Consider the following 64,785-nt stretch of genomic DNA (forward strand, 5'->3'; position numbering starts at 1 on the left):
CCAGCTGCTGAGCCTAGAAGGCCTTTGGGTCCTGGGCAAGGGATGGGGGGCAGACGAGAGCCCTGAGGGGTCTTTTGCATTGGATTCGGCATCAAGAGGTTCAGCGGACAGGTGGGAGCCCCCTCTCTTCCCTCCCTCCCTCTGCGCCAAGCTCGAGTCCCAGGGCGGGTTCCCCAGGCAAAATTGCTTCCTGATCCTTCCTCTGGCAGAGGAGCTTTAGAATTGCAGGGGGGCAGCCCAAGAAGCCAGACCTGTGATTAGGCCAAATGCTTTCTGGTAGGTGGGGGCTCCCTGGTTCTACTCAGCCCCCCCCACCTCCCAGGCCTGCAGGTGTCTTGTGTACAGTGCACACACACAAACCGGCATCCCCACAAGAAGGCTTTCAAATTGGTTTCTGCCTTTTACAGTTGGTGTGTGTCATTTTATTTCAAGCACAATGCAGCCTCCGGGTGTGGTGTGGGGGCTTTCTTTAGAATTTCAAAATCCAAGAAAAGAGTTGATTTCCTGGACATCCTGGCATATGTTTATCTTTTGGGCAGCGTTAAGAGTAAAAAAATGACTCGGAATCGCAGGTTCTTAGGATGGTATTGCTTTGATAACAACCTGGGTTTGGGGTAATTAGGGTCGTTTGCTGTCTTTGTGACCATTGTAATAAATTGATGCTTTCTAATCTGGCATGAAGAAATAGCCTGATTTATTTGACAGTCGGTTGGAGGTTCAGTTCCGAGTCTTCTCCAGACTTGCTTGCCCTGGGTGGGGGTGCCAGGAAAACCCCACAGCCAAGCACAGCGTGGGAGTGCCAGTCTCCTCTTGCTCCCAGGGCAGCTCCTGCCTTTTTCAGATGCCCATTCACACTGTTGGACTCTGCCCGTGGCCCAGGGGCTGCATTTCCATTCATGCTACTTCTTTTCTCTGGTTCCAGGTTTGCTTGCGGAACAGACCCTTCCACTAGCTCCCTGTGTGAATCCGTTCTTTCTTTTTGCTGCCCTGGAGAGGGGGAAGGTCCCAGCAGAGGAGAGAAAATGAGGAGGGTCGGCAGCCTCTTCACTGGCTGTGTGCTGGTGCTTGCAGTGACTGAGGCCAAGCGTTTCTCCCAGCCAGGGTAAGCCTGAGGCCTGATCAGCCGCATGCAAAATCCTTGGGGGTTTCCTGCCAAAAGCCCTTCCTCCCACCCCTCAGGAAAAGTGCAAGGCAAATGTCTGCATTGCTGTGTATCTCTGTGCCCTCCCACTGAAATGAGCCTCTGCACATGCCCTGTTTTTTTCCATGGGGGAGCTTGCATAGGACAGGAAAGTAACCAGGAGTAGTTGCCCGTCGGTCAGATTTTGCAAATCAAGGCTGATGCTGCTCCCTCTCCCCCCCAGGTGCGCGCGTGTGTACACACACTTTTTGGATCCCTTCTACTTGAATCAAGAAAGCCAGAGTAGGCAGTGCATTATCTTCATAAAATATCTCAAAAGCCAAAATATTAGGATGCGTGCTTTCTAGAAAAGTGTTTTTTGCTTGCGTTTTCTTTTTTCTTAAATGAAATGTAACCATACAACAGAGTAAGCCAGATACAGCCAAAACCAACAACTGATGGACGCATTCCAGCCATAATTAAATCCATTGCTTTTGCATGCTTGATTTTGTCTGATTGAAGTCAGTGAGATCCACAAATGCTTCATATTGGCTAGATCGTCTCTTAGTAGCGATTATTTTTCGTTCTGACAAAAGTTAAAGCAAACTATGCAAATTCCAAGCAATAGATTGGCGTTTGCTCAGTAAATTCTGATGTTGGTTGCAGAAAGGTTTCGGTCTCTCCTTCCGGCTTTTAATCCCCCCCCCCCTTAAGGATGCCAAACTCATTTTTAAAAGTCCGGGCCAGATTCCACGCTGTGCCACTGGGCACATGTCCTGGCAGGCATCTCTCACTGTGGGACTTCTTTGCTGGTGCTTCTCCCCTTATGCCAGGACTGCTTGTTTGCAGGCGGCGAGTGTGCTCAGCAGCAGTGGAAAGCCGCACTGTGTCTTTCCTGGTGTCCCATGCGCATCCCGTCTATCAGCCCTACCTCACCGTGTGCCAGGAACAGAGGCTTTGCAGTACATACAGGTATGAAGCCATTCTCTTCCTGGTGACGCATGGTGTCTCTTCTCCCCATTACCATTCACTGATGCATGGGCCAGGAGGCTGAGTGCCACTCACTTCTGGGCAGGACTGAAGGGAAGTTCTTGTTGCAACCTGTCATCGAGTTCTGGGATTGAAGTGGTGATGGCAGCTTTCTTGACTATCTTTGAAGGGAGAAAAAGTGTTAGATAAGTCTGTGGAAGAGGACAGAGGCATGATTGTGGAAATGAGGCATGATTGCTAAGTTGAACCTCCCACCTACAGAGACAGTGAACCTGTTGAGTGCCAGCTGTGGGAGCTAATAAGCAGGGGGTAGCCTTCACCAGGATGCTGCTGAGTTCCTGGTCAACCCTTAGTAGGCTGTTGGCACAGAGTTAATGGTAAATGACAGCATTTCAGAGCCTGGAGCAGAAGCCTCGGCTCAGGGCCTTGGTGGGACAGTGTGAGGTGAGGGGGTGTGATTCAGGGTCCCTTGAAACACCACCCACCAGCCTGATTCCTCTCCATTTTTTCCATTGGTGATAATTTCCTCCCCCTTCCATTTCCCTCCACTATTGCTAATTTCCTGCCCTTCCATGCACACTCAGGTGCCTCCAGCCAGGACTGCAGGTATTTCTCCCAAGTGTACCAAAAGAAGGCAGGATGTCATAACAGGTGGACAATCCCTAGAATTCTGGCTTTTAATAAGCATATCTCTCACTCTACTGACTGCCAAGAGAGGCCTGAGCAACCTGCAGGCAGGGCCTGGCGAGATCTCGGGCCCCGAAGGGGTGAAGGCATCTGGTCCAGGGGTGCTGGGTGTGTCCGCTCGGCCTTGCTGCTTGTTGCCTCAGATTAGCAGAAGGTGGAATAATTATGATGCATGTGGGAAAATGTAGCCTAGTGCTTGATTTGCAGAATTCTCCAGTTGCAGCTCTTGGTACCAGATTTTTGCTCCCTGAGCTCAGAGTGCCCCCAGCCCTGGCCCAGGCCTGCCGCCTGCTTCGAGGCCTCCGGCCACCCTTGCTCCCAAACATTCCAGTTACAAAACTAGCCTCCACCTGAGACCCTGGAGAGCTGCTGCCAGTCTGAGAAGACAGCACTGGCGCTGATGGACCAGGGTGTGAGCACTTGCCCCGTGACAATCCCATAAACAACATTCACAGACAAATAGTCCAAAAGAGAGTTGATTTATTGGAAAATCTACAGGTTAACAGCAGCTGATATTCAAGATGGCACTAATGAGAACTAAAAGCATGGTACAGGGTATATATGAAATCAAAAGCATTGGATGCCATGAGAACCCCCCTCCCCTTGAGGTAAGATTCACACAGAGTCCAGAGTCAAAACACAAGTTGACAGTTGCTACAGTTGACCTTGCCCAGCACCTGCAGTAAGCATAAACATCTTCGGTCAGACCTCACCTGGCATTTCCTGTACAGGCTAGGCCCGACATTCTGCCCCCCCAAAGGCACCCCCTACCACTACTCGGGCGCTGGCTTGTGCGAGTAGGCAGCATGGAATTCACGGACCAGACGGGGGGCGGAGACATCACGTGAACACACCCACTCATCCTGAGCAGAACTGAAGTGCTTCCAACGAACCAGATATTGGAGGGATCCACAATGGATACACAAGTCCAATATTTTGGCAACCTCAAAATGCTCCTCCTCCCCCCCACCATCACAGGCACTTCGGGTGGTGATTCGGGATGCCACTCTGAGGAGGGAACATGCGGTTTTAACAGACTGACATGGAACACGGGATGGATTCTTTTTAATGACTTTGGGAGAGAGAGTTCCACAGTAACCGGGTTGATAACGCGGGAAATGGGGAATGGACCCACAAACTTGGCACTGAGTTTGCCACGCAGGCGGGTTGACCGTAGGTTCTTGGTGGACAGATAAACCGCATCTCCCACCCGTATTCTTTACCTGGCGACCGGTGCTTGTCAGCTTGAGCTTTATATTTGCGTTGGGCACGTTCCAGATTTTTTATTAACCATGACCAGGTTGTTTGAATCGTATGCACCCAGGTAGCCACATCTCCACCTCCCTCCTCCCCAAATAAGTCAACAGAGCCAATGGGGCTAAAGTCCTGTCCATACACAGCCCAAAAAGGGCTAAACCCAGTGGACTGGTGCACAGCATTATTGTAAGCATACTCAGCAAAAGGCAACAGTTCTACCCAATCATCTTGGTGGTAATTGACATAGCAACATAAGTAGCATTCCAACACAGCATTCACCCGTTCTGTTTGGCCGTCAGTTTGGGGATGGAAGGCGGTTGACAGTCCTTGTTCTACCAACTTTAAGAAAGCTCTCCAGAACTTAGCCACAAAACTACTTCCGCGGTCGCTGACCACCTTGCGCAGAAATCCATGTAGGCGGAAGACGTGCGTCACAAAAAGGTGGGCTAGTTTTGGGGCGGAAGGAATACCTGCGCAAGGTACCAGAGGCACCTGTTTCGAGAACAGGTCCGTGATTACCCAGAGTACAGTTTTTCCCTCGCTGAGGGGTAGATCGGTCATAAAGTCTATCTCGATTACCTCCCAGGGTCTAGTGGGGGTTTCCAAAGGCTGTAACAGTCCGGGCGGTTTGCCTTGGGGTCTTTTGGCAGCAGCACACACTGGGCAACTACAGATGAATGAATCCACATCAATCCACATGCCCGCCCACCAAAATTGCCTTCTCAACAGATGTAAGGTTTTTAGAAACCCAAAGTGTCCCGCAGTTTTGGCTCCATGGACCAGACGCAGAACCTACCTCCACAGTTCCTTAGGCACATACAACTTAGAGTCTTTAAACGAATATCCCCCGCGTTCAACCAGAGACGTTGGCAGGGTGTTTGCAGACAGTTCGGCTTGGCAACTGCAACGGAGGAATTCCTAAAGAACTTGGTCAGGCCCTCCATGTCTGGCGCAGAGGGCACTGCGTCAGCAGGCTGCAGCGCAGGACGAGACGTCAATGCCGAGGGGGGGGTTGGGTGGACAGCTGTCCTCCGGGACTGGCATCTTGGGACTGTGTGTGGGGTGGAACCAGAGCCAGCGAAGGAGGCGTAGATGGGCCGACCGACGGGGTCGGGCTTAGGACTCCCCCCCCCCCCCCGTGGAGACTGTGATGAGAGTCGGGTCTGCGACCAGGTTTGCACCGCTAAGGTGGGCAGTGAACTCCTCTGAGCTGGAGTGAAGATGGACTCTGTGGGGCGTTCAATTTTGGTAGGGTATTGGGGCAGTCGGGATAAAGCATCAGCCAGCAGGTTTTGCTTTCCTGGCACGTATTTTAATACAAAGCGGAATTGAGCAAAGAAGTCCGCCCATCGTACCTGTTTAGCGGACAGTTTGCGAGCCCCCGTTAACGCTTCCAGATTCCTGTGATCGCTCCACACTTCAAAAGGGACCTTAGAACCTTCTAAGAACTGTCTCCACACCGTGAAGGCATGCTTGACCGCGGCTGCCTCTTTTTCCCAGATCGGCCAATTGAGCTGAGACTGCGTGAACTTCTTCGAGAAGTAAGCGCACGGATGAAGGTGGCCATCCCCCCCTCGCTGTAGCAATGCACCCCCCATCGCTACGTCAGAAGCGTCTACCTGGACTATAAACATCTGTTCAGGATCAGGGTGTTTCAATACCGGTTTGGAGGTAAACAGTCGCTTGAGACTGTCGAAAGCAGTTTGGCATTGGGGGGGTCCAATTCACTTTAGCCGACGGTAGGACGGCAGCGCTCCCCTTTCCTTTAGTCTTAAGGAGGTCTGTAATGGGCAGAGCGACCTGAGCAGAGTTGGGGAGGAACCCCCTGTAGAAATTCACGAACCCGAGAAATCGTTGAACCTGTTTACGGGTTGAGGGTGGCTCCCAACTGGTTACAGCTTGTATCTTTTCTGGGTCCATCATTAGTCCTTGATGTGAAATTATATAACCCAGAAAAGTCAACTGTTTTTGGTGGAACTCACATTTGGATACTTTAGCATAGAGCTGATTGTCTCTAAGACTTTGCAATACTTCTCTAACCAGGGCAACGTGCTTTTCCACGGTCTTAGAGTAAATGAGTATGCCATCTAAGTAAACCACCACTCCTTTATACAACAAGTCATGTAGAATCTCGTTAATGAGTTGCATTAAGACCCCCGGAGCCCCCTTTAATCTGAAAGGCATCACCAAAAATTCAAACACCCCAAAACAATTGGAAAAGGCTGTGAGGGGTTTGTCCCCTTCTCTGATTCTATAATAGGCTTCGACCAGGTCCAATTTAGTAAAAATGCGTCCTTCTTTTAACTGTCCCAAGAGATCGGAGATTAGAGGAATGGGGTAGGCATTGGTTTGGGTGACCGCATTGAGTTTCCTAAAGTCAATGCACAAGCGCAAGTCACTGGTTTTTTTGTGTACGAAGAAAACGGGGGCTGAATACGGAGCAGTAGAGGTTCGGATAAAACCTCGAGCCAGATTCTTGTCTAAGAACTCACAGAGCACTGCTCTTTCAGAAGCGCTCATGGGATAAATCTTACTTTTCGGCAGTTTTCCCTCCCCTACCACCTCAATAGCACAGTCAGACCTGTGGTGGGGGGGTAGCACATCACACTTTTGTACGTTAAAGACATCCGCAAAATCCTGATTTTCAGCAGGTAGTTGGGATGGCCCGGGGACGTCTGAAACCAAGGCAGGGGTCAACGGAAGTACAGTTTTAACAGCTACTTCATACCAATGTTGTTCGCAACCAGGGCTGGAAAATGACAAAGTCTCGGCTCCCCAACCAATGGAGGTGCTGTGTCCCCTCAGCCAATTTATGTCCAACACCACAGCGTATCAAATATTGGGGGCTATAGTCGATTTGCTCCCAATGATGGCCTATGCCCATCGCTATACCCCGTGTGCAATCGTCAACCGGCCCACCTTTAAAGTCACTACCATCCATCTGGGCGAATTGAACAGGGTTCGGTAGAGGTACCACTTTCACCTTGAGTGCTTTGAAAGTGGCTTCATTGATCAAAGAGCGAGCACATCCCGAGTCTATGAGGGCTTTGACGTGTAATTGGGGCCCCTTTCTATAATGCTGCAAGACTACGACCACATATACAGTTTTCCCCACTTCACTCACCATTACAGGAGCCTTGGGTTTGGCAGAAACATCTGCAGAGGTCTGCCGGGCCGCTCCACTCACCGCAGACCCAGTCCGTTTTTTTGAAAGATCCAGGGGAGACTAGGTTTAAAGCCGCATTCCAGTGGCAGTCCTCATCTGACGATGCAGAACCTTCCCCTGTTGGGGCAATTGTAATCCGGGACCCCGATGGGTAAATTGTAATCCGGGACCCCGACAGGTCCGCTGGTGAGGTCTCGTGTTCCGGCTCTTCGAAGTGGAGGGCTGGGGGCGCTCTCTGTCCCAGTGCGGCACTATGATCCGTTGCGGCTCTTCTCCTCCGAGCGCGTCGTCTTCCCCGAGGTGTCCCCTCCGGGTGGGGAGCAGGAGTCGGTTGCTCCGAATGAAACGGGCAGGCCGCAGCAAAATGGCCCATGGCACTGCAAATGAGGCAGGCTCCCCTTTGAAAGCGCGACACTCGGTCTTGCGCAGGTGGAGCCGGTCTCCGCGGGGAAGGAGCTGCGACCCTTGGAGGGGTTTTCTGGTTTCCTCCCTCCTTGGCCCGATGTTGGGCCAGAGTGATGGACTGGCGGTGGCTTTCTACTTCTTCCGCCAGCAGGATCCATTCCTCTAGGGTGGCTGGATCCCGTTGCATATAAGCCCAGTTCAATATTTCGGGGTGTAAGGCTTCCCGGAAATAGTGCACCCGGGTAGCCTCAGTCCAATCCACAATCTTACTCGCAAGTCTCTGAAACTCATCAGCAAAATCTCTGACTGAAGAGGATCCTTGACGGAGCTGGAGGAGGGCGGCTTTGGCCGGAAGCACCGGCTGTCCAGGCAGCGGCTGGGCCGGGAGCACTGGAGGCACTTGTGGTTGTGTCGGAGGTGCCTGAGCCCTCTGTAGCCGGTCGTAGTCATGCATCAGTAAGTTCTCTTGTTGCAAGAACAACTCGATCTCCTTGGGTTGGTCCAACAGCGGTTGGACCCGGGCAGCTAGATCCGTTGAGGCAGAGCCAAACTCAGGGACCAGTAGTTTCTCGACGTCAGCCGCCGTTGTCGTAGCCGGCGGCAAGTCCAGGAGTACCATAACCATCCTGGCTGCCATATTCCGAGCTTCCCATTGGCACCAAACGGGATCGGGAACGGTTGACGGGACATTTCCCCCTACAGCTCCCGCCATAGTAAAAAAAAACTCAGGCCCCCGGAGTGGGGCCGCTGGCGTTTGTGGTGAGCTCCACCAACAAACGAATCAAGGTGGCTAGGTCCTCTTGTGCCAGCCGGACTTCTTCGAGCAAAGTGTCCAGATGCTGAAGGTCGTCCTGGGCAAGTGTGTCAGCGTCTGCAGACTTCCAGGGGGACGCCTCAGCCAGATGACGCCACTGGTCGCTCACAAAGCCAAGCAGCCGGGTGGCCTCCGCGTCAGTTCGCAGCGTTTCTTCCAAAACGTCCTGCAACAAAGCGGGGTCCTCGTCTCGCAGCTCACGTCGAGGAGACGAGCGTCCTGGGGAACCCTCCAGGGCTCCAGCCACGGTCTATGCGCTCGGGGAGTACGTCCTCTGCTCCACCCGAGGTCCCGGCGATCCCCTTAGGGCTCCAGCCAGACAGTCCACTCGGGGAGCACAGCTTATGCTCCAACCCGAGACCCAGGCGAACCCTCCAGGGCTCTAGCCCGGGATTAAAATCCAGGTAAAAAAGGTAAGGAGAGGATTAGTGCCATAATGTGAACGCTTGCCCCGTGACAATCCCATAAACAACATCCACAGACAAATAGTCCAAAAGAGAGTTGATTTATTGGAAAATCTACAGATTAACAGCAGCTGATATTCAAGATGGCACTAATGAGAACTAAGAGCATGGTACAGGGTATATATGAAATCAAAAGCATTGGATGCCATGAGAACCCCCCTCCCCTTGAGGTAAGATTTACACAGAGTCAAAATACAAGTTGACAGTTGCTACAGTTGACCTTGGCCAGCACCTGCAGTAAGCATAAACATCTTCGGTCAAACCTTGCCTGGCATTTCCTGTACAGGCTAGGCCTGACACAGGGTCTGAGTCAGGCCAGGGCTGGAGGCTTGTCTCGCTGGAGGACCGGGTCTTGCCTTCAGACGGTTCTTCCGCACCAGCCTGCCTTTCCCTCAGTGTTGCGTGACACCGCCGTCAGTGGAAGAGTTTGCCGCTTCTGTCCTGTGGAGCCTCCTTCAGTTCAGGAGTTGGAGGGGCTGCTTCGGTGGGGGGAGGTCTACACTGTCTCCTCCCCCTCTTCCTTCTTGGGACCTTTTTGGAATGGGGCGGTTGGCTCCCTGGGGTTGCAGCCCTGCATTCTGACTCTTTCTTTCCGGCTTTGTCTCTAGCACCACCTACAGGGTCTCCCACCGTCAGGCATATCGGATGGTTTCTCAGCTGGCACCCAGGTGCTGTCCTGGATGGAGACGGGAGAGTGGCCACGCCTGGCTTGGATGCAACACAGGTAAGCCTCTTCTGCCAAGAATCAGGACCCTTCTCTCTCCCAGGCAACCCAACGTCCAGCCACTCTCCAATATCTTTGATTAAAAAATGAAAGATGGAAACAAAGTTCTGAGCGTGGGTGGGCTTCTGTTGGAGCAGGAGAGGTACCACTTCCTGGGGCTGCCGCAGAGAGGTGACTCTCCAGGCTGGGGGCTTCTGGGCTGGCGCGAAGCACTCCTGGCCCCCAAGTGCTTCCGAGCTCATGAAGGGTGTCTTTCTTTCCTGCCAGAAAACAGTTTCTAAATAAAATCAACCACATCCACCACTTGACACAGAACACATAGCCCAAAAAGAACACCTTTTTTCTTGGCAGGTGGTCGGAAGGAGTCTGGTTAGCCACATGTGTCCGTCCCCCCCACCCCGCCGGCAGTCCAGCATCCTTGTTGGGGTGGGGAGGCTGCTCTGTCTGTCCTCTCCTCCCTTGCTTGCATGTGATGGGGTGGGGGTCTCCAGGGGAGCCTTCCCTGCAGTGTGGGGGTGAGAATCCCCTGTTCTGCTGGGGATTCTGGGGTGTGCTTTTGCCCCACTTGCTCCAGGTGGCTCACTTTTCCCCTCAGCACTTGTGGCAGCAAGATGGGCAGGCAGCCTCTGAAGCCAGCCATCTGTGTTGGCCTCAGCCACTTGGTGGCATTTGCAAGACGAGGCGCTTCTGGGGTGTGCCCTTCTGGGTGTGTCTTCCCTGACTTAACACAGGAAAGGATTTGCCTGCTTGTTTCTTCATGAGCATTTCTTCATGACCACTTTTCTCCAGCCCTTTCTCCAAAGGATGCAGAGTCGTGCCCTTGGTTCCTCCCCTCTCCCCTCACAACAACCCTGTGAAGTAGGATAGGCTGGGAGACAGTGACTGAGCTGAGGCCATTTGGAGAGATGCATGGCAGAACGGGGATTTGAAGCCAGATGTGAAGCTCTCAATGGCTACCCCACAGTCTCACTGCTTTCCCCAGAGACGGGAGCCCCTGCCTGTGTCTCTGGCTGTGCGTTCTAATATGCAGCCTTCTCTTCCAGCCATCTGCCAGCCGCCTTGCCAGAACGGAGGGAAGTGTTCATTCCCTAACAAATGTACCTGCCCTGCAGGGTGGACTGGAAGGTGCTGCCAGACAGGTAATGCTCACTGCCCGCCTTCTTTGCTGAGGCTTCTCCCTAATGGGAGGAGGCCCCCAAACGATTGCAGCTGCCTCCAAAAACATTTGCAGACTGTCCCAGTGGCTGGAACAGTTGAATACCAGTCTGGGAACTGGTAATTGCTTATTTGTTTGATGCCTTTCTGTCCAACAGCAGCCTCCAGGTGGCTCACAGTGATTGAGAACAGGCAATGCAGTGAAAGAGCTGTGGAGATGTGAGGGAGCAAGCTGGGGGGGGGTGTTAGTTGAGGGTGTGGGGAATCCTCATTTCTCCCTTGCCCTTGAACTGCAATGTTGAAGGCTCCTTTGGGAGAGGCCATGGTTCATACATTCAAAATTCCCATTGGGGCTGTCATTGGGAGGGAGAAGGAACATATAAGCTTGACCACATGGAGGTCTTGCTTGTGCAATGTCTGTCTTTCCAAAGCCGGGGGGTGGGGGGTGCAGATCATGTGCCACCTTCCATTCTGTGACAATGTCAGAAGAGAGGGAGGTTGGCGTGTGCTTGGCACTGGGGGTGGGGGGTGGCTGAGTTGCACCGCTCATGTGGGGGGGGGCAGGCTTGTTGGGGCTGGCTTCTGTGTCCCCTCATTTGCAGTGTTGGTTAGGGAGGTGTTGTGTGCCTCTTTCACACAGCCCTCTGCCAGCTCATGCGCTTGCAGAGTGATGTCGAATTCAGCGTTCAGCGCATGTCAGTTCCTTCTTTGAAAAGAAGTTTCAAGCTCTTGGTGGCTGTGGAAATGAGCTAGAAAACTGCTGGGCGATCCCTGTTCAAATCTCAGGATCAAGAGCAATTCTGAGAACACTTTCCTGGGAGTTGGCCTGGTTGAGTTGTCCTGAGTAGACCTGGCGGGGGTGGTTGGGGCCCTTTCCCCTCTCTTCCTTGACTAAGACAAGCATAATAAATATACGAGGCAGCTGCTTCAATTCTGACTTGCTGCGACAAAGTCCTTAAGGGCCTTCAGTGAAACTGCATGATAGCAAGGAAATGCGAAGGAAATCCAGTGATAGGCCAAACTTTTCCCTCTACCAAAAATCCCCAAAGGCCCCTCTTAAGGGCAAAGAATAGCTACACTTATGGTTGCTGCTCACTGAAGTGAGTAGTGGCTGCTTCGAAGCATACCTGCTTGCCTGAAACCTATAAGATCACAAATGTGTGTGTTGGGTGGGTGGGGGAGGGAAGGAGTTGAATGAAGCACCAGTCATTGTTGGGGGGGAGGGCCGGGAGGAGGGGAAGCCTCCTTACAGCCATCTGCTTGTTGCCAGGGAGGCACCCGTCCCGCAACACAACAGCCAGGAAGTAGGCCGAAGAGGGCCGGTAGCCATGGCACGATTTCCACTGTTAAGGACAAGCCGGGCTGTTTGCTAGCCTGGCCAAGAGTTGGACGTCTGGAAGGCAGCCGAGGGGGTGCTCCATATTGCAGGGGCACAACACAGCAGTCCCTGGTCAGCCAGCTTCAAGCAAGAGGGCCCTGCAGCCGCTACACAGCTACCAGGGCTGTCTGAGCCCCTGCAAATGCGAACAGGCAGAGGCCAGGTGGAACTGCTTACGCCCTCCTTTCCGGCATGAGCAGATCAGACCTGTAAGAGGTGTTCCGAAGGCTTGCGTCCTCGGTTGCCTCAACCCCGGTGGGTGCCTTTTCCTCCTGTGCTTGCAGATGTGGATGAGTGTGCTGGAGGAAGACACAGCTGCAGCCAGGCCTGCCTCAACGTGGCTGGGAGTTACAGCTGCAGCTGCCAGCAAGGACACAAGCTCCAGGCTGATGGGAAAACATGCCAGGCTCCAGCAGCACCCACTCATGTCCCTCGCACTGCTCGTCCGGGTAAGGTGAACATTGTCCAGGTTAACTCCCTAGGAAGTTGTGTGGTTTCAGCTGCATAAGATTAAGGGCAAGCGTCAGAATGCACACCAAAGAGAACAAGGTACCCAAAAGGTAAGGAATCAACATTAAATCATGGGCTAATGATACAAATGATTTTATGAATATATAGTAAATTTAATACAGACACAAAATTAATATAAACAACTGGTATGTATCCCTGTTCTAGCCTCTATGTATCTGTGCTGAATGTGCCAAATAAATATAAAAACACAAAATTACAACAGTGTGACTATATACCCAAACAATATCACAGCTCAAACCAAATGCGTTTCGGCTGTGAAGCCTTGTCTTCAGTGGTCCGAATAATACAATATGCCATTTTGGAAGTGCGTCAATGTATATATCTTGATGACTGAGTACTGTGGAAGGAATACTTCTGTAGGAGACTAAGATTATAAAGGCAACTCTGAATGAAATACGCATATAAACAAATTTTAGACTTTATAATTTACAATTGTCAGCTTACTCAGTCTAAGGATTGCAATTTTCTTATACAGATACATAGAGGCTAGAATAGGGCTACATACAAGTTGTTTATATTAATTTTGTGCTTGTATTAAATTTATTATATATTATTCACAAAATCACTTGTATCAATGTTAGCCCATGATTTCATGCTGATACCTTATCTTTTCAGTACCTTATTCTAGCTTTATAGGGTGAAGGTTTTTTCCCCTTTTTGTTGTTGCTGCACACCAAAGAGGACATTTTCTGACTCGGGAGAAACCCTCTCCTTGGAGCATCCTGTGGAAATTTTTTAGAGCAAGGATATGTCAGAGCTTTGTATGTTAGTGCCACACAGCAAGTCGGCGAGTGAGACGGGAGACGAGCTCCATCCTTGCTGTGGTAGACGCAGGAAGCTGCCTTGTCCTGCATCAGGCCCGTCTGTCAAGCTTAGCGTCGTCTGCTCTGACCTGCAGCTGCCCTTATGAGTGTTTCATGTTGCTTGTGTAAGGGTGGGAATTGAACCAGGGACCTCCTCCTGCATGCAAGGCAGGGGATCAGTTTGGGTCTTCCTTGAGGCTGGGAAGGGACTTTTTTTCCTCTGTGTGTCAGAGGAAGCCCAATTCCAAATACTCGTGGGCTTTCCATAGGACGACTTTACCCCTGTGCTGAAGATCTCGAATCTCCTCGAATGTCCTATTCAAACACACACACACTCTCCCCCCTCCCCCCGAGGTTTGGAGACCAAGCTAGTCTTGTCGGCCATAAGAGCTAGAAACAGGCTCTTGGATTTGGGATTCGTGGCATACCTGTTGCTTTGGAGATGCATCCTCCCCTCCTGAACCCAGTCTTTGAGGCATCTTTGAGGCATCCCGAGCTACTTGGCTGAGGCCTGTTGCTTGTTTTGCTGCCTGTTTGCACTTTCATCTCCTGGGAGGAACCAGAAGTCAAGAAGAGGAGCGCCAGGCTATGCTGACCACGGCCCATTATTACTTTTGGTACGCGCTGTGCCACTTCAAACTCGTACCGTGAGTAATAATGCGCGGAGGGCTGGCACCCACAGCTGGTGGAAGTAGCACGGCTGTCGTCTACAGAGCCTGCGGTGCGGAAAGGAGGACACCCCTTTTTCTGACTTGGATGGGCATCTTGCAAGAGAGCAATGATGGGGAGCCCCCTCATCCTCCTGAGAGAGCCCCTCCCTCTTCATTGAGGGATAATTCTGCCATAGCCACGGTGGGGGGGGGGCTCACTGTGGCAGAAGGGAGGAGATAACGGAGCCACCCCCTTTTGCTGGAAATTCCTGTGCTCACCCCCCCTCCACTCCTGAGGTTTGGGGGATCCCAGAAGTGGGGCTGGCAGTTTGCTGGGCATGGGAACGTGTGGCAGAGCCTGAGCTTCCCACCCTACACAAAACCAGGATCTGCAAGCAGCACGCTTGGGGGTGGGGTGTTCGTCAGGCCATAGTTTGGGACTGTACTGTCCTATTCTGCCCCTGTCACTCCCAGGGAACAATGGCCTTAGATGCCCCTTGGGCAGCACTGACACCAACTGACCCATTTCCCTTCAAGATCAACAAAGGTGTACTTTTGGGGCCCAGACTGATGGATTCTTCTTTACTTGCCTTTACCCTGTATAGCTGGAGCCAGTGACCTGACTGTGCAGGAGGACGTGAAGGAGCTGAGAACCAGAGTGCTGGCGTTGGAGGAAGTGAGTCCCTCTGGTTGCATGGAATGCTAAACCTGTGGATGGTGGTTGGTCCGTTTTGGGTGGCTGGCTGAGAAAAACGTCCTTGCCTCATGTCCTTAAAAGGGGCTTAGAGAGAAGCATAGCGAAGTTGTTCAGCATCGGTTAGCAATGAAGCCTCCATGCTCAGAGGCTGGGGCTGAACAGTGTGCCGGCTGTTGCCCCGGGCCAGGCATGGGAGCTTCTAGAGTCCTGTGGCTGGCTGTGCTCGCAAACAGGTTGGCTGGGCGAGCCCGATTCAGCAAGGCAACAAGTGTGTTGTGTGGTTGGCCATGGTGCTTTTCTCGGCTTCTCCTTGGTGGCACATGCCCAGACTGCAGTCCAGCCTCTCTTCTCCCTCCCCACAGAAGCTGCAGTTGGCTTTGGCCCCTTTCCTTAGCCTGGAGCCGCCAGGGCGGGAGACTGTCGTCGGGAACCCCCTCGGCCTCCTTCTGCATGTCTGGCAGCAGGTGGACAGGATTGACTCCCTCAGTGAGCAGATCTCTTTTCTGGAGGAGCAGCTGGAGACATGTAAGGGGGGGGGCGGTGTTCTGGTCCTCTGTTTTGCCTTTCATTATACAGTTCACCTCTCCCCACCAACAAATATCCCATTATCGCTCCAGTTGTGAACAGGCAATACACTTTTTTGCCCAAAGATGGTTTATTTTAATACCGTGTTTGAATACCACCTTTTCCCTTGTGGCTCAAGGTGGCTTACAATTCCAAACTTAGACATGTACAAAATACACCTCCCCAGAAAACACCTGCCTTGTAAATCCCATAATAGGCCCTCACAAATAAAACTGCTTACAGCATCTCCTAAAAACTTTAAAGACCCACACATACACTCTTTTTCTGAGGGATTCCTTGGGAGCCACTATGGCAAAAGAAACGGCTCTAGAAATGGGGCTACATAGGAACATGGAGGCAATGTAACTCCTGTGTAAATCCCCCCCCCCCATTATTCACCCAGGGAGAGTCAGCAGTGTCGTGGTGGGTGCAGGAGGCATAGCTCAGTTGCAGGAACAATGAGGGGTCCTGTCTAGAGCTCAGTGGTGGGCCCTGGGATGGTGCCCGACTGTATTATTGCCCACATACCCATGGGGAGGAAGGTGTCAAAGCGCCAGCGTTTCCTGGACTGAGTGTTGGTGATGAGGCGAAAAGGAACCCTTGTGGATTTTGACATTTGTCTCTCCATGCAGGTACCTGCCAGCCTGAACCCGGGGGCCAGAGAAGCAGGAAGAGGAACCCCCGCTTCTAACCTGGTCACCTCTCCTCTCTTTCCCCATGTTTAGAATGCATGGCTGCAGGGCATGGTCACAGAGACTGGTCCTGGGAACTGGATACCAGATCCAGTGAAGTGCACGCTGTAGGCTGTGGGCCTGTATTTGCAAGAGAATGGCAGCCTCTGCTGAAACGGACAGTAACCCTTTTTCCTCAAAAAAGCTGCTCACCTGTCTGGTTGCCGAAAGAAAATTCAACCATCCAGCCTCATGTGGTACGAGGGCATTTAGCACCCGTAAAACAAAAGCACTCCCCCTCCCCCGCCCCAAGGGATTTTTCATGTAAAAAGGAAAGGCATTTCTGTGGTATCAGCTTCATCTTTCTACTACTTAGGGCTCCCCAAAGACTCCTGGGAATTGTAGTTTGGTGAGGGTACTGAAATTTACAAATTGTTCCCCCTCCCTAATCAAAAAACAACTTTTTTGTTCAAAATAGAGACCACTTTAAGGGGAATACAGCCCTCAATGAGCCAGTGCCCCCATTGCACAAGGACCTGTATTGCATCTCCATTTGGTTGCAGAAGAAAGTTCCAATTCCTTTTTTGGGGAGGATACCTATTTCTTATGCAGTAGTAAAGGTCCTAGAATCATAGAGTTGGAAGGGGCCATACCCCATGCTCAATGCAGGATCAGCCTAGAGCTTCCCTGACAAGTGTTTGTCCAGCCGCTGGTTGGAGACCGCCAGAGAGGAGGAGCTCTCCACCTCCCTAGTCAGCTGATTCCACTGCTAAACTACTCCCACTGTAAAAATAATAATTCCTGATCTCCGGCAGTACCTTTCTGCCTGTAATTTATACCCATTCTTGCGAGTCCTATCCTCTGCTGCCCACAGGAACAGCTCCCTGCCCTCCTCTAAGTGACAGCCTTTCAAATATCTAGAGAGCAATCATGTCCCCCCTCAACCTCCACTTCTCCGGACTGTCTGTGTCATTGGTTCCCACGTGGACCTTCTCAAATGGGTACTGATCTGTAGGTTTGATCAGTTTTGGCATCTGGTCTGCAATATCTTTAATCTTTGCACCTGGCAAACAACACACCTCTCAGGCTAGGGGATCAGGCCTGGACACATGACACTCCCTACCCCTCTGCCTTCCACTGCCATTTCTTTCTACCCCATGCCCTCAGTCTGTCCTCCTTGTCCCTGTGGTTTTTCCTCCACCAGTGTTTCCATCTCTGTCTTCAATGCAAGGGCCTGGAATCGATTCCTGAGTTCCAGTGGCACCGAGCGCTGTCTCACTTGACGCCTTCAGGCTCATGCTTTAGCGCTCAAGAGGAGGCTTGTTAGGGCAGTCAACCACACTGTTGTCCCTTTGAATAGTCTCCCCATCTTTATGCAGGGCTCCGTGGCTTCTGTTAATGAAACCCTCCCCTTCCTTGATCTCATGAAGGGTAGTGATCCTTTCCTCCAGGCTCCGAACCTTCTTTTCTAAGAGCCCTATCAGCTTACACTTTTGACAAGTGAAGTCCACCTTGTCCTCAGGGTGGAAAACAAACATGTTGCACTTCCGGTAGGTGACTGGAAATGGTCCATGAGCATTCACCGTCATCTTCCGAGTGGATTCTTTCACTCTAGAATTTCCTTTGTGCACTGATGTATCTTACAAGCCTGACCAACATCACTCCAGCAGCTCCTTCTCCAAGCCCAGCTCCTGTGGTCTGCCTCTGGTGAGGATGAGCCTTGCAGTTCATGGCTCAACCAGCAGAGGGTGGGGCCAGCCGTCAGCCCCAGGCAAACAGACCCTTCCCAATCCCCAACACTCACCTTCCACACTCAGTGCTGCAGCAGCTGTCTGTCCTGCTCCTTCTCCTAGGCCAGCTGACTGTGGGTCTGTGCTGCCTGGCAGATAAGCTGCTGTGAGGAAGAACCCACTTTTGATGTCAGCAACATGAGCAATATGCAGCTTGCTTTATTCTGAGAGTAACACAAGGGCTGGATGCTTGGGCAAAGATCTTCTGATGTCCACCCAGCTCTTACAAAAATATCTGCTTGAAATGGTACAATTACTCACTTGTGGAGACTCTGTGCCAGTAACTGAGAGGGCCTGTGATGGTTTCTTCCCCTCTTAAAAATTATTACAATAAAAATAACATTTATGAAAATACATAGTTCACGTATCAATTGAGATGATAATAGAAGCAGCAAGCGCTCATGTGGGCGATTGTGAAATTCTGAACTGGTCCTGTGACATCTCATACACAATTTTAATTAGTTTCATTCCTGTGTAACAGCCACCTCCCCTGTTTCTGGACAGATCTCTTGAGAGGACAAATGGGGATAAAACTGAGCAAATGATGGGGGGCATCTAGGTGGCCACTGGGGAAAGGAGGCCAGTCCCTTAGGTTGAGAAGGAGTCGTATTTACCAAACCCAGGGAGTTTCTTCTGAACATTGTTCATATCGTGACGTCTTTCATGCAGGTAGTGCTTCAATTGTTGGGTGCTAAGGCAGGAAGTTTCAGTTGCAAGGAAGCAGCTCCAGAAAATGTGTGCGCTCTCTCTGTCAGCATGCACTTGCAAACAAACCCCAACCTCTCTCTCCCAGAATACTTACGTTTATTTATGGCTCTACTAACATGCTTTTCTTCAAAAAAGGACTGGCCATTGGTCACAGTGTTGAATGAAACCAAAGTGACACCGTCTCTTACACAGAAGACCAAAGGGCCTTGGAGTGTCCACTTGTGACAAGCCAGCTACCCAGGAGTGCCGCCTGGAGAGTCCCATTTTCTGTAATCTCCACAAGGCCAGTGGAGGGGGAGGCTGCCGATACCCTCAGGAAGGCCATTCTACCAGGCAGGGACCACATTGCGGAACGCAGGCAGACACAAGGGGCTGCCATTGGCCCCGATTCCCAAGGAATTTTTAGCAGACTTTGGTCAGCCAAGCACAAGAGTTTGTGCATGTGTGGTGGGGAGTGGTCCTGCCACCATGTAAGACCCCCCCCCCCGAAGGGCTACATGGGTTGTAAGCAGCACCTTGAACCTGCTGACAAACAGAAAACTAGCGACGTGCCTATAGTTGGACAGCAAGTAAGCAATGCTGCAGGGTCTGCATTGTCTTCAAAGGCAGGCCCATGTACAGGGCACTACAACAGTCTAGGCCAGTGGTTACCAAACTATGCTCCATGGAGCACTTGGTGTGCCGCGAAACATCTCCTATTGCTCCATGAAGAGATTGGAAAGAAAAATAAAATAAATGTGGCAAGATCTCAAAATTGTGAATTTTTGCGGCCATGAACTGTGTGTAGGTAAGGATCGAGTAGAAATTATTTCGCTCCTGCGGTGTGCTGTGAAGCAGTAACGATAAAGGGCTCGTCAGCGTTCACTGTTTGCTGCCTTGTCGCCCATAATATCAGCCCTATATAGGCACTAGGTGAAAACTTGTGCTCCGTGACGAATTTCTCTCCTGAAAAGTGCTCCATGACTCAAAAAATGTGGGACCCGCTGGCTCCTGGGCTTAAGGTGACCAACACTGATCAGCATGACCAGTTCAGTCAGGTCAAAGCAGGAGGCCCAACTTCTACAGCAGAGGGAAAGAGGTTTTTTGCAGGAGGCTGAGCCTCCAAAACTCATGGAAATAACACACAGGATCAGATGGCTCTGCTTAAATAATTTGCTTTATTCAATAAAAATACCCTGCCCCATTTTGCTCCACACACATTCTTTTTCTAAACAACAGCAGGCAGCAATTGATTTGGGTGGGTTGGGTGAGCAACCCAGAGGATTCCCCCCACCCACCCAAGGTGCCTTCAGAGACCTCGTATTACACCAGAGTAGTTCAGACGAATTCTTGCACAGAGGGTTTTACACCCCCTGCTCCATTCGCTCAAAGGAAACTGAGTTTTGGACTCTGCCTCCTTGCTTCCATGCCCCAGCAGGGACGGCATCAGGCATGTGCAAAGGCCCAGTCCTATCGTGGCTCTGGCTGCCTGGAGCTGCTCTTTCGTGCCAAAAAGGGCAGAGCAGCACCCAGGAAACTTCTCGGAGAGTGCATGGTGCCCCAGCCCCAGACACCAATGCAGCTTAAACCTGAGTAACATTTGGTCCCATGGAAGTGAAAAGGGCACAGCCCTTGGGAAAGAGGCGCCAGCAGTGCGGTGGGGGCACAAGTCCCTGCCCCAGCTGCTTTCTTCTGAGCCCCCACATGAAGCAAGTATTGAAATCCTCGCTGATTGGCTAAGACCTGAGCTCTGGCTGCCAGCCTCACCCACCGCCCCTCCTTGCTAAGGGCAGAGCCTTGAATACCTGGGTCAGCCTCCCTCTGGCGAGGGCCAAGGGCTGCTCCTTTCGGGGCCTGCTGCCGGCAGCAGCTCCGGGCCTCGTCTCCTTTATTATAGCAATACATTTACACAAAGCCCTTCCCAAGCAAAACAAATTGCAGCACAAAACTGACAGGGCACTTCAAGCACTTGCTGGGTTGCTAAGCCAAACACTCCTGTAATGGGGAATATGGGTGTGTCGTCGGCACCCTCTCCAGAAAGGTGTGCAGAGGAATGCTTGCACACAAGTCCCGGTCCGAGGGGCAGTGCAGACGACCAGCCCTTCCTTACTGTGGCTGAAATGGCTTTGCTTCTCAGGAGGATCCCTCTTCCTTTGCCCAGCTGCCCCCTGAAATCAAAACGGCACCACAAACCCTGCTGCCCAGAAGCAGCCAGGGGATGAGCAGGCAGAGCCAGGGCAGATGGCGGCCTTTTAAACCCCCTACTGGTCTGGGGGTACAAGGATTGCCGGCTCTCCTTCAGGGGAGGAAGGTGACACTTCTTCCCCGGTTGGGCACAAATTGGAGGGCAGGCCTTCCAGGACCCTTCCCAGACTGGCAGGCTTCCATGGCTCTAAAAATGCCTAAGCACCTTCAAATGCCACAAGCCCTTCGTCAGGGTTTCCATCCTCAATCTCAGCAAAGACACCAGCAGATGGTTCTCTTGCAGTGCATCAATCCCCTTGTGTTAGCAGGCGAAATACAGCGACGGGGCTTTGCTCAGGACTTTTGGCAAAGTGGTGGGTTTCCTGAGAACCCCAAGAGGTGTTCAAAGGGAGCCAGGCCAGCCAGCACTTCCCCTGGGCTTAAAGCCTACAGTTAACCTTGGCCTGCCCGCTGTGGACACAGTTGGAACGCTTGATCACACCTGCCGCCCTCTTTACTGGCCCGGCACAGGCTCAGGGCTACCCTTGTCAAGGGGGAGGGAAGCCCGTGCACGTGCCAGGTACACAGACCAACATGTGGTCCAGCACTTCCTCCTTCTGCTTTGGCAGTGGGAAACCCCAAGGGGCTCAGACGTACCTCTGGAAACACAGCAACCATTTCCAGGGTAAGAATGGCCAGACTCAAAGAATCCCGGTTTGCTGGAAATTATGACTGCATATTTAGAGAGCCCTTTGACAAGCAGAAGAAAGGGGGAGACCCCAAGCACTCCCCCCCATCTTAGAAACATTAAAAAACAAGGGAACGTCCACAGTTAAGTCACACTACCAAACTGTTTCACCATACCCCATCATTACAGTAATGTGTTTTTATGTTGCAAAATGGGTGTTTGACAAAAGACGAAGGGGCACGAAGGGGAACCCTACGTATTGCTCTCTCCAGCACAAGCCCATTGCAATGAATGGAAACTGGACAAGAGCTTTGTGTTTCAACGGGGGACTTCCTATGGGATTGTGCCCTTGGGCCGTAGCCCTAAAATCAATGTCTTTCAAAAAGATAATCCCACTATATCCAACGGGGTTACTCAAGGAATAATTACAGAATTGAACTCCCCAACAATTGGGGGGGGGGGAAAGCTACCTAAAGCAAACCCATTTTGCCTACTTGAACTAAAAGCCAGAGCCTTGTGTACAGAAAACATGAGGCAACCGGGGTCGCACTGCCTGTGCAGCCAGAAGGCAATTCCCATATCCTTGTGAGTGCCCCAAAATCTAAGGGGGTAGACAGCTCTAGGCCACAAACACGGAGTGGAGTTCACGAGGTTCCAATTTTAATGACTTTTCTTACACATTTATGCCAAAGTAGCAGAAACCATTAATTTGTGACGATGGTTTTGGAGAGAGCTGGCCCTTGGTTTCACTTCACCAACCTGAACACTTCTTTCCTTCCCTTTTGAGAGAGCCACTTGGCCTCTGAGCAACAGCAGGGCTTTCAAACTGACATTGGATGGCAGGGAGCGGATCTTAAGAAAGCTTCCCTGCCCTTGGCGAGCTCTGCCCTCTTTTCATAGAGCACGTCTTCTGGCTACCAATGGCAGTGCTTTGTGCAAGTGCCATATTACCCACCACCACCACCGTTGTGAAGTTTGTGGCATGTTCTTGGTCAGCCAAAGAGACCTGGGGCTTCCCCAAAAAGGGCAAAGTGGAATCCTTTACAAGCTCTCTCCCCCCCCCCCGTGTCTCCCCCCCCTTCTCCCATTTTGGAGCAGCACAACCAAATCCAGAAGGGGACCGTCACAAGTTGCCATTTGTGAGCCTGGAAACAGCATCTTGCTGCCCTTTCCCTCAATCCTCCACGGCCCCCACGCACTTCTACTTTCAGCAGCAAGGAAGGGTGCCCTCCTCCCCTGCCTATCATCAAGCACACGCGTGAACGCGAGAGATGACCACTCCCGGCTTCCAACACAGTGTGGGCTGCTTTGGAGCCCCCTGCACCCCCGCTCCCTCCTCAACGCAAAACCAAGCCGCTGCCCAAAACTATTTGAACTGTTGTGGGAGAAGCTCTCCAAACTGCCAAAGGCCTGCCCAAATTCCTCTCGCGGTCTCAGAAAAGGCAAAGATTACAACCGCTCAGTGTTCTCCAACCCTTGAAAGGATAAGAGGGTCCCTATAAATCCCAGGTCTGCACATACACCTGCACATCCCAGGTCCCCACACACAAACTTGGGGGGGGAGGGAGAGGGAGGGAGAGGGGAGGGAGGGAGAAAGGGCCTCTCGGGGTTCCATCAGTCTGAGCAGCTGGGAAGTACCGAATTCTGGGGAGCGCTCCAGTAAACAGGGAGACAGATCTCTTCCTCGGAGCTTGCTGGTGTGAGGGGGGAACAGACGGCGGCAGGCGGCACAACCTCCACAGCGACCCCCGCCCTGGACTTTTCAAAGATGCCCAGGACCCCAAGCAAGGGAGCCACCGACATTTCTGGCAGCAGGCAGCAGTCCTTTGGTTGGGCGTGTGCAAGCCCTGCTTCGCCAAAGGCGACTACTGGGCAAGGCTGGGTGTGGATCCATTGACTCTGCTGGCTGTTCCTGACAGCCTGAAGAAGGTCTCCCTCATGGTGGTGAAGCACCTGTCGCCGAGGTCCGTGACGTCCGTGGCTGTCAGGCCTTCGGTGGGGATGGGCGGCAGGACTTCCACCTGGACTGTGCCTGGTAACAGAAGGAGAGACCCGGAACTCGACAGCGGCTCCCATCTGCGGCACGTGGGGAGGGGGCCCAGGTGAACGCTGAGGGGGCAGACCTGCGAGCTCACGGTGGAATCACCTGCCCTTTGCTAACCGAAAAGGCTCACCGAAAGGACTTTGCACACGGCTCGGTTTGGGTGGGGGCGATCACGGCCACTGGAGCGTCAGCTGCCCGCGGCCCCATCCACACCATTTTATTCAGACATCTATTCTCTGCCTTTCTCCCCAATGGGGATCCAAAGTGGTCTACACATGGTTTCCCCCTCCCCCCATTTTATCCTCATAACCACCATGTGAGGTAACTTAAGCTGAGAGTGACCAGCCAGCAGCCCTGGCAGAGCGGGGATTCAAACCCGGGACTCTAACCCCTCGGCCGTGGCTTCAGAGAGGAAAGGCCTCACAAGTGACAGAAGCATAAGAAACCGCTTTCAATCCATTGACCGTACCTGACGTAAACAGATTCTTCTCCGGGTTGTAAAATGTTGTAAAGGAGGAATACACCACAGGAATGACTGGAACCTTGAAATAAGACCGGGGAAGGAGGTTAGAAAGCAGGGCCGCAACGGCTGCCACGCTGTGGGGGAAGCTCACCAGGGCCAGAGGCGGTTGCCATCCTCCACAAGGGAGGCCTAACGCTTCTGGGGCTCTCTCGATTTTTCTCTAAGCAAGGCACAATCGGCAGACAGAAGTAAGGAACATGAGAAGTTTGTAAACTTATGAGGTAGAAACATTTCTAATAACACTTGAATTACAACTACATTGTCTAGTAGCAGAATTAGAGATGACAAAAGCGAGTCATCCACACTAAGCATATTTCACTGATGGTCCTGACTGCCCCCAAAGTGATGCAGTCGCCTCTGCTTCAAGGCAGTACAACGGCCTTTCTTCCTTGGCAAATCTGTCTGTCATCTGCTAGTAGCCAAAGCAAAATGCCATATTTAGAGGCAAGCTCTCTCCAGACACCAAATTGGGGGGGGGGGGAGGTGTGTGGAATAAACGGCGGTCCTGTGCACTGGAGATCACTTGCAGAAAGACACCCACACGCACGCCGTGATCTCTCCTCCAAAGAAATGTGACCATCCCAATTTATTGCCAGCACAGAGCCAGGGCTGTAGCTTGAGATGCCAGCCAAGTCCAGATGCCGTCTGCATCTAGTCATCTCCTTGGGTATATCCACTCCTTGGCCTGCCTATTTGGTTAGGGATGGACAGGGAGCCTGAATATTACAGATTGCTCTCTTCAAAGATTCTTCCACCCTCCCCCGCTGGACATCATCAAGCAGAGGCCATCAGTAGGGAAGGTCTAGCTCTGAATTTCCAGCATTGAGCAGGGGGTTGGACTAGACAGGCTTGCAAGGACCATCCCAGTTACCTGTGTCTGAATGGCCAGATGGAACGCTCCCTTCTTGAATGGCAAGAGATCCCCATTCCCGTTTCTTGTGCCTTCTGGATAGATCCAAACTTTCACCTGCCCATGGAGAAGGGAAGAGCCCACATCACATTTAAATAACATGGCATGTTGCAGCACATGCAGTTCCGCAGCTGCCTTTTTGAGAAACCAGAACTATGCCTGCAGACAGCACATGAAAAATCCGTTCACCACGTAGGCTCTGGCAGGGCTGCCGAACGCCTCTCAATGGAGAGCCCCCCCCACTGTCCCTCCCCCCCCCCCCACATTCACTACCTGGACATCATCTGAAAGAAGCTCACATAACTTGCCCCAGCTCATGGTCCCCAAGGTGTCCGGGGGCCTCTGGGGTTTTACTTGCTTAGGTCCCCCACATAGGGCCAGCTCACGGCAGTGTGCCACTCCAAGCAAGACACAGCTGGGCTACACTGCACAGCACAACACACGAGGGGCCCATGGAAAATAACCCACAGCTTCCAGGTATATCGTTTCCTTCTCTTTTTATCTCCGTAACATCAAACAGATCCTACTAAATAATTCACTGCAAGGGATCATAACTCCAGGGCAGAATACAATTTAATGGATGTTACAATTGTTCTCCTTCCTTATAAACTTAGAGGGTTTTCTGGCACCTCAAAGACTAACAGATTTATTTTAGCATAATAATTGTAATAGCCAGAGCTTAAGCAGACACTGCAGCTGATAAGAACGGGCCATTTGCACTTCGAGTAGTTGCATAGAAAGGTCACAAAATATTTTATGGTATTTCAGTTCCACGGTGCACTGTTTTCCTCCTTTACATCCAGATCTGCCTACAGAAAATTCACTTAATGCACCTGATGACGCAGGCGCTTAAACTATAATGATTCACCTGGTCTTACAGTGGCATAAAACTCCTCATACAGCTGTACCCCTCTGGAATTATTCACTCAATGTGCGCCAAGACCTAGCCTACGCTTAGCCTAGAAGTTTGTGTTCAACACTAGGGCTGAGCCCCAGAAGAAAAATAATTCTGTGCATGCACAGAGTGTTTATCCCTCACCGCTGAATAAGTGCAGTCCCCTGCCTCTTCACATACTTAATTCAGGTTGCTGGTGGGCAGAGATTTAGGCAGGATTTTCAAATATAAGTGCTGATTCCCCCCACCCCCGCCTTCTTCCAAAAATAAAACTCCGTCTCTAATTTTCTCCCCTTCCCCCTATTTCAACTTCATAGCACTTAAGAAAAATAAAGACATATTTTTAAAATAACACCAGAACAGTGGGAGAAGGCAGTTTTATTTTATTTTTTAAAAACTGATTCTGGTGCTCATAAATATTTATGTAAATTCAGAACAAGCCCCTTTCCCATTCTCCCTCTCCTCCATTCCTGTCCCCTGAAGATTCCATTGCAGCCCTCAGCAGGCTTTGGCAACTATTATAAGGAAAGAGAGAATAGGATACTGTCAAATTAGAGGGATGCATTTACCACCTGGGAAGGATATGCTATAAAGCTCTTTGCTTCAGCTTCAGAGAAAACACCAGGGAGGTTTAGAGAAAACAGGAGGGAGGGACCCCCTGGGAAACTGGAGCCTTCCAGCAGGTCAGCTCCCAATGGAAGGAGGGAAGAGAAGGAGGAGTGACACTGAAAGGGGGTGTGTGTGTCCCAGCTCACTCCAGATGGTAGCCCTGCTCTCATGGCACTGTAAGCAGTTGCTTGTGCACAGAGATGCTGGGGTGGGGGGGTAGAGGCCACCCCTGCTAAGACAGTGTCCACAACTGGAGGGGCTCCTGACACCAGTCCCCTCCTGGAGCCATACAAGAGGCCATGCAAATGCCTCACTATGCCTGTAAAAGGCATCGATCTAAGGCTGCAAGTTGGTGGGGCTGGGAGTGATTAACCACATTGTGCCTCTCATCTTAGAACTACATTGGTCTGGTGTGTTAGTGCAGCAGGAAGTGAGAGAGAACGTATTAAAGGTGTCCTTTCCTCTCCTCCTAATAGGCTGCATCTAATAAATGGCAAGTTGTCAAAAAGGCAGCTGTGGAACTGAATGTCTTGCAACATGCCCTGTCATTTAAATGTAATTGGTTAAAGGCAAAACACTCTACTAAAAATTGCTTAACTGGCTGACAGCCTTCATTTGTCCCAAGCCTTTTAGAGGAAAAAGGGTGGACGGGCAGCCAGTCAGCCAGCGTAGCCTTCCGTCAAGCCTACACCACTTGTGACACCCCGCAGTGCCCACCCAGCCAGGCAAGGAGAGGGGCCCACTGGGAGAGAGATCCCTTGTGATTCTGCTCCATCAGCTTGGCTGAGCAAGGGAGCAGCTTGGTGGGGCCACAAGGAACATGAGGAATCTTGTTGCCCCCTCCCCAGACACTCCTACAAAAGGCAGAACATTTTTTAAAAACACCCCCCACCAACAACTGCTGTACAATGTTTTCTCCCTCCACCCTGCTTCCTGGAGGTTAAAAAATACCGAACCAATATTATGACACAGATAAAAGAAAATAAAAGCTACAGACCAATGGTTTTGACAGTAACGTATTTGAGGTGTTCAAAGGAGCTGTTTCCAATGGCGGAAAACCACAAATACAACAAGAGACTGTCATAAAAAAAATCTTCAAAGTCTCCACTTCTATTTAAAGAGGCATTTCAAAAACATTAAACTTTTTTAAAAAATTGAAGCCTTGTTTTAAAATCCATTCTTAAAAAGCTTGAATTCAAAGAAAGGTGGGACAGGAATCCAATGACGCACACAGCCAAGTCATAGCCTGGAACTGGGAAAACTTTTAAGCGCATCTCAAGGTCAGCACAAATCACTGATGCGTGAACAAAAATGCCACGCAGTGCGCCACCTTCATTGGGTTTATTTCTGCACGACAGGCCTAACCTGCCTTCAGTCCTTCTCCAAAGTATTTTTGGATGAGATTGAGGAGAAGAATGATCAGTACCAAGGCTGCACTTCCTGGGATTTACTTGGGGGAGGGCAGAGATACCCTAGACTTCCTTGCTTCAGGATTTGGGATGTTCTCTCTTTCAGTGGAGCACGCAAAGCGCTGCCTGTGCTCTCACCAAGAGAAAGCCTCAGTCAAGAGGTGACTCGCCTTCAGGGGACACAAGGGCTCACATCACTTGGTGGCAGCTGAAAGTGCCGTCAATGGCAACCTCGTAAGGTTTTCAAGGCAAGGGACATTCAGAGGTGGTTTGCCATGGCTTGCCTCATCGTGGGCTGAGAGAGTTCTGGGAAAATTAAGAGGGTCCTACTGAAGGAGTCTGCGAGCCAAGAATCCAGGCACTAGCGAAATAACACACACACACACACACTGTAAGTCTCCCCTCCTTCCAACACATCTCACTCACATTGTCCTTGGTCATGGCTTGGCCAACTCCGGACATCACAGACTTGGCGTTGCTGGTGCTCTTCCGGTTGATGAAGATGACCCCACCCAGGTACATGATGAGGCCCACAGAGCCAAAGTACAGCAGCTCTCGCTTGCCAATCTGGACGCAGCGGTCTGGCAGGATCTCCATCAAACCTACAAGAGAGGGGGACAGCAAGTCAAGTTAGATCTGCAGGACAGGTAGCCAGGAAAGCTGACCCTCTTCATCTCACTGCCCAGCAGAGCAGACTGCAGGATTGGAAAGACCCTGGCTGAAACTAGGGCTTCAGCCAGGAAATCCTTGGGGGGGGGGGTCACTCGCTCTGAGCCAACCAAGGGAGTCAACTCACTGCCTGTTGCCTGTCTTCAGAGAACTGCCTATCAACTCTAGGCCCGCTGCAGTGTGGGATCAGTTCCCCTGGAGAAAATGGCTGCTTTGGAGGGTAGACTCTTTGACGTTATACCCTGCTGAAGTCTCTCCCTTCCCCAAACTCCACCCCCAAATCTCCAGGAATTTCCCAACCTGGCGTTGGCAACCCTGTGCCTGGCAGTTCAACCATCTTTGCAGGCCCTGCTCTGCCTGCCACCATTACCGGAAGCTGGGCAAGTACCAGAGACAAGGAGCCCGGTTATGGAGAGCCCTCCCCAGCCCCCTCTGCCTTCTAAGTCACAACCTCTTTGTGTTCAGAGAAACAGGGCTTGTTTGTGGTTGGATGCAAGCATCTCTCGTCTCCCTTTTCTGCCACAAGTTTTCCTTTTGCCGAGGGAGGATCACAAAGCCAACTGGTTTTAAGAAGTCACTTTACCAATGTTACCTGCTTTTACTGCATTTTGTGCTGCTTTTTGACAAAATTTTTGTCTTACTTTTTAATGGTTCAGGATTCTACTGGTCTTAAGTTTAACATTTTTAATGGTTTTACTGATTTTCCTAATATTTGCATAAATGTTAACCACTCTGAAAACCGTAAGTGGCAAGCACATAAGGTAGAAATATTTAAACGAATGAAATAAAACTCCAGACCCCACGCCCTCCCCAGCCCAGAAAAGAGAGAAGGCAATAGCCAAGGAAGAGCAGGTGGCCCGCTGAGAAACCCGGTCTGGCATGCTCGGGTCCTCCTGGCAAAGGTCTCTGCGATCACTCTGGAACTTCTCACCCATCATATCCAAGACACTCTGGTGGTTGGAAACAATGACACACGGGCCCTCCATCTGGAAGTGCTCCAGGCCCTTCACCTCAAACCGCAGGCCGTAGAAGTATTTGAAGCTCCTGACAACATTCTTGATGATCCTGTGGACAGGACAAAGTCAGATCAAACACACCAGTCTACTCGGAGAGAAACAGGAAGGAAATTAAGATGACCAGAGAAAGAAGGGAGGGAAATATAATGGGACAGAAGGCCTGAAGTGCTACTTGGACTGACCACGTGGAGAACATTTGCACTGCAATTACATTTCAGTGGGAAAAATAAGAATCACAAGTCAGTTCTGAAATAAGGACTAGAGAGAACTCTCTGGAAAGCACAAAGGGGTCTGGGCTGTCTCTGAAAACGGAGTCTGGCACCTCCCAACTGAACAGCGTGCACGCAGCTTTTCGGCAACAGGAGTCAGTCAGAGGGTTCACCTAGACAAATGTTTTTATTTTAGTTGCCTCGTACCATTGTTCATTAATTTAGCGCATTAGCGCACAAGCCATAGCAATAAATACAATAAAATAATCCCCACACATACAACCAAGAAAAAATTTCAGTTTTAAATAACCCATAATTATAATTGCATTTAATAGCAATAACAAGATGTTAGTATTTAGAAACATTTGACAGCCTAAATCAAATGTCAGTCCCTAAATCAAATACCCATACCGATGACCCAGAGTGAGACAATAACCAATTAACCTAATAGGGAACCATTATGAACTTTTAAAATTTTTGTCTTCATAGCTGAGGCAATAAATCTTGCCACTCTAAGTGTAACCAATTTATCTCTGTCCAGCAACAGAAACATTAATTTAACCCAATCTGGCTTCCTTAAGAGTCATGATAAATGGTCCCAAGGAACGTTTCGTGTTCTGTCCCATCTCTAGGGCACCAGAGTATCACGTGCCTCAAATCCTTAATCTACAGTTGCCTCATACCAAGCCAGTGTAGCAATCTGTCTAGTTTGGCAGCAAGTTTTAGGCACAGACTTTTCCCAGATGCCCTTCCCAAAGGAATGTGAATGGGCGGCTCCAAGGGCCGACTGGGGCATACGAAGCACACGTCCACCACAAAGCCGTGGGGCTGCCCAAGCTTCCACCCCCAAGCACAGAAGCACCTTTCTGAAGCACCTCCAGTGGATTCAAGCTCATGATGGGCACACTGCTGCTCAGCCTCCCCTCCTGGCCCGTCATGTCACTGTTTTGAAACTTGTGTTTGTCCCCCATCTCTTCTTTCTTTTGTCTCACACCATTAAATGAAAGAAATTTGGCCATTCCTTGTAGAGTAGCATGCCTCGGGTGTGTTGGCAGAAAGGTGACACTCAGCTGCAAGGAACCAACTCCTTTAAGTCCCAAAGCAAAGTCAGAATGGCACCATGGCACACCTCTTCACTGCCATCCCTCTGGGCAAGAAATCCCAATCAGGCTAGCCCCTGAGCAGGCTAGCAGTGGCCAAAGCAGTGAGGGTCCATCTAGTTCAGCATTCTGTTTCATACAGTGGCCACCAGCTACCTTGAAGAGCCAGAAAGGCAAACCACAGAGGCCAAAAGGCCTTCCCTGGTTGCCTCCTGGCACTGGGATTCAGAGGTTTGCTGCCTCTTATAGATCATGGCTAGCAGCCATTGGTGAACCTCTCCTCCATGAATCTGACTAACCCCCTTTTAAAGCCATCTATGCTTGTGACCATCACTACATCTTCTGTGCGTCTTCAGTTAATTGCCCATAAATTTAATTGGGAGTCCTGAATTTCTAGTACTAGGGGAGAAAAGTTCCCTGTCCACTTTTTCAGCCCATACATGTTTATAAACCTCTGTCATGTACCCCTTTAGTCATCCTTTCTCTAAACTGAATAGCGCCCCCGCTCCAACTCTTAGCCTCCCCTCATAGGAAAGTTGTTTTTACATAGCTTGGTTGCCTTCTGCAATTTTTCCAACTCAGCCATGTCTTTTTTGCAATGCAGTGACTAGAACTACATACAGTTTTCCAAATGAGGCTGCACCATACTCTATACATAGGCATACCTCTATACATAGACAATACTGCCCAAATGATTTTCAATAACTTTTCTAATAAGCCCCAGAATGGAAAAGAGCAAGAGGCCAGCAGCACCTTAAATACTAACAAAATTTCTGGCAGATTATGAGCTTTCGTGAGTCACAGCTCACTTCTTCAGATACCGCTAGAATGTGAGTACATCTACCCTTAAGTAAAGAAGAGTGAATTCACCAGAATTCACCTTTTCCCTTGCTGTTGTACACTGACTCAACATTTTCATCCAGCTATCCACTACAACCCCAAGATTCTTTCAATCTCTCAGTCTTGACGAGGTCAGACGATGAACATATATTTAAAGTTAGGATTCCAATGTGCATCACCTTATATTTGCCTACAATGAATTTCATTCACCACATTGTTGCCCATTCATCTAATTTTGAGATATGCTCCTGTAGCTCTTCAAAACCACTTTGGTTTTCACCATCCTGAATAATCTGATATCATCCACAAATCTGGCCACTACACTACTCACCCCCAATTCCAGGTGGAAAAAAAAGAAAAAGGATCAACCCTTTTACCCCATGAACTGCTAAACTTACAGAGGGATCTTTGGTGACATACCTAGAAGTATAGAATCATAAAGTTGGAAGGGACCATTAGGGTAATCTAGTCCAACCCCCTGCACAATGCAGGAAATTCACAACTACTGACCCCCCCAGACCCCCAGTGAACCCTACTCCATACCCAGAAGATGACAAAAAGCCCTCCAGGATCCCTGGCCAATCTGGCCTGGAAGAAAGTTCCTTCCTGACCCCGTGGCAATTGGCATTTCCCTGGGCATGTAAGAAAGGCCAACGAGACCCAAGCACTGGAGCAACTCTTCCTGCCCTCCCTCTCATGATCTGCCTAAGTTCACAGAATCAGAATTGCTGTCAGATGGCCATCTAGCCTCTGCTGAAAAACCTCCAAAGGAGAGCCCACCACCTCCCGAGGAAGACTGTGCTAGTGAGGAACCGCTCTAACTGTCAGAGTTCTTCCTAATGTTTAGCCAAAAACTCTTTTGATTTAATTTCAATCTGCTGGTTCTGGTCCGACTTTCTGGGGCAACAGAAAACAACTCGGCACCATCATCTACATGACAGCCCTTCAAGTACTTGAAGATGGTGATCATATCCCCTCTCAGTCTTCTTCTCTTCAGGCTAAACATACCCAGCTCCTTCAACCTTTCCTCATAGGACTTGGTCTCCAGACCCCTCACCATCTTTGATGCCCTCCTCTGGACACGTTCCAGCTTGTTTACATCCTTCTTAAATTGTGGTGCCCAAAACTTAACACAGTACTCTAGGTGAGGTCTAACTAGAGCAGAGTAAAGCTATACCATTACTTCATGTGATCTGGACACTATACTTCTGTTGATACAGCCCAGAATTGCATTTGCCTTTTTAGCTACTGCATCACGCTGCTGACTCATGTTCAGTGTATGGTCTACTAAGACCCCAAGATCCTTTTCACACATACTACTATCAAGACAAGTCTCCCCCATCCTATAATTATGCATTTGATTTTCCCTACCAAAATGAAGAACTTTACAATTATCTCCATTGAAATTCATTTTATTAGTTTTATCCCAGTACTCCAGCCTGTCAAGATCATCCTGTATCCTAGCTCTGTCTTCTACCATATTTTCTACCCCTCCCAATTTAGTATTGTCTGCAAATTTAATAAGCATCCCCTCTATTCCTTCATCCAAATCATTAATAAAGATGTTGAACAACACAGGGCCCAGGACAGATCCCTGAAGCACTCCACCAGTCACTTCTCTCCATGTGGATGAGGAACCATTAACAAGCACTCTTTGGGTACGATCTGTCAACCAGTTACAGACCCACCAAACTGTAATAGGATCCAAATCACATTTTAGTAACTTGTCAACAAGACTATTATGTGGAACCTTATCAAAAGCCTTACTGAAATCAAGATAAACTATGTCCGCAGCATTCCCCTAATCCAGCAAGGTAGTAACTTTCTCAAAAAAGGAGATAAGATTTGTCTGACAGGACTTGTTCTTGAGAAACCTGTACTGACTGTTAGTAATCACAGCTATCCTTTCTAAATGCTCCAGGACTGACTGATAGATGATTTGTTCTAAAACCTTTCCCAGTATAGATGTCAAGCTGATGAGTTACCCAGATCCTCCTTTTTCCGCTTCTTGAAGATGGGGACAACATTTGCCCACCTCCTATCTTCTGGCACCTCGCCTGTTCTCCATGCATTCTCAAAAATAATGGACAGAAACTCAGAAGTTACATCTGCAAGTTCTTTGAGTACCCTTGGATGCAATTCAGCTGGCCCTGAGGGCTTAGTTTCATTTAAAGAAACTAGGTATTTGTGCACTACCCCAATGCCAATCCTAGGCTGCGACTCCCTTCCCTCATCATGTGTTCTGTTTTTGCCATGCTGAGCACTGTTTCCCTCTCAAGAGAAGACTGAGTAAAAGTAGGAATTGAGGCGTTCTGCCCTCTCTTCATCACCTGTAACAATTTCACTTTCCTATCCCTGCAATGGGCCTACCATGTCCTTGTTTTTTCTTACTCTGAACATAACAAAAGAATCCTTTTTTATTGTGTTTAGTATCTCTCTAGTAAAGTTCTAGTATACTGAACTTTGGCTTTTCTAACACTCTCCCTACAAGCACTGGTTATTTGTTTATATTCATCTTTGGTTATGAGGCCCTCCTTCCACTTCCTAAATGAGTCTTTTTTATTCCTCAAATCTTTCGAAAGCTGTTTATGGAACCACCCTGGAACCACCACCACATTAATTTCTCATGTGAGTAAAGTGACGCTCAAAATCTTACAAGAAAGACTGTTACCGTATATGGAACAAGAAATGCCAGATGTTCAAGCTGGATTCAGAAAAGGAAGATATTGCAAAATATTGCAAAATTTATGTTGGTTATTGGAACATATGAAAGAATTTCAGAAGAAATCAGCTTGTGTTTCATAGTTTGCAGCAAAGCTTTTGACTGTGTGGATCATGAAAAGTTATGGCTGGTTTTAAAAGAAATGGGTATGCCACAACATCTGATTGTTTTGATATGCAACCTGTACTCTGGACAAGGGGCTACTGTTAGGAAAGAATACAGAGAAATAGAATGATTTCCAGTTGGGAAAGGTGACAATGTGAGCTCCAGGCCTGGGAGCGCAGCTGGCCTTCAAGGTTCTGTTTCGCAGAAGTTTGTTATGACTGCTTACTCTCAGTTTGCGTGATAACTGTAATCTACCATGGGAACCAGGCTCGGCCTGGTAACCAACTGTGCCTTTGGTTTTCTGTATATGTTCCAACCTGCTTGTATTCCCCCCAGTAGAGTCCTCGTACCTTCCCCTGTAAGTTCCTGCTACTCACCTTATGCTTTCCAAATAAACCAGCTTCTTAGAATACCCTGTCTGGACATTTGGTGATTGGGATTCAACAGGTGAACTCAGACCTTACATTAGGACTCTACTGGGGAGAATACAAGCAGGTTGGAACATGTATTTTATCTCCCTATCTGTTTGATCTCTGTGCAGAACATATCATAAGGAAAAATGGATTCGATTTAGATGGTGGACTGAAAACCGGTGAAGGAACATTAACAATTTGAGATATGCAGATAACACCATATTACTGGCTGAAGACAATGAAGACTTGAAACAACTACCGATGAAGGTTAAAGCAGTAAGTACCAAAGTAGGATTATAGCTGAACATCAAGAACACAAAAGTATTGACTACTTGGGGAATTACACAACTTTAAGGTTGATGATGCAGAAATGAAAATTGTTAAAGATTTTCTATTCCTTCACTCTTATTATCAACCAAAAGGGAGACTGCAACCAAGAAATCAGGAGATTGAGACTGGGACGGGCAGCCATGAAGGAGCTAGAAAAGATTCTGAAGTGCAAGGATGTGTTGCCGGCAACCAAGATCAAGATAATTCATACTACAGTATTCCCCATACTATGTAGGGGTGTGAAAGTCCCTCCCTGTCCTGCCAATAGAGAACAGCATTCCCCTCACTGTCCCTGTTTGTGCAAGGTTCTGAAATGCCCACTATATCAAAATTGTCATGTATGGACCACATCAACGAACCCTTGTTGTCCACCATAAATCAATCACTAACTCAGAGCCCTTGACCACTCAAAGAAGTGGTTATCCATCCACTAATCTAAAAACCATCTTTACAGAAAAATGACGTGGCTCCTCTACAACAGCTTTGCTCACCTGAACAGGACCTTCTGCTGGTGCCAACATGCAAATGGTCCAAGTCAACAACTGCCCATACTATGTGCCTTCTCTGTTGTGGCCCCATCTTAAAAACTGGCCTGCCTGATGAAGTCAGGAAGGCCCCCAATCTCCTGGCTTTTCACAAAGTATGCAAACTGAATTAATCAAGAGGGCTTTTTCACACAGGTAATACAGCTATACTGTAACGTAATCTGTTGCTGTACGTATTATACTATGTAATTTCTGCATTAGGTAACATATCACGTTAATACCTATGCTTTGTTTCAGCTTTATCTCAGATTTTTTTGCTTCATTTCAGATTTCTGCAACCCTAATCTTATTACATTACTTACCGTATATACCCATGTATAAGCCGACCCGCGTATAAGCCGAGGTGCCTAATTTCTCCCCAAAAATGGGGAAAAATTAGGCACCCGCGTATAAGCCGAGGGTCGGCTTATAACCCCTCCCCCCCCCGCAGGCTTACCTGACGGGCTCCCGGTGAAGGCGGTGGTGGCGGCGGTGGGCCCCCCGCAGGAGGCTTCCAGGGCGGGGGGAGCCAGGCGTGCCTGGCGGCGGCGGCCGCACGGCCTTGGAGCGGCCGCAGGAGGCCCTCACAGGGCGCTCCTGGCCAGGTGAAGCCGCATGGGCCCAGCAGCGGCGGCGATGGCGGCGGTGGTAAGTTGCCTCCTCCCTCCTCCCCTACCGTATTGACCCGCGTATAAGCCGAGGCCGGCTTTTTCAGCCCTTTTTTTGGGCTGAAAAACTCGGCTTATACTCGAGTATATACGGTACTGGATATCCTATCCCATTGATTGTATTGAATTACCCCACATAATCTGTCTCAAGCCTCAGTGAGACTATAAATAACATAAATACAATAAAATTAAAATTTGACACCAAGCTCTTTGGCTTGGAGGCTTCCAACATTGGCATATTAGGGACTGTACCTTGCTTCCTCCTCACCTCACTTGGCCATCTCTCCCAGTTCTGCTCTCATTCTCAAGTCCTCATCTGCTCCCACCAATATTGTCTAGAAGACTACTCCCCGCTCTTAAAATCAGGACCACCCAAAAGTGCCCCAAGACAGTGCTTAGAAGAGAGTGTTGGTCACGGCAAAGAATCACAACCAGGCAACCATACCGAGCACCCTTTGGCATTGGAAATCGGGGGAGCCAAGGCTCCAGCTCAGTTAAAAGGGAAGCTGGAAATGGCACAGAAGAGGTGAAATCTCATTGGCTGAAGCATAAAAATTTCCCTCCGTGCTGGTCTCCTGCTAGGACCTGCAGTAGCACATTGGGACCACCTGACTCCCTCAAGAACGACCACGGAGCTCAGTGGGAACCCTCTCCAGAGAGGCAGTGTAATGGAGAAGACGGTCCCTTAAGAATGACACCTCAACATGCCCTCGCTCTGACCTGGCTAGAATAGTGAGACGCCTTCACTTCCAAAGCTAGATCGCCCAGAGAGGCCAGGGCTCAGTGAGGGCTGGTTACACATTACTGCAAAGGAGCCTACAGAGAGAGCAGAACTGGCCTGCTTCCCACCCACCCCACACCCAGGTCTCGCCAGAGAGAGGGCAAGGTCCATTTCACAATGCTCAGGTGATGTAAGAGATGCAAGCACAGCCCAAGAGGGTGGAGCAGTTGGAAAGAAGCCAGGTGGCACAACGGACAGGCCGGGATCCTTCAGGCGCTCCAACCAACTGGAGATCCTTTTTTACCCTGGCAGGGTGTGAGATGCCAACTCCCAGAGGCAGGACACGTCATCCATCCTCTCAGCCCCGACAACACTGACTCTTTGGATTCAGAGCTATCACATTCAGGGCATGCCGAGATTTTGGAGGTCTGCCTGCCACCTCTGCCACCCCATTCTCTCTCTCTCTCTGCCTCCCCTCCCTCATCAAGCATGAGAAGAATGGGGGCAATTGTCTGTTTGCCCATGATTTTATACATGGATGCAATTCTACTGTTTTTAACGGTGGTTGTCTCGAGCATTTAAAAGTTAAGGGAGCATAAACAAGGGATCAAAATTTTAAAAGGCCTTGCAAGGTCACCAAGTGACCTTGAAGTTCACTGAGAGTTCATGGGCCCATGACACACACTCTCAGTCAAATCTCCCGCACAGGGATGTTGTGAGGAGAAAATGGAGCTCAGGGAAATGTAGAAAGAGGAAGGAATTTATTTATTTAAAAAGTCACAAAGATGTCACAACCTGCCTGGTTGCCCCAGACAGCAAGAAACCAGACAGGCAACTTTTGCACACATTTTCTGCCTCTCCTCTCCCGTGGCTCACTAATCACAGGCATTCCTCTTCCCCTCCCCCGCCTCGGCCAGTGGAAGGAAAGGCCTCGCTGCCAGCACTGCATCTGCCCCCCCCACCCCCACCCCAGCCAGCTCTGGGGCACATGGCATGAAGAGAACCAAAGAGGAGTTTGTAACTTCCAAGGCTCCCTTCCAGAAAGAGCAAACCAGGGCAAGTCATTTCAAAAGCCAGCCACAAAGGGTGGGAGAGGAGAGGGAAAGGTGCCCCTTCTTCAGCTCGCCAATCCTGGGTGAGCCAAAACAGCAAAACCTGTGTGTCGCGATCCTTCACTCCCCTTCACTCCCCAGCCGTGCTTGTTCATGGCAAGCAGAGACTGGAAGGAGCCATCCAAGCCCTGATCCCCTCAGTTTTGAGGCTGTGGCAAACTCACTCAACCTCTCATTGGTGGCAAAGGTCTCCCTCTCAGTCAAAAAGCCAAGGACAGGAGGACAAACCAGCCAGCCAAGACTTGCTAAGGGCACGCAGTTACTTTCCCTTCCAGAATGCAGAAACCTTCGAGCCCACCTTGACTTACACAGCAAAGCCATTTGCTTCTCTGGCATTTGCCCCCCCCCCCTAGGGTTGGGTAAGATAGGACTGAGCAGCTGTGCTTCTTCAGCCCCACCCACTGCAGAAACCCCACATTCCCTTGCTCAGCTACCTGGGAAATGGCACTTCATGCCCAAGAAGCTCTCAAGTACAAAAAAACATGGCAAGATTGTCTCCAATGGAACAAAGTTTTAGCAAGCAGCTCCCAAAATCCTCTTAGAAGGAAAGGGTGGGGAGAGCAGAGGTGGTCTCTTGCCACCAGCCCCCCCGGCTTCCTTCTCCTGCCTTTGGTGCAACCTTTGGACACAAAGAGTCCCTGGATCAAGAAGGGGCAGAAACCACGTCGCACCACCTCCTCACTGGAGTCACTCTGCAGAAGAGCGAACCTTTCCCTGGGAGCAAAGAAGATGGCCCTGATCTAGCCACACTCCTCATACCTCACCCCAGCTTGGCGCTTCAAGAAGTGCTGCTTACAAGAGGTGAAAAATGAAGTCATGGAAGGGGGGGAAACTTTTTCTCCCTTTCTCCTCCTGACCAGAAAAACGTAATTTGGGGGGGGGGGCTGAAATATACCAACACTTACTTCCTTATATCAAGCCTAAACTTATTTTGCCTGCTTTACCAACATACAAAGAATCATTTTAATTCAGGTTGTACTGTTTGGGCATATTTGTGGAAGTCAAAATGCCTCTGTTTTATACAGGCAAAAATGACTCAAGGCAACACAGCAAACTGCTTCACCATCAGCTACTTTAGCAGGCGTGTCTCACGGTGGGCCGTCTGAAAGGAAGGTAGAAGTTGAAAACAGAAACAGTAAAGTGATTTTGTAGTAAAGAAAAAGAAAGTGGCAAAGATATTTGAATGGATACAGTCTTGTATGGTCATAATAGGAACAGCAGCATGTCTGCGTATCAATGTAAATTTATTTAGTTTCTTACCCTTTTATCACCCACCTTTCTGACTGCATCTCAAGGCAGCGTACAAAACCTAAAACCATGCCATCCGGCATCATCAGACAGCCACTCAGAAATGCCATGGGGCCAGGAATACAAAACTAGAAGACCAGTCTTAGTGCAATCCTACGCAGAATTACTCCAGTCTAAGCCCACAGAAATGAATGGGCTTAGACTGGAGTAACTCCCCTTAGGATTGCACTTTTAGACAGTCAAAGTGAAGGCAGGCCAGAAGCCACGCAGGAAGCCAGAATCAGACCCCCTTGATAGCATGCGCTCTCTGGGACCAGCCCGTTCTATCACAGCCCCTTTATAAAAATGGCTTCCGTCATTCCACAGAAAGCGTAAGCATGGGAGCCTTCCTGACCTCCTCATTTAAACATTATAACACTGAAAAAAACTGAGCTCTTCATGGTCATGCAAGTTATAGCATATTAACTGTGGACAGAATAAGTAACATTTAAACAATGAATAGAACTTTGAAAATCTGTCTGCAGTGTACACAAAAATGATCATCTAATGCTGCAGCTCGTCTTGTATAAAAATCCTCCCACTGTGCATCTGGAGCAAGCAAAACTCTTAACAAAACAAAACAAATTGTATTCCACTCATTCCAAAAGAGAAAACATTTCATAGGACCAAGAGATAATAACGTGAGACTCCCATGTGCCATTTTTTGGGGAAGTTGTGTGTGTGTGTAAAGTGCTATCAAGTCGCAGCCGACTCATGGCAATGCCTCATTGGGTTTTTAAGGCAAGAGAAGTTCAGAGGTGGTTTGCCACAGCCTGCTTCCACATCGAGACCCTGGACTTGTCGGTGGTCTCCCAAACAAGGACTAACCAAGTCCCAACTCTGCCGAACTTTTGAGATCTGCTGGGCTGGCCTGGGCCATCAACATCCTTTGGGCTCATTAGCAGCTGTTTCAGCCAGCTGTCTTCCTGGGTCAGACCAACTAGCCATCCCTGCTCCCCCCCCCCCGCTCATGCAAAACCACATTTTGTTTTGAACAGCTCAGCTCCAACTGCAGCCTGTTTGGGGGGGGGGGGCTAAAAGCTCTCCAGCACCCTTACAGCAGCTAATGAACAACAGCTCAAAAAAGCACACAAGGAAATGCTTTCGTGACTACCTGATGACAAGCAGGAAAACCAGGGAAGGCTCCTCCATGGCCCAGCAGCCTCTGGCTGGCCACAAAGAGCAAGCAGGGTGAGGGACTGTCCTTAGGGAGACAGAAGCTCATGCAAAGTGAAATAACCCCCACCCCCTCCTTTCCCTCATAAAAAAATCACGCATGCAACTCTGGGTGGTGCACAAGCCAGCCATGCTGCAACACCTGCATGCCAGTGGCATAATGGTTAGTGTGAGACTATGATCTGGGAGACCCAGGTTCGAATCCCCACTCTGCCATGGAAGCTTGCTGTGTGACCAGGCCTGTCTTGCACTTGTAGCCTAACCTTACCTATCAACATTGTTGTGAGCATAAAATAGAGGTGCACAGAACAATGAAAACACCTTGGGGTGCCAGTTGGGGAGTAGAACAGGGAATAAATAAAGTAAATAAATATAAGCATACACTTAAAAGCAGGTTGAGAGAAGTGGCAGAGATGGCACTAACAGGGTGCCAGGATGTCTGTGCCAGATGCCACAGTATCTGGGCAAAAGAGAAGCCACACATTTATTGGGGGGGAATCAGTTTCAGCCATCACTTCATGGTTTTTCACGGTCCAAACAACCCAGGAAAAGTTTTTTGCTTATGCCAGACCCCAGCAGGGTTGGAACCACTGCAAAAGGAAGAAGGCAGCAGCCAGGCAGGGGAGAAAGAGTCAGAGTGGGAAGAAATCCCCAGCCAGCTACAAACCTCCCTGGGTGGCCCAGAACAAAGGCTCTTTCAGCAAGGCACCTACCTCACCTTCAGTGTTTAAGATGAGGGTAAGGCTTGCAACACACCTTGGGGATTAAACAGAGCAACAGGCATTTGTCATAACAAAGGCCCTCCCTCTGTGCCCAAGTATCTCCTGCTCAAAGCAGAGTTTGGGCACAGGATGATGGAACAGGTCAGGATTCAACGGCACTGGCTGGCGCTTTTAAGGAGCAAAGAAATTGACTGTCCTTGGGTCCCTTTACTTTTCCCATCTCTGTTAAGGAGAAAAACCATGGCCACATCAAAAACCATGGGAGGGAGAAATCACATAAGTATCCAGTTTGCTACAACTGCATATATTTGGAAGCTAATCCACATGGTGCATGACTGTGCATGCATCCCACAGCCACAAATCTGCATGAAAACTGTTGCAGGCAGCACACAATGAAGGCAGTTCACCTACAGTTTTCAGAAACACACCAAAGAAGGGCTGGTGAAACACTGTGCGTATTTGTGCAACATTGTCACCTTTAGTTATGATCTTCAAAACACTCACAAAACATGGACCCAAATTCCACACACAGAGAAATCTGGGCCACCTAAACAACAGTTTGCACTTTTTCTTCAGTTTTGCTGTAGCTGTTCAAGGATCTGCCTCCCTGAAGTTTAAAATGAAAGGAGCCACTATTTCTTGGGAGCTCAGGCTGCCAGAATTGGGGTAAAAAGACGACACTTGGGTTGCTTCTGCCCACCAGGCACTTGGTCTGGATTTGCTGCTAAATGGACCCCCCCCCCCAGGTTCCACCCAGCATTGTGGTGCTCTTCTGCACTTTCCAACCTCCCAACCCCCCCCCCCCAAATATCCTGAGATCTTTCTGGGGTGGCTTTAATGTGGCTGTGAAAGACTGAGAGCCAGCATGGTGTAGTGGTTGAGAATGGCGGATTCTAACCTGGAGAACTGGGTTCAATTTCCCACTCCTACACATGGCCTGCTGGGTGACCTTGGGCCAGTAACGGTTCTCTCCGAACTCTCTCAGCCCCACCTGCCTCACAAGATGCCTGGGGGGGGGAGGCAATTGTAAACCACTTTGAGACTCCTTACAATAAAGAAAAGCAGGGTATAAAAACCAACTTCTTTTTCTTGTGGATCACGCAGGTTCTACTGTCTTCCCTGCCCCAAGACCCCACAGTGACCATTACTCCCACTCCCTACTAGAGAACTTTTAAAAATTATAATATTAAACAGCCATATCATTATGCTACAAAGCTCTGTTGTGGCTTCTTAATTCCCAGCTTCCCAGGTTTTTTGAGAGCCAGCCTCTGTCCCATGTCGTTATGAAGACATGCTTTCCCCCTTATAACTCCACAACAAAACGGGCAGAGACTTACTGCATCTAAGCGGAAGCTCAGGATTCAGCCGATGTAACCGAGCACGGAGAGCCCTGCCCATTTCAACCCGAAAAGCCCCCCGCGGCGGGGGAGGGGCCCAGGGAAAGCCGGCCGGCGGGCAAAGCGCCGAGCGCCGTCCCTGCGCGGCGGCCCGAGGGGGGCCGTCGGGGCGGCCTTCTCGCCTCCCGGGCCGCACGCACGGACGGACGGCCGCCCGGCGCTCGTTCTGAGCCAGAGGCCCCAGCCGGCCCACGTGCGGCCGAGGAGAGCCCCGTCCGACGCCAGCGAGCCGCCCAGGCGGCGGCGGCGGGGAGACTCCTCCGGACGCGCCGTCTGGGGGCCTCCGCCCGAGACGCGCCGCCAAACTCCCGCCGCCCCCCGGCGCCCGACCCGGAAGGGAGGGGAGCCGCGCGGCGAGGCGAAGGCGGCCCCCCCCCGGCCCAGCGCCCCGCCGGCGCCGCTGACCTCATGTTGTCGACGGTGCGGCCGCCGTTGCAGAGCAGGCAGACGGGGGCCGTGAGGGCGGAGGCCAGCAGGCACAGCGCGCAGTACGACAGCACCTTGGCCCGGAACCGCAGCCGGGGGCTCAGCTGCACCAGCAGCGCCAGCAGCAGCGCCGCCGGCAGCCCCCACGCCAGCCAGCCCGCCTCCATCGCGCCGCTTCGCGCCCAGCAGCCAGCCAGCCAGCCAGCCAGCCAGCCGCCCCGCTGCAGGCCCCGCGCCGACTGGGCACGCCCCGGCCCGCCCGCCCGCCACGTTTCCTGCTTCGCCCCGCAGGGCGGGCGGGCGGGCGGGCGCCCACACGTGCCTGCCGGCTGGGGCGGCCTCTCTCCGGACCGCCCGCCCCGGCCGCGCCCACGAGGCGTCCTCCTGGGCAGAAGGAAGCGCCGCGGCCGCCTGGACGCACGCCGCCTTCACGGCGGGAGCCGGAGGGGGCGGCTGGGCCCGGCGGCGCCATCCCAGGGCCCCCATCCAGGCCAATGGGGGGGGGGGGCTAGTCTCCTGTGAAATGTGGCGCTGGAGGAGAGTGTTACGGATGCCGCGGACCACCCACAAATCCGTGGGTTCAAAATCAAACCCAGCCTGAACTCTCCCTGGAAGCTCAAATGACCAAACTGACGCTACCCTACTTGGTCACATTATGAAAAGACAAGAATCACTGGGAAAAGCAATCAGGCTAGGAAAAGTTGAAGGCGACAGGAAAAGAGGAAGACCCAACAGGAGATGGATGGACTCCATCAAGGCAACCAAGGCCCTCAGTTTGCAAGACCTGAGCAAGGCTGTTTGGAGGACGCTGATTCATAGGGTCGCCCTGAGTTGGAAGCGGCTGGACGGCACTTCACACCCACACGCCCCACCCCATCCCTTCCAAATGCTCTGAAGTCTCAAGGGCTGACTGCCTCCTGCCCTTCGTCGGTCCGTGTCAGCCTTCATCAGACAAGCCGTTCTGGTTTCTTTCCTTTTAGTTACTTTACAAAATCGCCAATCACTGCATTCCTGCCCGAGTAAGCAGCAAGCCCGTCTTGCGTGTTGGTGGCTCAGTGGTGTGGCTTTCACAATTGACAACTGTTAAAAATAGTGAGGTCAAACCTGTTTGACCAAACCAGAGAAGAGAAGCCTCCGCGTTAATGTTGTCCGGCTTTAAGGTACCCTTGGACTCCTGTAGCTGCTATTTGCTGCTGCTTACTGACTTGGCTGCCCAACTGGAACGATGGCCCGGACCCCAGGTCTCCTCCAGCCCACTTTCAGCTGTCAGAAGACTTCTGTTGCCACTTTGCAGGAGTTTCCAGTGACTCCTTGGGATGGAAGAACAAATCTAGAGTGACCAGCAAGAAGCCCCCAAGAAAGAAGGCAGCCGGAGGGCCTGGGGCAGAATGAAGAGGGGCGCACACTCACGCATGCAAAATTTAGAGGTGCATTTTGAAGCTTAACTGTCATCTCTTCAAGGCCTAGACTCCTGCGGGGGGTTTGTTATTTTTTAAAGCTGTGGTTTGCAGAAGGAGAATCGTTTTTTTTAAAGGGGCATTGTTGGGGGGGATTTTGTACACTTCTCTGTGGGTATCAAGTCATATGTGATCATTGGACACAAGAGCCATATATTTCTGGTCACCATGAGGTATGAAAAAGTAACTGTCAAAATGTCCTTAAATGCTTTCTTTGGCCATTTAGTCCTATGTTTTTATTTATCTAGTGGATTTTGCTTCCTTTGGATAAGAGGAGACCCAAGATTTATGGGCTCTTCATGTTCTGCTTCCAAAAGTGCAAAAGCAGAGCTTAGCAGAAGAAAGCAGGCTCTGGAATCCAAGCAGCACAGCCACCAGTCCTGCGTCAGGGAGAGGCTCCCCCAGGGCTTCCCTGTGAGCCAACCCCCTGCTCTTGCCTTCTTTCCCCTGTCTAAAGCCAAAGGGGTGGTGCTTCTCGCTGCCCTTCCGTCCTCTCCAGATTTGGACGGGTGTTGCGTTCTCAAGGTTGAAGGAGCATTATGTGCGGTCATCAAGGCTTGATCCCACAAGTCCATTCACACCAGTCAAATTCGTGACAATACTGCAGGGCAGGCCTTCCTATGAATTCCTCTCTCACATTTTTGGCCCTTCCTGAGAGCTCCAGAAGAATCAGCTGTGTGGATCATGCGCATACACCCTACCATGAGCTCTGCTTGTACAGCCAGTTTTCCTGGTGGGTCATGCCCCAGATCACTAGCAGGATGCAGCTATTTTTGGTAAATCCTCTCTTTCTCCCTCTCCAGAATCCTCTCATGCTCAGAGTTTCATCTTTAACTTCAGGAGACCTTTACTTAGTGAGTACATAACACACACACACACCCCAAAAAACCCCAACCAGAATCCAAGGCCTGTGAGTGTGTGTATTTTTACCATCTTTCTCAAAGAGGATCGGATCACTAAGCTGCTTTAACGCTTTAAAAGAGATGCATGCCTGGCAGTGTGCTCAGAAGGCATGTGGCCCACAAAGCCACCCACCCCCATGCACAGTTATGCAAGATGTCTTCAGTCTGACAAAGACCTGTGTGGTGAAGCAGCAGTTGTGGGGAGATCTGCCTTCAAACCCCCCTTCAGGCATGAACACCAAGGGCCAGGGTTGTTGTGAAGATAAAATAAAGTAGATGCATGTAGGCTACTCTGAGGTCCTTGAGGAAGGGCAGCCTACAAATGTATACACAGATATTGGGGCCTTGCCCAGGGATGTGAAAAATTTGGGGGGCAATGTTTTCCTCTCGCCTTGCACAGACTAACCTTCCCCAGTTTTTTCCAATGGAAATTTTGGAGAGTACTGAAAAAAATATTCCTTAATACAACATTTGTTTTCTAATTCCCACTTTTATTTTTTCCTACTTCTCACATTGCAAAAATTAAGATACATGTGCTAAGGTAGCATAGGGTGCAGCAGTTTTATTTTAAATTTTGCTTTTTGAACACTTAACAGCGCAATCCTAAAGGGAGGGGGGGTGAAGGGCTACAGGGAATGGGGTGACCTATGCCAGCACAGAGCTGCACAATCCATTCTGGTGTATCATTGGCACAGGGCCCCGTGCCAGTGTGAAAGGGCATTCTTGGGGGCAGGACTGAAGCTAAGTTCCCTGTGTCCTTTCGGCCTGGGAACGCTCCCTTTTACCCGTGCAAAGTTGCATTGCCAAATGTGGCGGCACAACACATAGAGCTCAATGATAAGGTTTTCCTCACCGCCCCCCCTTTGTTGCTGCCCTCCCACACAATCCTAATCAGTTTAGGATGCCAACTAAGTACCTGACCAATGCAGAGCTCCCAAGCACTGGCCACGCACCCTCTACAGCAACCAATGCCCCCCCATTCAAAACCCAATGGCAGGACACACCACACCTCAGAAGGTAGGGTGCGTAGCATGGTTCGCTGTTTGATAGTTACCAGCCGTGTGGATTTAGAGCGAGCGGCACGGCACCACAGTGGCATGAAAAGCACAGAGAGCCCTTAGCTCATTGGGGCTTGCAGTTGGCACCAACACCCACCTGGGAGAGAAAAGTCCACTTATGTACCTTTTCAGGAACAACATCTGCACAGCCAGGAACCCATGGGCTCTGACAGGTAAGCTGGGCGCTGCACCTTTCCCTCTCATGGGGTCGGCTGCTCTTGTGGGCCACGCAGCTCTTGTGCTTTTGGCTGCCAGGCAGCAACAACAACTGGAGACCCAACACATTACCCGCCCCCATCCCCACTCACGAGGGTGTGTGATATGTTGGGGATTGGGGGGGGGGCATTAGCACAAATGGGCAAATGTTTCACATCCCTTGCAGTTGTTGGGCTCCACCGATGGTCAAGAAGCAAGGGGTGGGGGGTCCACAAGAGTGCCCCAACAATCAGAGGACTACGTGTATCAAAAGAGTACCTCTACCCATTGGCAGGAGTACCAGGTAGGTGACGCAGACCCCAATGTTGCAACCTTGAAGCTGGAGGGGCGGAGCCAGTGGCACCGATGCCACTGACCCCACCCACAGGGGCTGCTAACTGGATCAGTTGAACGTCCCAGAGGAGCCCTTACACACCCACCAGGAAGTTTCTGGCGTCCTGCTGTGGCCGTGCGTGTTCAGTTCAGTGTATTTACAGTCATTTGACCAGCAAATTTCAGTACAAAATTACAATTTTAATACCCCAACTGAGGATCTCCGTACCTTACTGGCTACATAACAGAACTTTGCCACTGAATAAGAGATAAAAGCATCTTATCTTCTAATAAAAATTTAACAATGAAATAATCCAAATGGCTAACATTCCTAAAATTTCTGGTCAACACAGGTAAAATCAGCTTATTTCTAACCTCCCGAAAAAATTCACAGTGTAATAAAATATGTATAATTGTCTCAACTGAATTAAAATTACAGGGGCATAATCTGCCCTGTACAGGTATATGCTGAAATCTCCCGTTGAGCATAGCTAATAGAAAGGCATTAAATCGGGCTCTTGAAAAGGCCCATAGAAAACTAGAAAATGTAATGGTTGTTAAGGCCATGCATGTTGGGGGTTTTCCCACAGAGTGCTGCAGGTGGCAATTCAATAGGTGAAGCTCTGCAAGCCACCACCAACCTTCCACTCCACCCAGAGGCTAACCCACCAAACAAGCCTCCTGCTGGAATGGCTCCAGGGCGTGCGGACAGCTGCGCTGGCTGGTCCCCAACCTGAATGCACGGCTGCCCTTCGCGTGTCAGGCACGTGAGCTCCCAGCTGAAGCAGAGGTGGATACGGAGGCTGGATGCCCCCATGCCACTGTCCTGCTCCCCAGTAAAGTTTCCTTGACTTCAACTGCTGTGTTTCTGCGTCTCTGTAAAGTTGGGTGGGTGAGTCGGGGAGGGAAGCAACGAAGGCTGGCAGCAGACACTGCAAGCTTTCTGTGGAGTTAAGCAATTTCCCCCTCGCATTGATGGTGCCAAGACAGCTCGGGCACTCCTCTGGAGCCCATGCCCTCACCCTCAGCATTGTGGGACACCAGCCAAAGTGGCTGGAGGTGCCCAAAGCTCCAGCTGGGTGGAGAAGCTCCAGCGCATGAAGAAGGGAAGGGGCTGCAGCAAGAGGAGAGAGACTCCAATCGAGGGTGGGCAGACACTCTGAATAGAATGGGGGCGTGAAGGGAGAGGGCATGCTGGGGCCAGCGGGTCACAATTGGCAGAAAGGTCCATGTGCACAGAATGGGGTGGGGGGAAGGGGAGAGGGAGGGAGAAGCCGTCCTGAAAGTCATGCAGTGGCCACCAAGGTACAAAACGCAGTCAATTAGCACTGGGAAGCTTGTCTGGTTGGTTTCAAGGGGTCTAGCTGTACGGAGGCCCGCGGGGGCCACGCAGCTGCCTGGCACCTCGCCCTCATTTGCCTGTGTTAATGAATGGCCACAGCGAACCTCAGGTGCTGGTTTCAGCCTTTGGAGGGGGCAGCGGGAATAGAGCCACGGGGGAAATGTGTGTCGCTGGTTGTCGACTAGGCACCACTCCCCTCTTCAAGCCTTCCAAGTTGGCAGCCATCACCACATCCTGGGGCAGGGAGTTCCACAGTTTAACTATGCATTGTGTGAAGAAATACTTCCTTTTATCTGTTTTGAATCTCTCACCCTCCAGCTTCAACAGATGACCCCGCGTTCTAGTATTATGGGAGAGGGAGAAAAGCTTCTCCTTGTCCACTCTCTCCATACCATGCATAATTTTATAGCTCTCTATCATGTCTCCCCTCAGCCGCCTTCTTTCCAAGCTAAACAGCCCTAAGCGTTTTAACCGCTCCTCATAGGGCAGTTGCTCTAGTCCCCTGATAATTTTGGTTGCTCTTTTCTGCACCTTCTCAAGTTCTGCAATATCCTTTTTTAGGTGTGGTGACCAGAACTGTACACAGTATTCCAAGTGTGGTCCACTGGGTTGACATCTTCATTGAGCTATCCACTACCACCCCAAGATCCCTTTCTTGGTCTGTCGCTGCTAGCACAGATCTCATCAGTGTATATGTGAAGTTGGGATTTTTTGCATCACTTTACACTTGCTCATACTGAATCTCATTTGCCATTTTAATGCTCATTCCTCCAGTTTGAAGAGATCCTTTTGGAGCTCTTAACAGTCCGATTTTGTTTTAACCACCCTAAATAATTTGGTGTCATCTGCAAACTTGGCCACCTCGCTGTTCACCCCAAACTCCAGGTCACTGATGAACAGGTTGAAAAGCAACGGTCTCTGAGAGACCCCACTGCTCACATCCCTCCATTGAGAGAACTGACCATTGATTCCTACTCTGCTTCCTATTTTTCAGCCAGCTCTCAATCCATAAGAGGACTTGTCCTCTTATCCCGTGACTATGAAGTTTGCTTAGCAGTCTTTGGTAGAGAACTTTGTCAAAGGCCTTTTGGAAATCCAAATACACAATGTATTTACACTTTGTTCTGGTTAGACCTCACCTGGAGTATTGTGTTCAGTTTTGGGCACCACAGTTTAAGAAGGATGTAGACAAGCTGGAACTAGGGCTGTTGAAAAAAAAATTCGGTATAGTTCGGATTCGGCCTAATTCAGTCCGTTTAGATTCGGGATATGCTGAAGTCCGAACTCCCCCAATTCGGATCCGTGAAATTCGGCGCGAATGCAAAGTTCAAAATTCGGCCGAATATAGCCATTTAAACACATTCGCACCCTTCTGCGGCTCCAGGGGGGGGCATTTTTTGAGGCGGACGTTCAAAACTTTCAGCATAGCTTGAGGTGGCCCTTCTTGAAAGAACCCCCAAGTTTGGTGACGATGGGGGCCGGGGGAGGCGAGATATGGAGCCCGGAAGGGGTCCCCCCACCTATTTGCCCATTGAAAAGAATAGAAATAGACCGTCTGGGACTCTGCTTTTGCAAAATCATGCAATGCATGCAACACTCGACCATAGGAGTCTGCACCTGTGCAATTTGCAAACTGCATGGCCGAGGGTGTACCCCGCCTTCCCGGTAGGCCGTTACGGCGACGGGACGGGGCTTCTGCGCATGCTCTCTCAGAGTCTCCTACCGCTGGCTGGGAAGGTCCCGGTCTCTCGGCTCGGGATGGACAACGGGCGGTGAAATGCCCCAAACCTCCACAAATGAGACAAGCCCCAGACTCGAAGCGTTTGCGGCGTTCAGCCACAGACTGCCCCCCTCCCTGGCCGGGACGGAAGTCCTTAGCAGAACCTGGCTTGTCTCCACGAGGTTTGGTGTCCCGCGCTGTACGCTGTTTGGAGATCTGCAGAAGCTGTCTGCGGTTCTCAATGTTGGCTGCGTGCCGCACCCACCCCTCCACATCCGGAGGGTTTCCTTGCATGAAGGCCCAGTGCTGTAACTCAGGATTAAGGCCCTCACGGAAATATTGTACTCGGGTAGCCTCACTCCAGGCCAGGATCTTACTGGAGAGCGATTGGAACTCACTTGCATACACAAGGCACTAGCTAAGGAACGACTGACACCTCTGATAGGCGCAGTAAGAATCATTCAAGAATCCATATATAATTCCCAAAACTGTGTTAACGTTCCATGCACTTGCTGCACTCAAGCTTGAGTTTTGTGGACTTATATATGGATTCTTGAACAAAATAGAATTTGGACTGCACATTATAGGTTTTGTTAAGATTCTTTAATGTGTATGTGATTGTATAAGAGGTGATAATCTAAATACTATAGCTGGTTTTGCCGTTCTGTGTTGGATTTTGAAGCAACCACCTGGAGGTTGGCAACCCTAGCACTGGGACAGGGAAAATGCAGGTAAACCCGGACAAGCCCTGCTGCCCCACTGCACTATATCGGCTGCCAAAGAAGCAATGGAGAAACCCCCACAAGCCCATCTCAGTTGTGGAAAACACTTATGCAAAACTGCACTCCGGCCTATGCTGAAAAGAACAAAAACCCCACTCCCCTACAGCAAGGATGAATGTTGTGTCTGAGACCCTGGAGAGCTGCTGCCAGTCTGAGTAGACAAGACTGACTTTGATGGACCGAGGGTCTGATTCAGGATAAGGCAGCTTCATGTGTTCATGTGACTCTAAGGCACCTCCTGCTGGCTAACTCAGGAATTCTGACAAGGGAGGGGGGAGGGAAGACACAAGGTTCTCTCAAGATGCGTCCACATGGGACCATTCCCTGCCCTGCTCTTACTGCCTCTGCAATTGCAAAGGCACATGCAGGGGCAGTGGGGCTTCCCCACAGATGTACCCCGTGCTTTCCCCGCCTCCCATTCCCCCATCATCACTGATGGCCCTTTTATTATTGAGGCTCAAGAGATTGTGAGAGTTCCCAACTAGGCTGTGCAAACTTCATAAAATCCTTTGCTCAGACATTGATGCAGAAACAAGGAGTTTATTGAAGGCTTCAGATAGTACAGGTCAAACACGAGTTAAAAGTTGCAAGTGAGCAGCACTCCAAAGCTACAGAGATATATCCCCTACAGGGCATCACACCTATGTTATGGGAAGCTACAAGATAGATGGGTACAATACAGACATCAATCGACCTCAGAGGGCTTGTTAGGGCTATCAGGTCTCCAAGGCCGAATCTGGCAAGAGGGAGTGAATACAAAGCGAGTACAAAGCACAGCAGGGGAGGGAGGCATTCCGGGTCTGCAGATATGGCGCCTGAACCCAGGAAATGCCAAACGGTGTGAACTGCTTTTACGAGTTCAAAGGGAGAGGGAAAGCTGGGACCGGCAGACCGAGATATCCAGACCCTCACATTCTGCCCCTCTTAAGGCCCTCCTCCCTCGGGTTCGGGCGGACGAGGCTTATCAGGGTAGGCAGAGGGGAATTCTTGAACCAGGCGGGGGGCGGCCATGTGGGGAGCCGCCACCCATTCATCATGAGCAGGACCCAGATGTTTCCAGCGAACCAAATAGAACAATTTCCCCTTTCTTATCCTAGAATCCATTACCTTGGAAACTTCCAAATGCATCTCCCCCCCCCCACGACCGTAGGAACTTCGGACTTAGGGGGGGGGATGGAATTGAGGGGCAGCCACATAGGGTTTGAGCAGACTGATGTGAAACACGGCATGCACACCCCGAAGGGATTTGGGAAGGACCAACTCCACCGTGACCTCATTAATAACTCGGGATATGGGGAAAGGACCCACGTAACGGTCACTCAGCTTTTTACAAGGTCGGAGAGAACGTAGATTCTTGGTGGAGAGGTAAAATTGCCCCCCCACCTTGAGTTCCCATCCCGGGGACCGGTGCCTATCTGCTTGGTCCTTATATTTACGCTTGGCCCTTTCTAGATTTTTTTGCAACCAGGGCCAGGTGGACTGCACCACTTGCACCCAATCCTGGACTTCTTGAACCCCTTCGAGTTCTGGGGTGATTGTGGCAGAGCCAAAGGGTCCAAAGTCTCTCCCATACACCACATGAAAAGGACTGAAACCTGTGGAGGAATGGGGGGCATTATTGTAGGCATATTCAGTAAAAGGTAACAGGTCCACCCAGTCATCTTGGTGGTAATTAACATAACATCTGAGATAGCATTCAACCACGGCATTGACACGCTCCGTTTGACCATCGGTCTGGGGGTGGTAGGCAGAAGAAAGCCCTTGCTCTTCCACCCCCATGACTTTCAGGAAGGCCCTCCAGAATTTGGCAACAAACTGAGCCCCTCTGTCGGAGAGGACCTTCCTGGGGATCGAATGATGTTTCATCACGTGATTGACAAACAATTTAGCCAACTTTTGGGCGGATGGCAGCCCCGCACAAGGAACGAAGTGAACCTGTTTGGAAAATAGGTCAGTGATTACCCATAGTACAGTTTTTCCCCGACTGGGTGGTAGATCAGTGATGAAGTCCATAGCGATCACTTCCCAGGGCATGGATGGCGTTTCCAGAGGCTTCAAAAGTCCGGGGGGCTTCTCCATCCGTTTTTTGGCCGTGGCGCAGACAAGGTAGCTGCGAACGTACAGTTCAACATCGGCCCTCATGCTGGGCCACCAGAATTGCCGTCTTACCAAATGCAAAGTCTTAACAAATCCAAAGTGCCCCGCAAGTTTGGCCCCGTGAACCATTCCCAACACCTCTTTGCGAAGAAGTTCAGGAACGTAGAGTTTACCCCCCTGCATCCACCAAGAGTCACATTGTTCAATGCCCGCGGGAAGGGTCCGCTGCTCCGCTTCCCTCAGAGAAGCGTTTCGGAGCCGTTGCTGGAAAGCCTCGGGAACACCTTTGGGGGAGGGGCTTCCTGACGGTGGGATTGGGATCGGGTGGTTACTGCGAGACCCGAAACGTCCCCCCTTTGCTCAGGGGTGAACAGGGAGTCCACTGGCCGATCAAATTCATTGCGGTACTGAGGAAGCCGAGAGAGGGCATCTGCCAGAGCATTGTCCTTCCCGGGCACGTTTCAGGACAAATCGGAAGTTAGCAAAGAATTGAGCCCAACGAATTTGTTTTGCGTTGAGTTTTCTAGCTCCCTTCAAAGCCTCAAGATTCTTGTGGTCGGTACACACTTCAAAAGGGGTCTCTGCCCCTTCCAGGAAGTGCCTCCAAATAGTGAGGGCATGTTTAACGGCAGCTGCCTCCTTCTCCCAAATGGCCCAGTTAATCTCGGACTGGGAAAACTTTTTCAAAAAGTAGGCGCACGGTTTTAAATCACTGCTTTCGTCCCGCTGCAAGAGCCCCCCCCCATGGCAACATCTGAAGCATCGACTTGAACTACGAAAGGTTTATTACAGTCCGGGTGAGCAAGCACGGGTTCGGATGAGAAAAGTACTTTAAGGGTATCGAAAGCCCGCTGGCAGTCCGGGGACCATTGCAACCTGGCAGAGGGCAGAGTGGCGTTCGCCCCCTTCCCCTTGGTGTGCAGAAGGGAGGTGAGGGGGAGCGCCACCTGCGCAAAGTTGGGGATGAAGTTTCGGTAAAAGTTGGCAAAGCCCAAAAACTGTTGCAACTGTCTACGTGTAGCGGGAGGCTCCCAGTCCATAACTGCCTGCACTTTCTTGGGGTCCATTTCTAAGCCTTGATGGGAAATCACATAGCCCAGGAAGGTGATGGAGGGTTGATGGAACTCACATTTGGAAACCTTAGCAAACAATTTGTGCTCCCGCAGCCGCTGGAGGACTTCGCGCACCAGCCGCACATGCTCTTCCATGGTTTCCGAATAAATGAGGATATCGTCCAAGAAAACCACCACCCCACAAAACAATAAGTCATGTAAAACTTCGTTGATTAATTGCATGAACACACTCGGAGCCCCCGAAAGCCCGAACGGCATTACTAAATATTCAAACATTCCAAAACAACTAGAAAAGGCAGTCTTAGGTTCATCCCCTTCTTTTATGCGGATGCGGTGATAGGCCTCCACCAAATCCAATTTGGTGAAGATCCGGCCTTCCTTCAATTGTGTGAGAAGGTCTGGAATGAGAGGGAGGGGGTAATCATTAGACTGAGTGACAGCATTCAGCCGACGAAAATCAATACACAGTCTTAAGTCTCCCGTTTTTTTTTTTTGACAAAGAAGGCGGGGGCCGAATAAGGTGCCTTGGACGGGCGGATGAAGCCCCGTGCTAGGTTGGTGTCCAAATACTCCCGCAGTACTGCCTTCTCGTTCGGACTCATGGGGTAGACCTTCCCTTTGGATAGTTTACCATCCCCCACGATTTCAATAGCGCAGTCAGTGTCTCGGTGGGGGGGGGTAGTTCATCGCATTCCCGCACATCAAACACATCAGTGAACTGGGAGTACTCGCCGGGTAGTTGGGGCAGGGGAGTCTCAGGCACAGGGACCCCTACCAAGGCGGCTGCTGGGGCGCAAAGAACCCGGTCTTTATCGTACAATTCGCAAGGGTCACTAGGGAAGGTGAGCGTTCGCTTCACCCAGTCTATGGAGGGGTTGTGACCCTGCAACCAATTCATTCCCAAAACTACCGGGGCGACAATAGGGGCAACGGTAAAGTACAGCCGCTCCCAATGTTCCCCCACGGCCATAATCACTGCGGCAGTGCGGTGAGTTACGGGTCCCTTCTTAAAGTCACTACCATCCATCTGGGAGAAGCGGAGGGGTTCTGGGAGTCGCTTACGTTTGACCCGCAATTTCTTGGCAGCTTCTTCGCTTATCAGGGTGCGAGCGCAGCCCGAGTCATCTAGGGCCGGAAATTCTAACACTGGACCCCCCTTGGGTAGAGAAAGGTGAACCCTAATATAAACATTGTCCTCCTGAGCGCTTACCATCAATGGAGCTCCTTGCACAACTTTCGGAGCGGTCTGCTGAGGAGCCCCCTTTACAGCAGACCGGCGGCGTTTTTTGCCGGCAACTCCCAATCCTCCTCTTCACTGGAGGAAGTAGATGTGGTATTTGTAATCCGTGACTCCGATGAGTCAAAGGTTTCATTTGTAATCCGTGGTCCCGATGGACCAGTAGAGGCCGGGGGTCCGGCTTGGGTGCGCACGTGTAGCGCGGGGGGCGCGCTCCGGCAGCTGGTTGCGCCGCTCCGGCAGCAAGGCTGCCCCTCGGCCGGGGTCTTCTCCGTGTCGTTCGCTGTCGGGCGAGGTGGTCCCGGGCATCCGGGACGGGAAGGGCATTGAGAGGCAAAGTGTCCTTTCCCCCCGCAAACGAGGCAGACCCCGCTCTCAAAGCGTTTGCGGCGTTCGGCCATGGAAGGACCTCCTCCCCCCGAGGGGGCGAGAGTCCTTCGGGCCGCCGGGTCTGTCTCCACGGGGTTTAGCGTCTCGCCCGGTGCGTTGCCTGGAAAGGGTCAGCAGCTGTTTTCGGTTCTCGATGTCGGCGGCATGACGGACCCATCCTTCTACATCGGGAGGGTTACCTTGCATAAAGGCCCAGTGTTGCAACTCTGGGTTTAGTCCCTCCCGGAAACACTGCACTCGGGTAGCTTCACTCCAGTCCAAAATTCTACTAGAAAGTGACTGGAACTCGCTTGCATACTGCGCAACCGACTTAGTCCCTTGCCGCAGCTGCAACAAGTTGGCTTTTGCCCGCTCCCCCAAATTCGGGTCCTCAAAACGGTTTCTGAGGGCGATCATGAAGTCATCAAGGCTTCGTAAGACCAGGGAGCGGAGCTCATACTGCAGCACCATCCAGGCGGCCGCTTCACCCTGGAGGAGAGACGCCACATACTGCACTTGGGACTCCTCTGAGGTAAAGGTTCGGGCTTGCTCGCGCATAAAAATGTCCACTTGTACCATTAAAAAGGTCAGTTGGTCCCCCGACCCATCATACGTGATTTTCAGATCCCGGCGGGCTGGTGGAGCAGGCCGGATGGGTGGCGCGGCTGGCGCTCCATCCGGTGGATCCCCGGCGGGGGTCTGTACCTTCAGTTCGTCCATGGCGTGGGCCATCTCAAGCATCACAGCTTGCATAGTGTCCATCCGATCGAGCAACCCCTGGCGCTCCTCCTGCCAGCGTTGCCGTTCTTCACCCATCTGGTGGAGTAACAGGGCTTCCTTCCGAGCGGGGTCCTCCTCGAACCCCATACTGGGAACCGCAGTCCGCCGTGCCCGCACCTCATTTCGGGAGAGCGACCAGCCTCGGGGGGAATCCAGCCAGGAATTAAAGGTGGTCTTGGGTCTCGTACCCAACCCTGACCCCGAGTCGGGCCCGCTAGGCACCTTCCCAGTCGATTTGCCCTCTGAGGGGTTGGGGTCGGGCTGTTTAGGTACCACGTTGTCCTGCGGGTCTTCCTTCGGTTCAGTTTTATCCCCGTCGTCTTGCATAGCTGTCCAGAGACGGTACAGGAGCAGTACGAAGAGGCAAGGACTTGCAACTTAATGTGAGAGTTCCCAACTAGGCTGTGCAAACTTCATAAAATCCTTTGCTCAGACATTGATGCAGAAACAAGGAGTTTATTGAAGGCTTCAGATAGTACAGGTCAAACACGAGTTAAAAGTTGCAAGTGAGCAGCACTCCAAAGCTACAGAGATATATCCCCTACAGGGCATCAAAGTTCACACCTATGTTATGGGAAGCTACAAGATAGATGGGTACAATACAGACATCAATCGACCTCAGAGGGCTTGTTAGGGCTATCAGGTCTCCAAGGCCGAATCTGGCAAGAGGGAGTGAATACAAAGCGAGTACAAAGCACAGCAGGGGAGGGAGGCATTCCGGGTCTGCAGATATGGCGCCTGAACCCAGGAAATGCCAAACGGTGTGAACTGCTTTTACGAGTTCAAAGGGAGAGGGAAAGCTGGGACCCGCAGACCGAGATATCCAGACCCTCACAGAGATCACTGTAGTGTTTTACCACTCTAACAATACCCCAACTAACAACAACAATAAAACAGCATAAAGTGCTGGGAGAGGAAATGGTGGGTGGAAAGGGGAAAGGTACCAGATGAGGGCAGCATGTGTGGAAATCCACCCCTTCCCTGCTCTCTCAAACCTGTTTCGGGTATGATCTTCCAGAAGGATGAACCAAAGGTTTGTAAAAACAGCAGTAGAACCGTGGGAAATCTGAAATATTTACAAAGTTTGACAACATTATGCAGAAGCAACAATTAAGAGGGCTGCAATTGAGAGGGGAGGATGCAGAGCAAGAGCGCCATTCAGAAGCGACCTTGGTCTATTTTCCTTTGTTTCCTGAAGCAATTAATGCACAGCCTTTGGGGTTTTCCTGCTGAAATTGCTTTGAGTGGCTGAATCCACAGAGAGGGCAACTGAAACTTATAATCAGAGGCATAAATAATAGTCCCTGGGGAGGTATGTGTCGGCTTACAGTGCCTTTACTACCTGTAAATATTTGGCCTTCTTGGGGAAAATATTTGCAGGTGGTAAAAGAGCATCATGTTTTGTAACTGCTGAAAACAGTCAGATTAATTTCTTGTGGCAAAAAGAAACAGACGTCTTCTTGAACTTAAGCAAATGTTATTCTAGCATAAACTTTCCGCACAACAGAAGTTCTTAATGTCACAAGAGTGGTGCCTCTTAAGAGTGGTTCCTCAGTGGAACAGGCTTCCTCGGGAGGTGGTGGGCTCTCCTCCTTTGAAGGGTTTTTTATTATTATTTTCCATAATTAACAAAGTATACAAAAAGGAAAAAGATGGGAAAAGGAATACATGGTTAATAAAATGTCATTTTGTTAGCACATAGTAGTATCTGCCCCTCTAACAAGAAAAATATAATGATACCTATTTGTAGAACATCATAATATTTTTATCTAGATAGAAACTTGAATTAATTGGACCTATTTTCTAATAGTTTTAATGTATTCATAAAAGGGATTCAATTTCTCTTGATTTTGTTCTTGTATATCATCTTTCATATGTTCTGTTAGTTGTGCCATCGTTATATATTCTAAGGATTTATCTATCCACATTTGGATTTTTGGGATCTTGTTTGTTTTCCAAAGTGATGCCAAGACGACCCTTGCCGCCGTCATTAGATATCTTATTATGACCTGTTGGTGCTTATCCATTGTATCTTGTGTTTTGTTTAGAAGGAAGAGTTTGGGATCATATTCTATGCTTTCCCCCCAAATGCCTTCCAAATTCATATCTATTTAAAATTTTGTCGAAGGCTTTCACGGTCAGAGTTCATTGGTTCTTGTAGGTTATCCAGGCTGTGTGACTGTGGTCTTGGTATTTTCTTTCCTGACGTTTCACCAGTAGCTATGGCAGTCATCTTCAGAGGAGTAACACAGAGAGACACTGTCCTTCAGTGTTACTCCTCTGAAGATGCCTGCCACAGCTGCTGGCGAAACGTCAGGAAAGAAAATACCAAGACCACGGTCACACAGCCCGGATAACCTACAAGAACCAATCATATGTATTTTTTTCCAAAATTTCTGAACAGCTTCGCACGTCCACCAGCAATGGTACTTTTGTGGCATTTCCAACATAATCCCGATGATTTACTATTCATATTTTGAATATCACTCGAAGTTATGTACCATCTATGCAGCATTTTAAACCAATTTTGGATATTTTGGCAGAGAGTGAACTTGAGATTCTTCCGGAACAGCTGTTCCCATTCTTCAATTGTTATTATTTCATTTATATTCTCTATCCATTTAATTTGACAAACTTTTACTTGTTCTTCCTCTGTATCAAATGTCATTAGAAGTTTGTAGATTTTTCCTAATAAATGTTCTGTTGGTTTACTTAACAGTTGTTCAAATTCCGTTTCTTTTTTAAGTTTACCTCTAACTGTGCAGTCTTCCTTAAATCTTGAAATTAATTGATGATAAGTTATCCAGGACATCTGTGGATGATCTTCATGAATATCTTCTAATGTTTTGAGTGACCCGTCTTTTTTTATTAGATCTCCGTACCTTATCGATCCATACTCCCCGCCCCCCAGTATGGTTCCTTAGACAGTAAATGGGGCCATCATTAACAAGGGGTAAGGGCTTAGCCTTAGTTTTAATTTCTTCCACGTTGTAATCATGTTATCCACAATCGGGTGATCTCTCATTTCTTCCAACTATTTTTTGGGAATTTCCCCCCATATTAGTTGGTGTGCTCCAACTTGCAGGTCTGCTAGTTCTAATTTAATATTTCTATTATCTGGTTGGGTTATCCAGTCTTTGATCCAAACTAAAGTTGCCGCTTGATGATATAATTTTAGGTTAGGAAGTGCCAGTCTTCCTCTTCTTTTGTTGTCCGTCATTATTTTAAATTTAATCCGTAGGCGTCTTTTCTCCCATATAAATTTATTAATTTTTTGTTGCCATGTACATAGTACTTTATCATTAATTTTTATTGGAATTGTTTGAAAGAAAATTTAACCGTGGTAACACATTCGTTTTTACAATGGCAATTTTGCCTAGCCAAGAAGTTCTTAGTTTGGTCCACATAAGAATGTCTTTTTCTGTTTTGTTCCAAACTGCTTCATAATTATATTTAAATAAACCTTGGTTATTTTTTGGTATGAATACTCCTAGGTATTTTATAGGTTTTTTAGATATGACACAGCTGGTCTGATCAGCTACCGTATATACTCGCGTATAAGCTGAGTTTTTCAGCCCCAAAAAAGGGCTGAAAAGCCGAACTCGGCTTATACGCGGGTCAATACGGTAGGGGAGGGGAGGGGGAGGGGGAGGAGGGAGGAGGGAGGAGGGAGGAGGGAACTTACTGCCGCCGCCGCCGCCGGTCCCACGCCGCTTCCTGCTGCCAAGAGCGGCCTGGGGCGGCCTCCTGCAGCTGCAGGGAGGCTGCCCCGGCCCTCGCCCGCCCTCGCCGCCGCTACTGGCGGCCGAGGGCGGCCTGGTGCGGCTGCCCCGGCCCTCGCCGCTGCTGCTGGCGGCCGAGGGCGGCCTGGGGCGGCTGCCCCGGCCCTCGCCCGCCTCGCCGCCGCTGCTGGCGGCCGAGGGCGGCCTGGGGCGGCTGCCCCGGCCCTCGCCAGGCCTCGCCGCCGCTGCTGGCGGCCGAGGGCGCCTGGGGCGGCTGCCCCGGCCCTCGCCCGCCCTCGCCGCCGCTGCTGGCGGCCGAGGGCGGCCTGGGGCGGCTGCAGGGAGGCTGCCCCGGCCCTTGCCCGGCTGTGTCGCCGCCGCCGCCAGGCCCGCGCCGCTTGCTGCCGGGAGCCCAGGTAAGCCTGCGGGGGGGGAGGGGTTATAAGCCGACCCTCGGCTTATACGCGGGTGCCTAATTTTTCCCCATTTTTGGGGAGAAATTAGGCACCTCGGCTTATACGCGGGTCGGCTTATACACGGGTATATACAGTATATTTGTTTCTTCTTCTTGTGTTGTATTTTCTAGAAAAAAATTTCATTTTTGATTTATTAAGTTTATATCCTGCCAGTTCACCATATGCTTGTATATTATCCATTAGTTTTGTTATACCTAGTTGAGGTTGGGCAATTGTCAGTAGAACATCGTCAGCGTATCCCCTTATTTTAAATTCTGCTCCTTGTATTTGCAGTCCACTGATTTCTTGATTCAGTGATTTTGTTGGCCAATATTTCCAATGTTAAATTAAACAATAAGGGGGATAAAGGGCATCTTTGCCTGGTTCCTTTCTCGATATTAATATTTTCTGTCAAATTTCCGTTTATAAGCAGTTTGGCTTCTTGTTCCGAGTAAATGCTGGTTAACCAAGTTATAAATTTACCTTTATCACTTACACTATATAGTACTTGTAGAATGAACTCCCAAGAGACATTGTTGAATGCTTTCTCTGCATCTAGGAAGATGAAGGCGAATTTTTCTTTCCTATGTTTCACCAACTCTCTTGCGTTAATCAAAAGTCGTATATTCTCATTCATATGACGCTTCAGGATAAATCCTGTTTGGTCTGGGTTGATTAATTTGTCAATAATTGCAAGAAGCCTCTGAGCGATAATAGTTGTGAAGAGTTTATAGTCTGTATTAAGAAGGGATATCGGTCTATAAGAAGAAGGTAGTGATGGGTCAGTATTTTCTTTTAGAATAAGAGCTATATAAGCTTCCTTCCAAGTGTTGGGTACCCTGCAAATCTTATGTATCTCGTTCATTACCTTTAACAGCTTTGCGGTCAGTTCTTCTGCGAAATATTTATAATATTTAGCTGTTAAACTGTCTGGTCCAGGTGCCTTCCCATCCTTTAGTTTCTTGATTGCTTGCTGTATTTCTTCCATTGATATTTCTTGATTCAGAATTTCTTTTTCTTTGTTAGACAAATAATTCAGATGATTTTGTGCAATGTATTTCTTCATCTCTTCTGTTCGTACGGTTTGTGTATTTTTTTAATATAGTTCTTTAAAGTAATTGGAAAAGCACTTGGATATTTCTTCTTCTTTAGGTGTTATTTGACCGTTCATTTTTGCTGACATTATAGCCCTTTTCTGCTTTTCCTTGTTAATCAAAGATGCTAAATATTTGCCCAGCTTATTTGCATGCGCAAAATATTTTTGCTTCAAAAATTTAAGCTTTTTCGCCATTTCCTCAGTGTAAAGGAGATCGATTTGGTGTCTTATTTCTGTGATTTCTTTTAAGATTTTTTTGTTTTTTGTTAGTTGGTGGGTTTTTTCCAATTGTCTGATCTTCATTTGCAAGTTTATCAGATGTTTTTCTCTCTCCTTTTTATTTTTAGAGTTAATAGCAATGAATATTCCCCGCATATATGCCTTAGAGCAATCCCAAATTATCGCCTGACTCATTCCTGGAGTTTCATTCCTCTGAAAGAAATCTTTAAGTTCTAGGCGGCATTTATCGATAGCCGTCTTTTTGGAAAGGACTGATTCATTTAATCTCCATCTATATGGTCCTTTATGTTTCTTGCGCCATTTTACTACAATAGGGTTATGATCCGATAGAGGTTTTGGTAAAATTTCCACCTGTTCTAAATTTCTTATAAGCGATAATGAAGTCCAACACATGTCAATCCTCGAATAAGTTTGGTGTCTATCCGAATAAAATGTATAATCTTTAACTCCCGGGTTCATAGACCTCCATGTATCCTGTAAGTTAAGATGTTGCATATGTTGTTTTACGTTTTTAGGTAGTATACTGCTCTTTTGGTTTTTGGAGCGATCTAGTCCATCATCAAGAACTCCATTCATATCACCCATAATTATTAAATCATGTTCTTGCAGATCTTCTAATGATGCAAAGAATCAAGAGAAAAAATCTTCTTTCGAGGTTAAAGGCGCATATATTGACGTAAGTATTTTAACTTCCCCTGTTGGAAATTGTAGCTTAAGTATTAGTTGTCTACCCTCCTTGTCTTTTATTATTTCTAAAACTTTAATAGTGGAATGTCTAATGTATATTGCTATACCTCTTTTCTTTTCCATTGCCGAGGATGTATAGACTTTGCCAAGTCTTTTATCGTTAAGTAAGTAGTTGTATTTCCTTTTGATGTGCGTTTCTTGTAAGCAAATTATGTTTGCTTTGTATTTTGAAAGTGCATGGAATGTTTTTTCCTCTTTTGTGGGGTATTCAGGCCATTGATGTTGATCGAAATTATCTCTAGGCCATCCATTTCGTATTTTTACTTGTAGGCCGCCGCTTCTCCCAGGAGATTTTTATCGTGTTCCGATGGGTAATTTTTGTCATTTCTTCGTGGTGGACTTGATTTGCTAGATTTTTCTCCTTTCTTCTGTCTTTCCGCCTTAAGTTCTTCTTCTAATTCTAGAGCTTCCTCTGCATTCCTGATTAGTCTCCTTCCTTTTGACAACTGGACACTTAAAAAGTACGGACCAATCCACCTATACCATATTTCCATTTCTCGTAATAGTTTGCGTAATGAATCAAATTCACGTCTTTTTTTCCTAACAGCTAGTGGGATGTCTTTACCTTTATAGAGGTTCCTTTCTTTGTTTGGAGAGTATTTCTTCTTTTATTCTTTTATCTGAGAATTTTATCAGAATTTCCCTAGGAAGTCTTTTCTTTGTCACATATGCTGAATCTACTCAGTATAATTCTCTTATTCCAAAAGAGTTCCTCTTGTATTCCTAAATAATCTGCAAGAGTCCGGACCATAGTTTCCTCTAAGTTCTCTGGCTCAATGTCCTCTGTGATCCCTTGGAGACGGAGGTTAGATTCTTTTGATTGCATTTCAGTTGATGCTAACCTGACCTCCATCTCCTCCTTCCAAGATTTTTGTTCTAATTGTGATCTCTCCGCTCTTATTTGTCTTTCTTTTAGTTTTTTAATATTTTCCCCATTTGACAGTATTTCTTTGGTGTTTTCCTCTAGTTTTTGTTTTATATCGAGGAAGCCTGTAGTTAGTTCTTGCTTGACAGTTTTCATTTCCGTTTGCACCTTTTGTACATCTGTTCTGACTGAGCAACATTCTTTTGTCAGCAATTCCAGTTCTTTATTTACCTTATCCATTTTTTTACTGACTTGGTCAACCTTTGCATTTAATCTTTCTTCTGTTCCCGCAAGTTGGGATGTTAGTTTTTCCAACGTCTTTTCCATGTTGGTTCTCCCACTAGTTGATTGTTGCTGGTGCAATTGTTGTTTAATCGCTGCTGCTTCTTCTTTTTCTTCTTCTTCCCCTTCCCCCTTCTAGTTCTTCCTCCTCTTCTTCTTTCTGTAAGTATTCCAAGTCTTTTCTGAGATTTGTGGATTTTTTCCCTGTCTTTCTATTTTTTTTCATTAGATTGTATCTGTAAGTTCGTTTTCTGGTTTGTAGTTCTTTGTAAGTGTCTGACATGCATGGGTGAGTCTATGATGTTCTGACTTTTGGGTTAACTATAATACCGATATTCTTAATAACCTTATCTGAATGTGCGAAATCGTAGATCAGGTAGTATCTCTTAAACTTACTTAATTTACCAGTCGAGTATATATCTCTTCTTCTATGCTCTTTTCTTCACTATAATCTTATTCTATAATTCGAAATCACCATCAATTGTAACATAATCAATAAAATTCATATATGTTAATCAATTAGCCCGTTAAATATCAGTAGTTAATTATTTATATTAGTACTTCTATAAAGTCCATATAAATAGATCATTTATCCCTGCTAATTATCCGTATAGAATAAGTACAGTATTTCCTTATTTAATATTTCCAAAACACAATCAATTGGTTATATTGATTATATTGATGAATTCATCTATATTCCAAAACACAATCTATTGATTATATTAATTCATCTATGAAGTACCTATACAGTGATCAGTTGGCCCAACCAGGTACCACCATT

At 49.4% G+C, this 64,785-nt stretch overlaps 2 protein-coding genes across 2 annotated transcripts; one reads left to right on the forward strand and one right to left on the reverse strand.

The window, feature by feature from the left end:
• Positions 1-1,022: 1,022 nt before the first annotated feature.
• On the forward strand, positions 1,023-16,130 carry EGFL7 (EGF like domain multiple 7). Its single transcript, XM_056860205.1, has 7 exons — positions 1,023-1,102; positions 1,970-2,092; positions 9,512-9,627; positions 10,671-10,766; positions 12,445-12,609; positions 14,750-14,820; positions 16,038-16,130. The coding sequence occupies exons 1-7, from the start codon at positions 1,023-1,025 to the stop codon at positions 16,128-16,130; spliced, it is 744 nt and encodes a 247-aa protein (XP_056716183.1).
• Positions 16,131-23,290: 7,160 nt separating this feature from the next.
• AGPAT2 (1-acylglycerol-3-phosphate O-acyltransferase 2) lies at positions 23,291-43,419 on the reverse strand. Its single transcript, XM_056860709.1, has 6 exons — positions 43,232-43,419; positions 29,416-29,549; positions 28,242-28,417; positions 24,864-24,959; positions 23,939-24,011; positions 23,291-23,457 (listed from the first exon to the last, which is right to left on the reverse strand). The coding sequence occupies exons 1-6, from the start codon at positions 43,417-43,419 to the stop codon at positions 23,291-23,293; spliced, it is 834 nt and encodes a 277-aa protein (XP_056716687.1).
• Between the last annotated feature and the right edge of the window lie 21,366 nt (positions 43,420-64,785).

The sequence above is a fragment of the Euleptes europaea genome, chromosome 14 (assembly GCF_029931775.1).
Source record: "Euleptes europaea isolate rEulEur1 chromosome 14, rEulEur1.hap1, whole genome shotgun sequence".
In the NCBI taxonomy this organism is placed as follows: domain Eukaryota; kingdom Metazoa; phylum Chordata; class Lepidosauria; order Squamata; family Sphaerodactylidae; genus Euleptes; species Euleptes europaea.

Bases quoted from the DNA above. Each gene is read 5' to 3' on its own strand.
- EGFL7 (XM_056860205.1), top strand. From the start codon at position 1,023: ATGAGGAGGGTCGGCAGCCTCTTCACTGGCTGTGTGCTGGTGCTTGCA. The intron at 1,103-1,969 runs GTAAGCCTGAGG...GCTTGTTTGCAG, and splicing joins AAGCGTTTCTCCCAGCCAGG to GCGGCGAGTGTGCTCAGCAG. The intron at 10,767-12,444 runs GTAATGCTCACT...CTGTGCTTGCAG, and splicing joins TGGAAGGTGCTGCCAGACAG to ATGTGGATGAGTGTGCTGGA.
- AGPAT2 (XM_056860709.1), bottom strand. From the start codon at position 43,419: ATGGAGGCGGGCTGGCTGGCGTGGGGGCTGCCGGCGGCGCTGCTGCTG. The intron at 29,550-43,231 runs GTCAGCGGCGCC...TCCTGTCCACAG, and splicing joins CGCACCGTCGACAACATGAG to GATCATCAAGAATGTTGTCA. The intron at 24,012-24,863 runs GTAACTGGGATG...TCTTATTTCAAG, and splicing joins ATCTGGCCATTCAGACACAG to GTTCCAGTCATTCCTGTGGT.